At 37.2% G+C, this 57,071-nt stretch overlaps 1 protein-coding gene across 1 annotated transcript; it reads left to right on the top strand.

Annotated features, from left to right (window-relative positions):
• Positions 1-3,053: 3,053 nt before the first annotated feature.
• Positions 3,054-54,038, top strand: ptprja (protein tyrosine phosphatase receptor type Ja). The gene is made up of 37 exons (XM_053236574.1): positions 3,054-3,471; positions 17,170-17,206; positions 20,124-20,384; positions 21,141-21,401; positions 22,776-23,036; positions 24,656-24,898; positions 26,265-26,525; positions 28,058-28,318; positions 28,973-29,233; positions 29,575-29,835; positions 31,794-32,054; positions 33,470-33,730; positions 36,743-36,994; positions 37,291-37,551; positions 38,196-38,456; positions 38,955-39,215; positions 39,304-39,564; positions 40,068-40,328; positions 40,417-40,677; positions 41,209-41,469; positions 41,558-41,818; positions 44,360-44,608; positions 45,926-46,201; positions 46,371-46,523; positions 46,616-46,820; positions 46,940-47,058; positions 47,866-47,953; positions 48,428-48,472; positions 48,522-48,584; positions 48,690-48,777; positions 48,934-49,024; positions 49,251-49,324; positions 49,990-50,124; positions 50,559-50,675; positions 51,414-51,574; positions 51,804-51,939; positions 52,115-54,038. Exons 1-37 carry the CDS (start codon positions 3,406-3,408, stop codon positions 52,235-52,237), a joined length of 7,158 nt encoding a protein of 2,385 aa, XP_053092549.1. The 5' UTR covers positions 3,054-3,405; the 3' UTR covers positions 52,238-54,038.
• Positions 54,039-57,071: the final 3,033 nt, after the last annotated feature.

Below are 57,071 nucleotides of genomic sequence, written 5' to 3'. Positions count from 1 at the left end.
AATCTAGAGAGTTGTGGGTTAATTATCAAGAGAAAGTCCAATACCCTGCAGCCTTGGGCACTGCTCTTTTTCATGATGAAAATGATGTTGAATAGCATGCTGTAAAGATGATGTAAAGTGTTTTTTTTTTTCAAGTGCTTTTTTTTGTCTCTTGCATAATACATCATCATCACCTTTGGAAAACTCACAGCTGGTTTATGAAGCATTGACGAGACACAACATAGCCAGTAGCTTTAACGTTAATATATGCACACGTACTACTGGCACACTTCTATTGTCTTTGGCTTTGTACACTATAGTACCCTATAGGGCTTTTAGCTGGTAATGTATGTGAGATGATGTATACTAGTGAACTATTGTGATTTTTAATATCATTATTCAGTTTTAGACTTTTGTTAATCTCAAAGGTAAGGATGTAGTCGAGGAAAGCCAATCCTTGATCAATTAAGATTTCAATTTCTAAGTCATACATGCATTTCAAAATGTAAAAAATTGGATTGCAATGAGAGTTCAAGCAGTCTGGATTTTAACTGTGTGCTAGAACCACTGGTTTGTTTGCATTTTGGTATGATGTTTGTGCCTGAGGTCTCTGTTTATAGGAAGCCCACTCAGCAGAGAGAGGAGGGGAACTGGTCTTTATTGGAGGCTAATGACCTCTCATGAGCAGACGCACCCTCGCCCAGGAGGACCAGGATAGTGACAATACCAATGCATACCATCACTCATATCTGTGGGATCAGTCAGGGGTCCAGTCCTGACTGAGAGGTGATGGTCGATACGGAGCCACTTCAAACATACTCAGCAAAGCATCATGGTGATATAAATACATGATGTTTGTCTTTCTACATCCGCTGTTTGTGCATAATTAGAACGATTTGCAGTCTCTGTAAATAGCTCAAGTCACAGGGGACAGAAACGACGGCACAAGCATTCTGAACCCCACGAGAAGAAGTAATTATGTTGAACTTGGATGTTCAAGTTTAATAAAGAAGGCATTTCTGTATTTATACAGGACATATGATTTTATACTGTAGTAAAGCAGTTGTAAGAGTTTGTTGTTGAGGTCAGTATTAAATCTGACAATGCATATTTGCTGGTTAGCTGTATTTTGTATTACATAATGTGATCCACAGACCATAGGATTTTGGCATAATTATAGCAAGACCTAAGCCTTAATATTCTCAACCAGATTTAAATAATGATACCCCTCAGGAAAAAAAAACCCTAGTGGCATCACTGAGAGTTCAGCTGGACTTTAACACTGTACATATATGTATATTCCCCACTGTAAAGGATTTTCTCCTGCTCCATTATATTCTATCAATTTACTAATGTCATCCTGTATTGAATTCTGTCACATTTCCAAAAACAGGAACATAATTACTAATTTGTAATAATAATCGTTATTGTAATGAATAATTTTTTAAAGGCTCACACACACAAACCTTCAAAAGCCAGCCATTGTTTAAAAAGACTGTCATGCTGTGCAGTTTTTTAATAACGGAAGTTACAGAATGAGGAAATATGTGTGAGCCTCTGAAATCCTATACGTAAAACTCCTTTCTCACTACACTAGTTCTGATGTTACAGAATTACGTTCATGTGATGCTGCCTTTGTTTACTATCATGTGCTTATTTCTCCATTTGTCCTAACACTTTGCTCCAAGTCTCTTGTTTAGTTGGGGCTCTATCTGATCTTTCTATCTGACTATCTTACAGTTATTTCTAAGCTGTTGGTGAAAAACTACTTGCAGCATTTGTATCACTGTCAGTTACTTTCCATATCCATGCTCATTAAGTATTCAACAATTTGAAGCTTAAAAAGACAAAGATTCTAACAGTTATTTAATAGCATTTTAATAGATAATTAATAGTTAAATATCGCAAAATATGAAACAATGCCTACTACATGATTGGGGCAATGTTGTCGTTGAACAATATTGTTCTCAGTTCTCTGATTCTGGTGAAAATTTAAATAAATCGTAAGTGCAAGTCCTCGTTGCTGTATTCTCTTTTTATGCATGATTATAGTAACCAGAGAGGCATTTTTGTCTGTTTTTGTTTGTTTGTTTACACAAAATAATTCTTCTGTGATCTTTGAATATGAATAGCATATGAATGATGGGACTTTCTTAGAGTGTTTCCTGTAGTTATGTACAGTATGTGGGGTTATATAAGCAATCAAAATGGGTCATTTTGACCAGCAGCAGTGGTAGTGGAACAGGAAGTGCTGTATGCTGCTAAACTGCAGAAAGAAACACTGCGAACATAGCAACGGTTTCGGGGTGCTATCTGCTCTGCAGGATCTAGATATAATCTGACTATGAATAGACCACAACAACTAACTGAACTCATTTTAGTGGTCTACTACTCTCAGTACGTAAACTACTCTCACCAGTAGTTGAATCTAAAAGATTTTAGTAAACATTTAACCCTGTGTTAGGCCTCAGTTACTGAATTCCATTTTAAGTTCTTTTTAAAGAAATGGAAAATCCTAAAGAGGGGAACCAGAAGATATATAAAGAATGTGATTTGACACTAACTGTGATTTTTAAAGTTAAAATCAGGACTTGATGCTAATATGATGCATGTTATTCTAGCTCATCCAGATGAGTGGAAAGTTCAGAGGCTTTAATGGCTTCGATAAATACACTATGCTGGTACATAATTGCTCTGTTGTTCTTTAAATTGAATCTGTGCTGTGATCAGAAGGCTGTTCTTGGTCAATCTTGTTCCCTGGAAGTTTGAGAACTCCTGATATAGAGGAATGACTATTAAAAACCAACGTGACTTTACTAAACCATCACATGCTATATAGATGAAATTAAAAACACAACACTGAAATATAGGTTATTCCTGGTGCACTTTTTAGTAGGCTTTCAAAAGAATGGTTTTTTTTTTCCCCCAACATGCATATGGCCTAACTTCCTTTTCAGCTGTGAGAAAGCCACAGACACTGTTCGTGGTGAAGTTTAAAGAGACAGAGAGAGAGAGAGAGAAAGAGAGAGAGAGAGAGAAAGAAAGTGCGTTGATTGTGGTGTGAGCTCTGGAGACATAGTGAGGAGGCGGAACTAATGCACTAGGCCATCAGTAGTGACTGCTAGTGCCTGATGGCTGCTCCACCCAGTACTGTAAATTCAAAAACTCTCTTCGTTTACCTCACTATATCTTACTGAGATATCTCACACTCTCCTAGACGGTCTGTGGCTGTGAGTTTTGCTTTTCTTTTCTTTCTGTAGTGAACTTTTAAAGCATTACCACAACTCAAACTGTCTCGCGCTCGAGGCGGAGCGTGCTCACAGAGCGAGAGAGAGAGAGAGAGAGAGAGAGAGGTGGGCTCGCGCGAGCAAACTTTTTAACAGGACATATGAGGCTTCACCGCTCAGCTGGACCCAAACAGGCATCATGACACGGCACTCGTTAAGAATACTACTTCCTGCGACTGTCCTGAGGCTGTGTCTGCTTATTCAGGTAGGTATCAGTATTTTTGAACACCTCTGACGCTATGTTTTCGGGTAAAGGTTTGACCATGTAGGACTAGTGAACAGTGACGTCTCGAGCTGTGCACCTGTTCCGCCAGGTAGAGCACCGGATTAGTGTGAACTCCATCAGGGTTTCTGGAAAAGTTAAAGGTCCCAGGCTTGGAAAAGTACCTGGAAAAGTATGCGAATCACTGTTGTTAAAGCAGTACACTTGATATTAAGGTTTTAAAACCATCAAATGTACACATTTTGTTCCTTTGGTATGTATGTTTTGCCTGGAATGGTGCACATTTTGCCTTTTCTTAAAAAAGAAAGGATAAAAATTAGAACTGAAAGTTTGGCTTTTTAAAAAAAAATGTTTTAAAGAGGTCTTGATATGTTCACAATGAAAAGACAAGGTCCCTGTATCACGCATGATGTAACAGCCCATTGTAGCCCATCATCTGGATGCATACAGCAAAACCCTTATTGGATGGAACCAGAAGACCCAGTACATAAAGCTCGCAGAATATATACAGAGATATATTACCTGCTTGTTAAAGGTTTGTGCTAGGCCTTACCAATAAAGACATTTTTTACATTCGGCATCTAACCCATGGCTAAGATTGAAACTAAAAGTGTCCTACCAGGTACAGTGGTAGACTAGGCTAAAACTAGCTGTTTAGAAGTGCTAGTGTTGTTTATGTATTTGCATCATATATTGTGTTTAACACAAACATACACAATACATACTAATTCATAATAAATCAAACAACTCATAGTGATGTTAGCAGTTTTCATGTGAAGTAACCCAAATTTCGGAGTGCACGTAAATGCAGCAGCTTCAGAAACCGTACTTATTAGCTTGGCCCTAGCTGTAAGCTGACGACTTTAAAAGTTTTTTAGGCTTTGCTATGTATAGAACTTGTAAAACGCTAGGTTCAGGGCTTGTAAAGTGTTATATGAAGTGGTCATGTCATTATAGGCCAGTGTTGAAGGTTATATAAATGCACTTCGAAATAAGGGAACTGAAACATTTTAATTCAGCGGTTGCTTTCCGATCCCTGACCTTGCAAATGAGTATATGATCATTTCCCAGTAACATCAGATTGTGTTGTACAGGCATTCTTGTTAAATAATTCTTTTTAATCTAAATAACTCTTTTGGTTGTTTAGTCTGCAAGCACTGAAAGGAATAGAGTTTGATACAAAGTATGTTCTTCTTAGGAAGAGCACACAAAAAACTGTTTCCTGTGGACAACAGGAAATGCTTTGAGATAAAAAAAATCACTTGATCTTAAAGAAGCTAAAATTATGATAACTTAAGTTATCAGTTGTGGTGGGAAAGTGTTTCATGAATTTGCGTGTATATGGTTGGTGTGTGCTACCAGGATTTTTGCAGCATGGATTAAGGCCTGCTCGAGGTAAACATATGAGTAATCATTGGATAACTTTATGCCAAAATAGTCAGCTAAAAGAATTTCTTGTCACATAGGTACTCTGAACTCTCATCATTGAACTAACTAAGATGCAGTAACATATAGAACTGCACATTTTCTCTTTGCGTTTTCTGTAAAGTAGCAGCCTTCATTCCTATGTCAGAAGTAAATATGTAAAGCAAAGAAGTAAGCCGTAGAAAGCAGTTGTAGCTTCAGCTTTAGGTTCTGATCTAAAGATCAGAAGAGTTCAAATGGGCCCTTAACTCTCAGCCCCTCATCTCTATGCCTTCGTTGTATCCTGTCTTATTTGTCAGTTACTTTAGATAAAGGTGTTTTCTGAAACATGTATTCTTGACTGAAAAAGTACACTTTAGCTTGATTTTAAATTACAGGATGTCACTGCCTTAGGTTGAGGTTGCATTGCTTAATTCGCAGCGGTATTCAGGAAGAACGAACAGCAAAACTGTGTCAGTTCAGGAGAAAGAAGTGCCCTTCACTGCACCTCTCTGAACAGATGATTTGGGGTCACTGGGATATGTGATAAAATCTCAAGTCTACATTTTTCTTTTTATTCTTTTCCTGCTTGATTGTTCGGCACTTAGCTGGATAGAGGCGCATGCACTGAGACCTGTAAGTTAATGGCTTTAGTATGTTAAAGTGCATTTGTGGGTGTAAAAAGACTGCAAAAATTGTTGCCTTTGTTGGCCTTTAATGGGTGACAGGTGAAGGACAAATATCATTATGTTTTGTGTAACTGAATATTTCCTGAATTTTAGCTCTGTTTTACTTGTAAACTATATACAATGGAAACACTTTTATTAATATAGCAAATTCAATACACCTATTCCTTCCATTGCAGCAAAATCATAATGTGGTATGTTGATTCATTTACATTTAACATTAAATTCATTTACATGAGCCAATTATCTGATTTTTGGATTCTCATGAGGTCAAAGCAGATACGATTTGATGTAAAACTTCTCACATATGTCACGTAAATAACAAAACAATAACTCTTTTATTGTCAGAAAAATCAGATATGCCCTTATAATTCCAAGGACTCACTTTACATTTACTTGGCAGACCTGCTATTTTGTTGACTTGCTTGAACAATATGATGTGTTTTTTACTTACTTGTTCTCTTTCTGTTATTTCTAATATGCATGTTAAGTGCCAGTTCAGGTGCTAATTCAAAAGGATGGTCTAAAATCTGCATTAGACAAACTCCCTGGGCATTTCTGGTTTTGATAGCAAGTATTAGTGTTTTAAATCTGGGCGCCGACAAGAAGCCAGTGGATTGAACACAGCAGTGGTGTGACCTGGCCTTCTGGATCAGATGCTAGGACTTAATGGCACATGCAGGAAGACCAGCCAGGGCCTAATTTCAGTAGTTTAGTCTTGATGCATGCATGTTTGATCTGTTCTTGAAGGATGAAGTCAAAGCAGTCTTGCTATTTCCATATTGGCATTTGCCTGGGCATAACAAATACTCAGTAACCCATAATGTGGCCATTTGAAGTCAGACAGAATGCTGCACTGCTTTGCATAAAACCCTGTGAAAGGTTGTTTACATGGAATCCAACGTCATTAATGTAGGGAAATGTGTGCTTATGGTTATATCTTTAAGTCAACATGCATTCTCAGAAATGTATCAATTAAGAGGAGGAAGAGTCTTTTTTCACTGAAGCATAGTTAAAGTTCAAGGCTCGGGTCAGGGAACAGGCAGATAAGTTTATCACTGGCATATCAATAATCAGGGTCCAGATAGGTACATACTGTCATGAGGAAAGAACAAGGAAATAAAGTACTCAGTACCAGAGTTCAGCATTGCAGATTTACATATGCATGACTTCTCAAGGAACAGAGCAGAAGCATGGAGCCTAAAAAGAGAGGCGAAACAAGGAACAGGCGAGGCTAACTACAGTCATGAGTGTACAAGAAACAAAAGCAACAAACGTCAGAAGATCAAGGAAAAAATATATGAAATGGTTTAGACTTGATTTGGAATGTTCTTATTATGCTGAAACTATGCTTTTATGTGCCTTCCACATTTGCATGATTATCTGATGGTATATCATTCCCACAGGGTTGTACTGACGAGTTTTCCATTAGTAGCATGGAAATTTTCCCAATGGTAGAATAGCTGATGTGGTTAAAAACTGCTGTAATTTATAGTGTTGAGCCTCCATCACAGATCATTGTTGTTTTTTAATGAATACGGGTTTGTTGATTCAGACTGCTTCTGGATTTTCAGTGTCCTCAGTGCCAACACATTTCATGTAGCTGGTTGAAACATAGGACTCACTATTTCACTATTCGCCTAATGTCTATATGACTAAACCAGTAACAATGCTGTTTACGGTAACATGAGGAAGCTTATGAAGTTGGGCCTCTTGATTTACTTCTCTGTATGTGAAACTGACCATACCTATTTTTACCCTATTTGCATATACTAAAACATTGATGGCTATGTAGCGCTTAGTCTCACCACATGAATATAAATGGCACACTTTCTTTACTTACAGTGCCTATGTCTGAGACCAAATCAGAATTACATTTTTACAGCTGTTGACAGCTGTCACACAATGCATGTGGTTATTTTAAAGGCAATACTATGAAACTCTTTACACTACTGTGCAGTAGGTTTGAATTTTAAAGAGGTTTTACATTAAAAGAATTTGAATTTAAATTAAACTGATACACATATTGGAAATGACATTGCTTGGACAGAAAAACTGATGAGCAAAGAAAAACTTAAAACTTGTGAATCAGAAACTTGTGAAGAGTCTTGTAGTACTGTGGGTTTAAGTAGCCTAACCTTCATGTTTTGTTGAGATGGCATTTACTTCCTCATTGTTTGGAGTCCCAAAAATGTTTTTCTGAAAACATGTGAGCAGGGGACCGTTGAAATCTCTCTTAGAAGTTAAGTTCATAAATATAAGTTAAAGAGGGCTTGAAGTTGCTGACATAGTTTAAGACATAGTAACATACATTCAGCTCCAGAATTATTAGTGCTGTTCGTAAAGTTTATGAAAAAGTGAGTGTTAAAAATGTAGTTAATTAGCCAAATCTTACACTGAAAGCATGAAATAAATATATCCTTTACTTAAAGTAAAGTTTATTCTAAGGAAGGAAATATCAAAAATATATTTAAAAATATGTCACAGTTATTGGAGTCCCTAGGAATTCTAATGAACAAAATGTAACTGAAGCATGTTTCCACTTTTATTTTACTTTTGTAAGTTCACCTGAGTGTCTAGGAACTCATGAGTGGTCATCCATGACTTCCTGTTTCCCTGGGGTATAAATATGAGGTGATGCAGTTAGTCCCTTTATTATAAAAGAATACCGAAATGAAATGCAGCTAAAGTATGACCTTCATAAATCAGGCAATGCCAGTAAAGTTAACCAAACATCTAAAAAAATCTTACACCCACTGTTAGGGCAATAATTAAGACGTTGATCAGAGTTGTAATGGCTGCCAAGGAAAATGGTTCAGTGACCACAGGATCAATCCATTGACAAGGCCATTCCAGTCCCCTGACCTAAATCCCATTGAAAACCTGTGGGGTTGAGCTGAAAAGGTGAGCCCACAAGAGCAGACTTAGTTCCATGGAGGATCTGGAGAGATTCTGTATTGAGGAGCACTCTCAGATTCCTTGCTTTATTTTCCCTGATCTCATCAAGTATTATATGACAAGACTCAGTACTTTTATGTTGCCAAATGAAGGTTATCTGTAGTACTAAATGCAGGGGTGCCAATAACTGTGAAACATGTTTTGTTAAAATATACACTATATGGCCAAAAGTTTGTGGACACCTGACCATCACACCCATATGTGCTTGTTGAACATCCCATTCTGGATTTAGGTATGGATATGCAAGGTATGCGTATGTATGCAAGGCGCTGTAAATATGTTTTAAGTTTGGACTGGATAAACAACGATAAGTAAGCTGATATCAGTGTCAGTTTCCATTTATATTTGAGCCACCGCTATACTGTATTGTATACAGGTTTGACAGGTTCAGTATGTGCATTGCTGGGAGTGTTGCATGCTTCTGAGAGATGAACAAAAGCAGTGGAGTAGATTCCTCCAGGAAGCTTTTTGATTATCCATAAACAAAGTGGAACAGAATGGCATGCCTTTGTTTTACCTGTATTGAATTCTTCCAGGAAGTTGGAACAAATTTCAGCTACACAGTAATGGGTTGTTTTGGGAGTATGTGTCAGAGTCCTTGGTTGTAACCGGTTCGCTGTTTAGAATGTGCAACCTTGTGGAGATTAAAGACAGTTTAGCCATTGTTGACTAATTTTTAAGGAATTGTATGATGTTCCCTCTCTCATCTTTCTGGCCACACTATACAAAAACGTAACGTGAGAAGGGCAGATACATTTGTGTAGGCCGAACCATTCTGCTTTTGACAGAATGATGAGACAGACAGTTTGGGAATGTGACTGTATTAATTACGTTCACTTTACTGACAATCTAGCACCTTCCCAATTATTTATTTATTTATTTATTTTTTTGTCGAATGTATTAAAACTTTTAAAGCGGCACTGTGTTGCAGGGTAGTATTGCTGCCTGTCAGCTCCAGGGTCAAAAGGTGAATTGGCTATTCTTAATTGCAACTTTTAGGTTACATCCTGAACTGAATGGTTCTTTGGTGGTCCCTCTAGGCAATCCTTAAAGATTTTGTGTTTTTCTTAAAGAACCCTGCAACGTTTCCATGTCAAGATGCTAAGAACTCTTACCTATTCAAAGAAGCCGTGAGGAACCTTTAAATGGAGTGTTGGCATAAGAACTAGTTAGTAGGTGTAAACTACCACCATTCTACAACACTTAGTTTCTCACCTGACAGGAGACCAGCATTTGCAAAACAATGTGAGCATTTAAAAGCTTGGCCGAGCAAATTTTATATATATGCTAGGATTCCTAAGAAAAATTAAAGATTATTATTTGTCCTTGTTGTAAGTACCAAAATCCAATGTTTGACATGTTTGACAAACACAGTAAGATCTTTTTTTAGAGACATTTGCATCGATGCACAGTGGTGAACACATGCCAGGAATTGAGGAAGTGGCTGTTCACTCATCTGGGTAATGTGTTATGCATTAACCATCCCAAATAAAAAAGGGAGGGATTTTTTGTTATAACAAGTTAGGGGCTATATGGCAAGAATCATATCAAGAAGATATTTTCACAATGCACTAGCAATAATTTATATATAAAATGAATAACACCTGAGTGATATTTTGAGTTTAAATGATTGGGTCTGATGTATAGTTTTAATGTAATACCATATTTTAACAAACATAAGTAATGCTACCATTTCTGAAAAACAATAGTTTTAAAATTATCAGCACCCTGGAGGGAATAACAGCACTGAGCCTCTGCCTGTAATATCTGATAAGGTTAGAGAACACTAGAGACAGAACTTTTAAAGCTCCTGTATATTCTTGGGTTCATGACTTCCACTTCAATTCAGAACACACACTTTTAAATTGAGAAACTGAGATGGCCATTGCATACCATTGATTTTGTGTTCATGCCAGGATTTCTGTATTCACTTGGATGTATGTTTATGGTTATTATCTCATAGAAAGGTCCATCTACCGCCAACTCCTTATTTCCTGGCAGATGCAAGCAGTTAATCCATTACTTGACTTGTGTTGATTGACAACCGTTTGTCTCTTTTTGAGATGGACAAATCAAGCAGATTTTGTGTCTGGTTTTTATTCATAGTTGTCTGGCAGACAAGCAGGCTCAACAGTCAGAAAAAAAGAAAAATGCTTTTGCAAAACAAAAGTTTTAATTTGATATGTTGGCCTCTGTTTAAAAACAGGTCAGTAGATCATTTCTCAATTAATCATGTACTAGCCAGATTCAAATAATATTTTACTTGCTATGCGTGGAGAGAAAATCATAGCTTAAAGACAAAATATATTTGTCAACGACTTGCTGACTTTTTGTCAAGGTTGTAAACATGATGTGCTAAATCAAAAACTTTATCAGGAGAATATAAGGATTGTGGCTACACAATCATTGTTTCATTGTTTCCCCAGGAATTCACAACCTTTTTTGTTTCCCTTAGTCTGTATTAATTCAATTAACTAGCAAACTAGTTCCCCATATGTTACATTAGATACCGATCTTGTCAGTTTCTGGGCAAGCAAACCTGGGCAGTGCGCTGGAGCTTTTACTTTCCTGGTGTGCTAGCTAATGAACTTATTATTTGTCCACCCCTGCTTTTTCGTTGAAAGCACTCTGGTTTTCTCCATGGTGAAAAACTGAAGCCGAGATGAAACATTCTGCTAAAAAAAGTTTTTATAGACAACGGCGTAACAATGGAGTCAGCAGTGTTATAAAAGTGATGATGATGATATCGATAGCACTTTGTCACCCCTGCCCAGTAATGTTGTAAAAACATAAATGACACCATGACAGTACAAAAACATTTACTGAAAACAGCAATCATAGTCGTTACAGTTCATACTGTAACGACTCTATGCTAACTTCCTAATTGACAAGTGTGTGCGTGTAAGGGCGAGCGAGAAAACTAAAAGTGAGAAACATTGCAGAATTGTCTCAGAACAAGAAAACGGTTTCACAATAACAAAAATCTAACATTTATTCGACAGATAAATGGAGATCTGGTTTTCTTGTTGATTGCATAAAGGTGATTATTGTAGTGTCAGTAGAAGGGTGTGTAGATAGAAGAGTAAAGGAGGTTTGATACTTCTTTGTGTAATAAATAGGCAATTCGTTGCATGTAATTCATAGTCACTTATTTAACTTGAAACTATTATTACCTTCATCTACATATTGGTAATTCTGAAATTATCCTGCTCTGGTGAGATGCAAAACAGTGTCTGTCTGAGCAGTTAGGTCCAGCCCGCCAGCTATTTTTTAACCCAGCCCTCAAGGTCAAAAATAAAGTAGACAATATCCACATTTTTCTGACATTATGTGGCACATGAATGCAATACCAAGTGCATTGTCTATAAAATCACTAATTAGTCACTATATGCCTAATCTGTAAGTAAAGTGTTTTAGTGTTCAAATAATACAATCTTTGTTGGTATTTTCCCCCTAAACATGCAAACTATGCTAGCTAATCTGTCACGCAATCTGTCAGGCTAATAAAACTTCAAAAGACCACGTCAGGTTCCACTCCTGTCAGCCAAGAACAGGAATCTGTGGCTACACTAGGGATAGGCTCATCCAAACTGGACAGTTGAAGATTGGATAAACATAGCCAAACTCTCCAGTTTTGGTGAGTCTGCACCCACTGTAGCCTCAGATTCCTGTTCTTGGCTGACAGGAGTGGAACCTTCCCATCCACCTCATATTTGTAAAGAGTGGTTACTTGAGTTACCATAACCTTCCTGTCAGCTGGAACCAGTCTGACCAATCTCCTCTGACCTCTCTCAACAAGGCGTTTTCACCTACAGAACTTGAGCTTGCTGAATGTTTTTCATTTTTCACACTATTCTGTGTAAACTTTAGAGACTGTTGTATGTGGCAGGAAATCAGCAGTTTTTAAAATGCGTAAACTGCTCATCTAGCACCAACAACCATGCCACAGTTAAAGTCACCGAGATCACATTTTTGCCTCATTCTGATGTTTGATCTGAACATTAAGCTCTTGACCTGTATCTGATTTTATGCATTGTGCTGCTGCCATATGATTGGCTGATTTGGTAATTGGATGAATGAGCAGGTTACATGTGTTCCTATTAAAGTGGACAGTGAGTGTATGCCTGTAAGAGGATTGTCCAAAGCATGAACATTGCACAATGTTAATTTATCATACAGCTAACTTTAAGAGCTAGTTTTAATTTCTTCTTAAATAGAACAATAGATAATTTTACAAATACACAATGTCATTATGGGGCTCCTAAACCTTTCTATTCTTTGTGTGTTACTTACAAAATGGAGCGTCTGGGTACAGTTAATTATGTTACCCTAATGAACATATTTATTATGCTGAATACACTTAAAGTGTAATATGCTATGCTAGTTCTAACTAGCTAGCTCTACAAAAACCATTTTTCCTAATAGATAGGGCTAAGCAAATGCTAGGCACAGCAAGGCAAGGAAAGCTAGAACCAAGAAAAGTAAAGAAAAGCTATTTACAGTGCAAACAGTAATCACAGACACAGCATAACGCACCAACAAGGAAAGAGGGAAAACACAGAACTTAAATAGGGTGACTAATAGGGAAATATGAAACAGGTGTGCAAAATCAGGATAGGAAATGGAATAAAACAAAAAAAAAAGAGATTCAAAAAGTGAGTGAGGGTGCACTCTGGTGGTCTGGGGATGAATTGTCCATGGTGGCCGGGACAGTGCACCTACGCCGATCAGAGAAGACCGGTCCGGAGATCGTCTAGCACTGCGTATGTTCTTTCTTGCCTCAGTGTATAGTGTGCAACATGTCTTAAATAATTCTTTTGTATAAGTGCCTTGTAAAAGTGCTTAAAGATGAGGGGGAAAAGTTTCACTTCTGTGCAGTCGACCAGTCCTGACATTTTTGTCTAATTTTTATTTGTTAAAGAAATTTACATTTATCATATATTTTGAGCAGGCCATAGAATTATTATTTAGTAATTGTTTAGTTTTTGTCATGGAACAAACATTTTTCATCAACAAAAGGAACACTGTAATTTTAAGCCTTGTGAGCTGATTAAAATCTAATAAATAGCTGACTCAAACCAAGTACTGTGAGTACCAGTCCAGGGAACTAAACACAGGCCTACATAAAACAACACAGTCATAGCATTATCAAAACAGAATATCCAGAATATCTAGTATAGGCTGAAATGTGATAACCCTGTAGCCTGTCCTCCCATGACTGCCTTTTAATACATTGCATCCTTTGGTAGGAATTAGGGGTTATTTTAACTTGTAACCCTAAATATTTACTAAATATTATGAAAGACAGTCAGATTGCTTAAGAGAAATATAAGACACACTCTAGACACTGAATGAAGTTCGATCTGTGTAGTTCGACAAAGTATAAGTCACCCATGAGATTTTATTATCCATCCACCCATCTATCCACCCATTTAGTGTGTGTGGATTATATTTTTACAGCCAGTGTTGAAATTTGAGCTTCGGTAGAAACTGTAAGCACTGTGTGCCTTTCTGCTGTCCCCTCTCTTTCTCATAATTTAAAATTCTCAGAAGTGAAGGTTTTTTTTTTACTCATGTGAGATTAATTATTAAGACTTTGGCAACAGCACCAAGTGCTTACTATTACATTATTAAAAGTCTGTATGTAGCAAATGTTGTAACAATTGTAGGCATATGCAGTAATCTTTATGAAAATACTATATATAGGCCAGCATTATATGCGGTGTGTTCTGTAACCTTCATAAAGAATAGAGTATTGAGTTCGAGACAGGGCAGAGCAGTGGAAAAGGGTCAGGAGGGTCAGCAGCAACGCAAGGCTCTTTGAGAACAGTCGTTGTGGGAAGTGGCAATTGTGGTATTAATATGGTGCTCTTCCTGCTCCCTGTATGCCAAGGCGATGCTACACACCCATTGTGTAGAGTCTGGACTGAATCTAATATTCAGGAAAAAATCTTTACTCTGATTGTTCTACTGAAAAAAAGACTAAAAGGACTGTGTGTAATAGTGGGATTTGTTTAATATTTACCAGTCTAGTAAATAGGCTGCTCATGGCGTGACATTGTTGGCATGTTTGTAAAATGTCTTTCTGTTCAATTTCCCATTAATAATTAAGGCCAAATAATAGGTCTCTGTTGTTTGTAACAATGAAGCTGTTATATGTTAGCATTAAAGATTCGTCATGATTTTATACATTATTTCCTAAACTTTTTTATGTAGTTTTAGTAGTGGGAAACTGAACAGTGCCTCATAGGAACTAAACTGGAGCTGTTTTCTTAAACAGGATATTAAAAGAATCATAATTTTGGAATACTATGTTATATTGGTTAGTTTAGTTGATATTCATTTAAATTGCTATTTTGTTTGTTTGCAGTAATGATGTGATGTAAACTATATCAACTAATTTTTCATGACTTCCAAAGCATCCATTCGTGTGGATTTAAACACTGGTTAAAATGGAAACTGTATTTTTCTGTTAGACATGCTTGATACAGATGACAGAAAACCCTTTAGAAACACTTTGTTGTGATCACACAGATTATTCTCTTTTTCCTTTGCCCTGTCATCATTTTTGGCATTTCTGTCCCCAGAATTACAGAATTGTAGGTTTGGTTTTAAGGCTCTAGTTACAAGTGTAAGTGTTGCTGGTTAATGCTGAGGCAATTCTATTTTAATTGGGTGCAAACCTAGGTTTTATGTTGGTACTTTTGTGGTCAGAAATAAATGTGCTGTGGTGAAGTAAGTGGAATGGCAGAAAAGCGTGTTGTATTCAAATTTGACCAGTGCAGTCTGAGTTTCGAACTTATTTTTGGTCCACATGCGGGCCTCCATAACCCCTCTTAGAGCAGATGCAGATGCAGGCCTAGAATCCCTTTTCTTACACCTCAGTGTTGTGGCAGTTCACTATTTCACCCCACTTCAATATGAATAGGCTGCTTAATCCAAATACTTTTGGTTACTGAATTATTTTAATGGTTAAAAATGTTGGTCAATAAAGGAAAGTCCTCAACTTTCCAGTTAACATTGTACAATGTACAATGAAAAGCTTCCCTGAAGCCTCTTTTAGTCACACATGAGCTTCTTTTTTAACCAGTGTTTATAAAGATTCACTGTAAGAACTGTCACTCAACCACCCTAGTGCTTTTACTTGTGCTTGAGTCACACAAATTCCATAGAAATAAATTCAAATCCATTCAAAAAATGTCACTCCATTAAAACACCCAGTTAATTTACTTAACCACAAGCAGTATCAATGCTCTTAAGATATGAAACAATATACTTAGTCGAATTTGCGCCTCACAAGAGTTCGTATCACCTTTCCCAGATTGTTTCGTGCTTTCAATCTTCATTCGATGCTTTATGTCTCTCAGTGATCTCAAAATATTTGGAAGATTGAATAACTATACATATGCTTACATATATATAAAACTGTAAGTTTGAAATTGTTTTTCTCTGTAGAAGATGGCATGAAGCAGATTATCTAGATAAAGCTCTTGGTCATGGGTCTTTAATTCTCCTGGAACGCAGTGGTTTGTTTAAAAAAACAGACATTGCAAAGATAGAGCTTTGAAGATAAACTCATCTTTCAAATCATTAAAGACATAATTAGCACATATGCAGTTTCATTATTAAAACCACAAAAGTGAAAATGTGTTGTTTGTAAGCTTTGGAAACAAAGTATTAAATCTAGCTCATATCCTGGTTTTTGTAGGTCCAGACTGCACAATGTAGGAGGAATATTGTATTTTATAGTATTTATGGTATAGAAATGGCTTTCTAATGGCTTTATTTTCTTTTTCGCCCCCAGATCTGCACTTTAGCTTGATATATCTATCTGAAGTCTTTGTGCTATTACACTACCACTAAGATATTGCCATAAAATATAGTGACAGATAACACTGAAGACACATTTGTTGTATATTATGTCAGCTAGCTGGTTATTTCTACGACTAAGATTTTAAATGAAATGTATAAATGATATCATAATCCTACAGGATGTCATTAAAAAACATCATTGTGCTGCACTGCACACTTCTTGATTTGATCACAGCTGCTTGTCTAACCACACCTCTTAATAATGTATTCATTTAAACCCAACCCTTTTGTTCCATTTGTGTTGCTCTGCATCAAGATTCTTACGAAAATACCAAAATTATAAAACACTGTGTTTGTTTAAACGAGTGCCACAATTATAATAAATAGAGACGTAAATGTTGAATGTTACTGTTACTGCTAACATGGTGTAAAAGGTGTTAGGGCTTTTCTCAGATGTTTTCTACTCTTTGACCTTGGACTCTACGCTGATGGACACATTTTCATCCTGGTGGTTTAATATTCTATTCACTCAGTGTTTCAGTGGATGGCAGGAGTCAAATAACAAATACTGATCTGTATGAGTTGGTTTCCAGTAAACGACAGTGTCTAAATATCTATACTCCTGCTGCATACTAAACAGTCCAAAACAATTGCTAACGTGAGGTGAACTGTTATTTATGTAACGTCCTGCAGTTTACATGTTACATGTTTATTTAAATATTGAGATATTAAGTTCAGACTAAATTAAAGCTTACTGCCTTTTGATTACACTCATTGGTGTTCTGGATCATTATGTTGACCTTTTTTTTCTCTCTTCCAGAGCATAATTGCTACAGGAGGGGAAAGTACAGGTACAGGTAAGTAATTTGGAATATTGTTAACCTTTGTTTTCCTTCATATACCATTGGATTTTATGTGAAAGAGGAGGAAGTTATTTTTTTTTAAGGTTTTTTTTTAAATCAGACCAGGATAGCTACAGCTATCAGGCCAGTAAGATCAGTTTTGCAGTGTGAGACAGAGGGCTGTAGTCATCATTCAGTGGAAAGTGGGCCAGGAAATAAGTGAGATGTATTCCTGTCAGACGAACATCATGGGAGACTATAAATAAAGTATTTTGTGGTGGAGCATCTTTGATCAGAAGACAACCAAGTCACTCTGATTATCCAGGGCTATTTATCCAAACGGTTTGATTACAATAGTATGCCTCTACGTAAACTTAAAGTAGAGTATAAGATTGAACACTGTGGAATGTGAAGGAAGCAGATAACGTACCAGGAGGAGAAAATATTAGTCATATTTAAAACATGTTCCTGCTTCTTGATTCTCACACGTCAGGTGCAGCCTGATGAAGCTCAACAGCGCTATCTACTGTCACAAAGCAATCACTCTAGATAAACGTTTACTAGCATATGCTCATGCTAGAAAATGTTTATTTATTAAGATCTACTTTCTTTGGTTCTGGCATTTCACATGTGCATAATGACAGTGTGACTTGTGTGGATGCGAGGAGATCACTTGTTTTTGTGTCTTTTCAGACTTTGTTTCATTTATTACTGTTTACTGTTTGTAGAAACATTTGATTTCATTATTTTTGATGGCGTTTTTGCTCTACAGCATTTCTTTGCATGTGCCTAAGACTTTTTTCACAGTACTTTTTAAATTTTTTATATTTTATGGTTCTATTAATAAGAAATTAATATCAAGTAACTGACAGTTCAGACACCATATGGCCAAATATTTTGTTTATTAAATAGTTCCAATAGAAGCCACAGCTGGATAGAGAGTTGCATGTTGCTATGTAACACACAGACTGACTGACAGTTCTTAGTAGTAACAGTTTAAATGTAACAAATTATTGCTAGATTAGGAATTGTACATAGCGAACACAGACGAACGGAGTGATGCAGTGATCCCAGTCCTGTTATACTGAATATCAGCACTCTTGGAACAGTAAAAAACGCTTGTCCAGTAAAATTAGTGGACTGAAACTAACAACTTTACTGAACAAAGGACAGAACTTGTTGTATAGCACATTGTGTCATACCTCTTGTTAGTTTCTTGTGAGTTAGCAACAGAAAATTTCCTAGGCTTTCCTAGGAATGTGTGCCACTGTCAAACTGGTATAGATACCGAGAGCTATGATATTTGCATCATATTTAAAAAAAAAAAAAAAAGAAAGTGGGATCAATAATTTTGGAGATGACTTACTTGTTATAATTTATTTGCCATCTACAATTAATTATCTAAGTTCTAAAAATGTGTAATTTCTCTCTATATTTCTCTATATTTCTGTATGTCTGTGTCCATGTAGGCACAATTCAGACATATGTAAACAATGTTTGTTATTAAAATGATAGAAGTGAATAATTAACAATTTGTGTGTGTTTCTGTGCGTGTGTGTGTGTGTGTGTGTGTAAATCCTGTATTTCACATTATTATTCTGTTTTAAAAACAGAAATGATTATTCAGTGGTTTTCTTCTTTTTGCATATAAAATAAATGGATATAGAGTAAATACAGAATAATTGGAACTCATTTGGAAAATTAAAAAAGCAAAAAGGACTAACATGCAATGAAGGAAATTTTTATTTTAAACTTATTTGGACACTGTGTAGTGTTTTTTCAGATTTGAATTTTCTTTTAATTAAATAGTGCTTTTTTCTGGGAAACATTAATTTCAAATTTGTCAGCACCCTACAATTACTATTTTATGAAGTTTGGAGACACTTGAACACTTATAGAAGGTTCTTGGAGGGGACTCTACTCCATGGAAAACATTTCAAGCCCCATTATATTTTAAACATTTTTTATATTCTTTATATTCTCAGGTCTGTCGTCTTTAATGCACACTGTAGCTTTTTAACAGGGTTCGAATTCAAAAACTGAGATGGCCAGTGAAAAATGTGAATTTTGTGTCTGTGTTGATTTAGAAAATACATGTTTAATGTCATTATAAGGTCCTGAAAGCTTAACCTGATGGCCAAAGCAACCAGATTTTGGGCTAATATACCCTAGTGCTTACTGGTCCTGTTCAGAACTGGTATTATCCAGTAATATAGGTGCAGTTCAGGCAGTGCATTTTGCGGGTTGCTCGTAGGAAAGGCCTTCACTGATGCAACCCTTCTAAACAGTGTTGTTATGCAGGTTGTCTATGAGAGTTGACCACAGCAATAAATTAAACTTTGTGGTTTTCCATGATAGTGGATGACAGAAGGGTTTTACATGTGTGCAAAGTTAGAAAAACTGAGGGAAATTAAGAAACATAATTTTTCAAGGATGACAATTTGTGTAATTTGTTTGCCTTTATTTAAATTCTTCTTTTAGAGGTATCAGTAATTTTGTGAGAAAATACTATTATTTAAAAAAGGAGGTTTTTAAGAGAATAATTTTCGTTAGTGGAAAGATAATTCGCTTCACCACTTGTTAGAGGGAAAATTTTGAATTATTGTAATGTTTAGTTTATACAATGATTTTTACCCATTTTCTTGAAAGGTGTCAATCATTCTGAAGTGTCATCTAAAATAAATGGTGTGGTCTGTGACATGTGCAGCTTTGCAGGAAAGTGTTCAGTTTTATCTGCAAAGGGCCAGTGTGGCTGCAGGTTTTTGTTCCAACCAAACAGGAGCTGTACCTGATGGTCAATTAAAGACCATGATCAGCTGATTAAACAAGTGGAATCAGATGTGTCTCCTGAATGGTTGGAATGAAAGCCATAATAGATAATTATTATGTCTTTAATTTTACTGATAGTAATTAACATGTGTATGATTCACAGAGCCAAATGCTGTCACCAGTCTCACTGTCTCTAACAAAACCACATCATCTGTGTATCTAACCTGGAATGAGCCAAATGGGAGCAGGTCCTACTTTACAGTAAATTGGACTGATGGCAGTGTGAATAACAGCAAGAACGCTTCAGACACGTCTTACACTGTCACTGGTCTGACTGCTGGAGTGAAATACACATTCACTGTTACTGCAGTTGCTGCAGATGGACAAACTGTAGGAGCACCAGCTCAAACCTCAACATTCACAAGTAAGTCCTGTACTTCAGATAATGTTATCGGCACATTGTATATTTTTGGAATCTACTGTATGTGAGTATTAGTGTCTCCTAGTTGGTGCTGATTTAAACACTAGTTAAATAGAAGCAAGTGTGCAGCTAAAAGATGCTTCATAAAAGCTTTCTGTGTGACCACAACTGACTTGTTTGTTCTTGTTACAGATAAAATAACAAAGTCTGTTGTATATATACAATTGGATTTTATATAAAAGAGGAGGAAGCTATTCTTTTTAGATTTCCTTTGAAATCAAGTCAGGATAGCTACAGCTATCAGGCCAGTAAGATCAGTTTTGCAGTGTGAGACAGAGGGCTGTAGTCATCATTCAGTGGAAAGTGGGCCAGGAAATAAGTGAGATGTATTCCTGTCAGACGAACATCATGGGAGACTATAAATAAAGTATTTTGTGGTGGAGCATCTTTGATCAGAACGTAAGCAAATCACTCTGATTATCCAGGGCTATTTATCCAAACGGTTTGATTACAATAGTATGCCTCTACGTAAACTTAAAGTAGAGGATAAGATTGAACACTGTGGAATGTGAAGGAAGCAGAGAATATACCAGGAGGAGAAAATATTAGTCATATTTAAAACATGTTCCTGCTTCTTGATTCTCACACGTCAGGTGCAGCCTGATGAAGCTCTTGATGAAGATATTAAAATATACAGATGTCAATATTTAACACATTTAAGGGGTTGTGTGTGTGTGTGTGTGTGTGTATGATTTGCAGAGCCAGATGCTGTCACCAGTCTCACTGTCTCTAACAAAACCACATCATCTGTGTATCTAACCTGGAATGTGCCACCTGGAACCAAGTACAACTTTACAGTAAATTGGACCGATGGCAGTGTGAATAACAGCAGGAACACTTCAAACACGTCTTACACTGTCACTGATCTGACTGCTGGAGTGAAATACACATTCACTGTTACTGCAGTTGCTGCAGATAACCAAACTACAGGAGCCCCAACTCAAATCTCAGCATTCACAAGTAAGTCCTGTACTGCAGATAATGTTATCGGCACATTGTATATTTTTGGAATCTACTTATGTGAGTATTAGTGTCTCCTAGTTGGTCCTGATTTAAACACTAGTTAAAATAGAAAAAAAGATGCTTCGTAAAAGCTTTCTGTGTGGCCACAACTGATTTGTTTGTACTTGTTACAGATAAAATAACAAAGCCTTTTGTATGTAGTTTGTATTTGTGCAAAGAAGCCTGAAGAAGAACCTGGACTGTAAGAAACTGGAGAGAATTCTATGGCTGTGTGTGCATCTTTTTATATGGCATGTGTCAGCAAATTTTGCAAGTCACACCCTATTGCAAAGCACATTAGTTTATGACCCCCCAAAAAAATACAGCCAGCAATTTAGTCTTGCATTGGCACAAAAATAGAGCCCAATATTTGTAAACATAAATTATTGTTGACTGTATTATTTGTACCTTTGATTTTTGTTAATGGTATTTTTATGTGCTAAATATTATTTATAAGAGTTACCTGGCTTGTGCAGGTTAAATGCTAGTCAAATTATTATTTTTTAAAATATATTTAATAATTATTTTTACGATCATTTTTTGCACATTCTCTTGAAAGATGTTGATAGTGTTGCATTTTAGAATAGAATAGAATAGAATAGAATTTCTTTATTGTCATCGTACACAGTGGCAGACCTAGAAAATGATTTATGGGGTGTCAGGGGCGTGGCATGAGGACTATAAGAGGCGGCAAAACTAGAGTAATGTAAGTAGAATAAGTAGTAGAGTAAGTACCCATGCATATCTCTTGCAGATTCATGGTTCAACATACATGCATATGCACTGTCCAAGAATCCATAAGAGCAACTCTTGGGTTATTGCTCTGGCTCAAGTGCAAAAAATCATGCAGATACAGGTCAAGAGCTTCAGGTAATGTTCACATCAAACCTCAGAATGAAGAAAAAGTGTGATCTCTGTGACTTGTCAGATGGGTTGGTCTGAGTATAGAAGGCACCAACAACCATGCCACAGTTAAAGTCACAGAGATCACATTTTTCCCCATTCTGGTGTTTGATGTGAACAGTAACTGAAGCTCTTGACCTGTATCTGCATGATTATATGTGTTACTGTGTTATTATATGTGTTATTGTGCTGCTGCCATATGATGATTGCTGACTGGATAACTGCATAAATGAGCAGGTGTACAGGTGTTATTAATAAAGTGAATGTATGTTTCTCTTTTTTATATGTTTATATCTCTTTATCTCTAAGTTGCCACACTGTTTCAGCCGTTATTGATCCAATTTTTATGGGACTCTAATTTGTGTGTATACTGTGTGTGTGTGTGTGTGTGTATGTCTGTGGGTCTGTGTCTGTGTGTATGATTTGCAGAGCCAGATTCTGTCATCAATCTCACTGCCTCTACCAAAACCACATCATCTGTGTCTCTAACCTGGAATGAGCCACATGGGAACTGGTCCTACTTTACAGTAAAATGGACTGATGGCAGTGTGAATAACAGCAGGAACACTTCAAACACGTCTTACACTGTCACTGGTCTGACTGCTGGAGTGAGCTACACATTCACTGTTACTGCAGTTGCTGCAGATGGTGAAACTAGAGGAGAACCAACTCAAACCTCAGCATTCACAAGTAAGTCCTGTACTTCACATAACATTGTTACACAATAGTTTTAATAATAGAGGTGAATAATCACAGGTTGTGTTCTTTTTTTAATGTAAACCAAATGTGTAATCATTCCAAACAAAGAAAGTAGTTATGAAGGTGGGGTGTGATAGTTGATTTTGAACAACAAGAATCCACTAAACTGTACAGTCTTTAAACTGTATTCTTTGTTTTTTGTTTCTCTTTCTCCATCCTCCTCACTGAGCACTAGTCCTGTTTTACACTGGATAAGTAAGCAGCGTGTAAGCAGTGTGTAAGCAGCATGCGCCCATTGTGCTTTCACGCTGGCAGCGATTATATCACGCAGCTGAACCGCGGCTTGTGTACCGCAAATACAAGAATGCGCATTACTTTATTTTGATTTTAAATGCAAATGGTGTTAAAGTTAATATATCTAGTGGGAAAACCTCTTCCAGAGGCTTATTTTACTATTGACGTAGTTATAACTTTGATTTGTTTCATCCACATTGTTTTCATTCTCTTTGTTTTCCGTGTAGTGTGAGTAGTAGAAGAGAATTGTTTTAAGTAGCAGCAGCCAACACAATATTCTGTGCTATGTAAAAAAAAATCCACATTCAGAGGAGGACATGAAGGGGGAGGGTGACAGAACTTTGAAGTTTTGCTCAACCCGGAGCAGTAACATGCTGTGTATATGTAGTTTATATGATAAAATTAATTTTCGGCTAGACTTGTAGTTTAAATCACTTAAACGTGCTTTTGTGGTTTGGGCAAAAAAACTCCTGGCAATAGTGTGTTTTCTGTTTTTTTATTTATTTATTTTTATTCACAGTGCTGAAAGTCATGGTGAATGTGCGGAACGCAGTAGACATCATTTATATGCTTTTATCTTGAAACTGCTAATTTTTCATGTCAACCCATGTTTATTTTGACCAGGAACAATGCACTGTCACTGCTGCTCCTGCTCCTGCTCCTGCTCTGCTTCTGCTCTGCTATTCTCTGCACCTGCTCTGCTCTGCTCCTGCTCCTGCTCTGCTATTCTCTGCACCTGCTCTGCTCTGCTCCTGCTCCTGCTCCTGCTCCTGCTCCTGCTCTGCTCTGCTCTGCTCCTGCTCTGCTCCTGCTCCTGCTCTGCTCTGCTCTGCTCTGCTCCTGCTCTGCTCCTGCTCCTGCTCTGCTCTGCTCTGCTCCTGCTCCTGCTCTGCTATTCTCTGCTCCTGCTCTGCTCCTGCTCCTGCTCTGCTCTGCTCCTTCTTCTGCTCCTACTCTGCTATTCTCTGCTCCTGCTCTGCTCCTGCTCCTGCTTCTTCTCTGCTGTGCTCCTGCTCTGCTATTCTCTGTTCCTGCTCTTGCTCTGCTCCTGCTCTGCTCTACTCTGCTCTGCTCCTGCTTCAGCTTGTTCTCTGCTCTCTGCGTGTGTGTGTGTGTGTGTGTATGTGTGCGTGTGTGTGATTCACAGCACCATGTGTAGTTACCAATCTCAATGTGAGAAGAATTCAGAATTGTATACACATGGATTTAGACACATTTTTTGAAACAATGTTCAAGATATTAAAATATATAGATGTCAATATTTAACACATTTGTGCATTTTTGTTTGTGTGTGTGTGTGTGTCTGTGGTTTGCAGAGCCAGATGCTGTCACCAGTCTCACTGTCTCTAACAAAACCACATCATCTGTGTCTCTAACCTGGAATGAGCCACATGGGAGCTGGTCCTTCTTTATAGTAAATGGCAGTGTGAATAACGGCAAGAACACGTCTTACACTGTCACTGGTCTGACTGCTGGAGTGAGCTACACATTCACTGTTACTGCAGTTGCTGCAGATAACCAAACTGAAGGAGCACCAGCTCAAACCGCAACATTCACAAGTAAATCCTGTATTTCACATTATTATTCTGTTTTAATAACAGAAATGATTATTCAGTGGTTTTCTTCTTTTTGCATATAAAATAAATGGATATAGAGTAAATACAGAATAATTGGAACTCATTCGGAAAATTTAAAAAAGCAAAAAGGACTAACACATGCAATGAAGGAAATTTTTATTTCAAACTTATATGGACACTGTGTAGTGTTTTTTCAGATTTTAATTTTCTTTTAATTAAATAGTGCTTTTTTCTGGGAAACATTAATTTCAAATTTCAAATTTGACCCTACAATTACTATTTTATGAAGTTTGGAGACACTTGAACACTTATAGAAGGTTCTTGGAGGGGACTCTACTCCATGGAAAACATTTCAAGGCCCATTATATTTTAAACATTTTTTATATTCTTTATATTCTCAGGTCTGTCGTCTTTAATGCACACTGTGGCTTTTTAACAGGGTTCGAATTCAAAAACTGAGACGGCCAGTGAAAAATGTGAATTTTATGTCTGTGTTGATTTAGAAAATACATGTTTAATGTCATTATAAGGTCCTGAAAGCTTAACCTGATGGCCAAAGCAACCAGATTTTGGGCTAATATACCCTAGTGCTTACTGGTCCTGTTCAGAACTGGTATTATCCAGTAATATAGGTGCAGTTCAGGCAGTGCATTTTGCGGGTTGCTCGTAGGAAAGGCCTTCACTGATGCAACCCTTCTAAACAGTGTTGTTATGCAGGTTGTCTATGAGAGTTGACCACAGCAATAAATTAAACTTTGTGGTTTTCCATGGTAGTGGATGACAGAAGGGTTTTACATGTGTGCAAAGTTAGAAAAACTGAGGGAAATTAAGAAACATAATTTTTGAAGGATGACAATTTGTGTAATTTGTTTGTGTTTATTTAAATTCTTCTTTTAGAGGTATCAGTAATTTTGTGAGAAAATACTATTATTTAAAAAAGGAGGTTTTTAAGAGAATAATTTTCGTTAGTGGAAAGATAATTCGCTTCACCACTTGTTAGAGGGAAAATTTTGAATTATTGTAATGTTTAGTTTATACAATGATTTTTACCCATTTTCTTGAAAGGTGTCAATCATTCTGAAGTGTCATCTAAAATAAATGGTGTGGTCTGTGACATGTGCAGCTTTGCAGGAAAGTGTTCAGTTTTATCTGCAAAGGGCCAGTGTGGCTGCAGGTTTTTGTTCCAACCAAACAGGAGCTGTACCTGATGGTCAATTAAAGACCATGATCAGCTGATTAAACAAGTGGAATCAGATGTGTCTCCTGAATGGTTGGAATGAAAGCCATAATAGATCATTATTATGTCTTCAAATTTACTGATAGTAATTAACAGGTGTATGATTCACAGAGCCAAATGCTGTCACCAGTCTCACTCTCTCTAACAAAACCACATCATCTGTGTCTCTAAACTGGAATGAGCCAAATGGGAGCAGGTCCTACTTTACAGTAAAATGGACTGATGGCAGTGTGAATAACAGCAAGAACGCTTCAGACACGTCTTACACTGTCACTAGTCTGACTGCTGGAGTGAGCTACACATTCACTGTTACTGCAGTTGCTGCAGATAAACAAACTGCAGGAGCACCAGCTCAAACCTCAACATTCACAAGTAAGTCCTGTACTGCTGACAGACAGCCTTATTCATTAGACAGATTAGACTGAATTGTAGATGAGATCGGACTGACTGAACATCTGAACCTGCTCAAAATACATTACTATTCAAAATGATCATTTATTGGCTCCTATCTTGAAAATGGGAGAAAATTAATATATGAAAAGAATAACACATGCAGGTGGTGTTGTTTTGAGTTGACATTTATGTGAAAGATATAGAATTAATATCGAAATACAGCTGTAATATAGTTTTATTGTAACCCAATACTTTTCAAACAAAAAAGCTTTGTTTTTAGTTCACTATATTTTGTGTATATTGAAAAAGACGGGTTTTTAAATCATTCATTTTGGTATCTCACTTTGGGATTCATTTTGGTATCTCACTTTGGGATAGTCACTTTGCGTAGTTCTCAGCACGCCTTATTTCAATACACCCAACAGTGGGGACACATGAGTCAGGTAGTGACCACTATCCCCTATTTAATGGCTAATGCACCGTCATCAAGCCCTCACGCTTTTACAGAGAATGCTCTCTGTTTACACGGCTGCTTTGGGGACTTAGTGGAACAGTCCACAACTCAAACCCGATCCCCAGGTGCTAACCTACCTTGGTTGTGTAGAGATGTTTCTCCACCATAAACGATTTTTCTTTAGGGGATGCAGAATTTTGTTGCCTCCAAACAGCATATTTTCTCAGTTTCAAACAACAACCTCAAATTGGCTAACGAGTTAGCTAGCTTCCGGCTAGTCCTCAGACTCAGTTGCTAGTCTCCAATCTAGCTGCCGAGTGGGAGTTTTGCTAAATAATTTTTTTCTTCCTAAGGCATAGACAGAGCCATCTCACAGGAGATGGAGAGGCCTCCTCTTCGAGTGTGCCCATGGGGCAACAAGAATGTGTTCACATGTATTTAGTCGAGAGGTGTGTGACATCTCTGAGTGGAATGAGAGAGGCATGGTGCACATGCTGGACATTGGAGTAGGTGTTAGTTAGGTGCACATGCTGGACATTGGAGTAGGTGTTAGTTAGGTGCACATGCTCGACATTGGAGTAGGTGTTAGTTAGGTGCACATGCTGGACATTGGAGTAGGTGTTAGTTAGGTGCACATGCTGGACATTGGAGTAGGTGTTAGTTAGGTGCACATGCTGGACATTGGAGTAGGTGTTAGTTAGGTGCACATGCTGGACATTGGAGTAGGTGTTAGGTAGGTAGGCTCTCATTTGCTATTGCTTCACCTCAGTTAAGGTAAAAACTGTTTTCAAAAGCTCAACCTAAGTATCATTTAAAGCACATATGTCAGCCGAAGCAGTAGGTGTGTTTCATGTATCTAGCCTGCTTCCTGCGGGGGAATTGCACCCTGTTTAAACTGTATCTCAGACTGTTAGGCTTAATGGCTGCTGCTCTGGTTGCAGTCCAGTTCGATCACCAAGTATAATATTGTGCATTTCTCTCTCTCTCACTGTGTGTGTGTGTGTGTGTGTGTGTGTGTGTGTGTGTGCATGTGTGTGTGTGTTTATGTGGTTCACAGAGCCAGGTGTTGTTGCCAATCTCACTGTCTCTAACAAAACCACATCATCTGTGTCTATAACTTGGAATGAGCCAAATGGGAACAGGTCCTACTTTACAGTAAAATGGACTGATGGCAGTGTGAATAACAGCAGGAACACTTCAGACACGTCTTACAATGTCTCTGGTCTGACTGCTGGAGTGAACTACACATTCACTGTTACTGCAGTTGCTGCAGATAACCAAACTGCAGGAGCACCAGCTCAAATCTCAGCATTCACAAGTAAGTCCTGTACTGCTGACATTGTTGCATTTAAAATAAATAGATATACAGTCAACTCCAGAATTATTGGCACTGGGCTTGTGTGATGTTGATTTTTTTCCCTGCTCATGATTTTCCATAACGACCATTCCCACACCATTTCTGTTTGAAGGAGTGTATGGGAGGGCATAATATTATTAGCTGTGCAGTTGGAAATGTGGCCATCGAGAAAACTCATCTGAATGGTGGATTTTTAAGTGATTCTGTAGTAGTATGCAGTAAACAGTTTAAAAAAATTTAAAAAAACATAACAGTACATTTGAGCATAATCCTTTTACTAATTGGTTGTCTAATATCCACATGGCTAACATTTTCACTGTTGACGGTACTCTAAGTGTTGAGCAGGAGAGGGCAGGAGGGTGCTGGTCAAAAAAAAAGAAAACAGCGTATTTAATCACTTTCTAATTGTCATCATTAACATTATGTGTAAAGAGATCTGACACTTTGTTGTAGGGATATTTAATCTTTTTGGGAGAAAACTTTGTCCTTTTTTCTCTTTCTGCCAAAATTAAATGTGCCATTTTTGACCATTTGAAACAATGTTTAAGATATTACAATTATTATTGTCACTAATTATCACATCTGTATGTGTGTGTATGTGTGTGTGGCTTACAGGTCCAGATGGTGACATCAACCTCACTGTCTCTAACAAAACCACATCATCTGTGTCTCTAACCTGGAATGAGCCACGTGGGAACAGGTCCTACTTTACAGTAAAATGGACTGATGGCAGTGTGAATAACAGCAGGAACACTTCAGACACGTCTTACAATGTCACTGGTCTGACTGCTGGAGTGAAATACACATTCACTGTTACTGCAGTTGCTGCAGATGGACAAACTGCAGAAGCCCCAACTCCAATCTCAGCATTCACAAGTAAGTCCTTTATTGCTGATAAAGATAGCCTTATATAATAGAATGAATAGATTGAATATTAGATTATATTGGACTGACTGAACACCTGAACCTGCTCAAAATACACTACAGTGCAAAACGAGTAATACATTTCTCTCTGTGTAATTATATCTTCTTTGTCTCTGTATGTGTGGGCCTTAGTAGTGTTTTAGTAATCGTCACCCAGAGTTTTAATAATTCAGAATTGTACACACCTGGATTTGGATGCATTTCTTGAAACCGTGTTTAAGATATTAAAATATATAGATGTCAATAATTAACACATTTGTGTTGGTGTGTGTGTGTGTGTCTATGATTTGCAGAGCCCAATGCTGTCACCAACCTCACTGTCTCTACCAAAACCACATCATCTGTGTCTCTAACTTGGAATGAGCCAAATGGGAGCCGGTCCCACTTTACAGTAAAATGGACTGATGGCAGTGTGAATAACAGCAGGAACACTTCAGACACGTCTTACACTGTCACTGGTCTGACTGCTGGAGTGAACTACACATTCTCTGTTACTGCAGTTGCTGCAGATAACCAAACTACAGGAGCACCAACTCAAACCTCAGCATTCACAAGTAAGTCCTGTATTGCTGATAAAGACAGCAGTATATATTAAACTGATTGGATTAAATTTTAGATTAGATTGTACTGACTGAACACTTGAACCTACTCAAAATACAGTACTGTTCAAAATGAATAGTACATTTTCTCTCTGTAATTATATCTTTCTTTGTCTCTGTATGTGTGAGCCTTAGTAATGTTTCAGTAATTATCACCCTGAGTTTCAATAATTCAGAATTGTATACACCTAGATTTAGACACATTTCTTGAAACAATGTTTGAGATATGAAAATATATACAGTCAGGTCCATAAATATTGGGACAGTGACACAGTTTTGGTAATTTTGCCTCTGTACACCACAACAGTGGATTTGAAATGAAGCAGTCAAGATGTGACTGAAGCGTAGACTTTCAGCTTTAATTCAAGGGGTTTAACAAAAATATTGCATTAACCGTTTAGGAATTACAGCCATTTTTTACAGAGTTCCTCCATTTTCACAGGCTCAAAAGTAATGGGACAAACTAATATAATCATAAATATTAGGATTATTTTTATTACTTGGAGGTAAATTCTTTGCAGTCAATGACTACCTGAAGTCTGGACCCCATGGACATCACCAAATGCTGAGTTTCCTCCCTTGAGATGATTTGTCAGGTCTTTACTGCAGCCATTTTCAGTTGCTGCTTGTTTGTGGGTCATTCTGCCTTCAGATTTGCCTTCAGTAAGTGAAAAGCAGCTCAGTTGGGATGAGGTCAGGTGACTGACTCGGCCATTTAAGAACATTTAATTTCCAAGCTCTTGGGCTGCTTTCACAGTATGTTTTGGGTTGTTATCCATCTGTACTGTGAAGCGCTGTCCTATCAGTTTTGCAGCATTTGACTGAATCTGAGCAGAAAGTATAGCTCTGTACACTTCAGAATTCATCCTGCTACTTCTATCAACAGTCACATTATCAATAAACCCCAGTGACCCAGTTCCATTGGCAGCCAAACATGCCCATGCCATAACACTGCCTCCATATGTTTGACGGATGATGTGGTATGCTTTGGATCATGAGCCCTTCCTTTCCTTCTCCATACTTTTCTCTTCCCATCATTCTGGTACAAGTTAATCTTGCATCAGAACTGGTCAGGCTTTTTTTAGAGGTTTTTTAGCAAAGTCTAATCTGGCCTTTGTGTTCTTGAGTGTTACCAGCAGTTTGCATCTTGAGGTAAACCATCTGTATTTACATTCATGAAGGTGGCTCTTGATTGTAGACTTTGACAACGATAGGCCTACCTCCTCCAGAGTGTTCCTGACTTGGCTAGATGTTGTGAAGGGGTTGTTCTTCAATAAGAAAAGAATTCTGCAATCATCCACTTTAGTTGTTTTCTGTGGTCTCCCAGGCCTTTTGGTGTTGCTGAGCTCGCCAGTGCATTCCTTCTTTTTAAGAATGTACCAAATTGTTGATTTGGCCCTCCTAAAGTTTCTGCTATCTCTCTGATAGGTCTGTTTTGGTTTTTCAGCCTAATGATGGCCTCCTTCACTTGCATCAACACCTCTTTGGACGGCATATTGAGAGTTCTCATGAACAGCTAACAAATGCAAATTCAACACTTGGAATCAGCTCCAGATCTTTTATCTCCTTAATTTATCATGATATAAGGAGGAAACAGGCCACAGCTGGCCATGAAACTGCTTATCAGTCAATTGTCCCATTACTTTTGAGCCTGTGAAAATGGAGGAACTCTGTAAAAAATGGCTGTAATTCCTAAACGGTTAATGCAATATTTTTGTTAAACCCCTTGAATTAAAGCTGAAAGTCTACGCTTCAGTCACATCTTGACTGCTTCATTTCAAATCCACTGTTGTGGTGTACAGAGGCAAAATTACCAAAACTGTGTCACTGTCCCAATATTTATGGACCTGACTGTATATGTCAATAATTAACACATTTGTGTTGGTGTGTGTGTGTGTGTCTATGATTTGCAGAGCCCAATGCTGTCACCAATCTCACTGCCTCTACCAAAACCACATCATTTTTGTCTCTAACCTGGAATGAGCCACATGGGAACTGGTCCCACTTTACAGTAAAATGGACTGATGGCAGTGTGAATAACAACAGTACCACTTCAAACACATTGTACACTGTCATTGGTCTGACTGCTGGAGTGAACTACACATTCACTGTTACTGCAGTTGCTGCAGATGGTGAAACTAGAGGAGAACCAACTCAGATCTCAGCATTCACAAGTAAGTCCTGTACTTCATGTAATTAACTTTATTTTGATATTGATGAAAATCTAATTTTCTGAGTAGCACCAGCCTACTACTACTTCAGTTGGGTATAAACCATTTTTAAATTGCATTTTAAATGTGTATACACTCTTTATATGACCCTATTTCACCAACCTACTAACTAAATGAAAGCTACTGAATTATTCTACCCACAACCAGTCAGAAGGAGCTCAGTTGAAAACTGTCAATCAGGTTATTTTGTGAGTATGTCTAACAAAACTAATTACAACTTTATTGCCAAGATGGGGATTAAGTAGAAAATACATTTGTTTAAATTTATGCCTGACAGCATATTCTATTTTTGTCATAATCTTGTTACGAAAAGTGAACAGTCTATTGATTTAATTATTAGCACATACTAGTATCATAGCACATGCGTAACATATTAGTATCACACCATGTTAAAAATAATCTGCATTGTTGAATTGCATTATGGAAATACAATGCATAGAAATAGAACAGTGTCATTGTCTCATTGGAGTTTACCGAGCCTTAGCGCACACTAGACATGACACATGAGAGGGACAGTGGAAGTTGGACCAACTCTAGTTTCAGAGTTAAATGAAAAATATGACAAGAAATGTGAAAAATCAGAATATTTCAGTTTATTCTGAATCTCTTTGTTGGTGTAATGAGTCTTATGTACTTACCATAGAAACACTTTTCTCTGCAGCTACAAACCACACAGTAACATTATTGTAGATTTTAAATAGAAGTCACAGAGTATAGAAAGTAAGAGTGTGTGATTTAAATCTCTATGCAGTTCACACTTTTGATGTGGAAATAAAATATAGAAACAGTGTGCAGTGGGATGGATGGGGCTGCAACAGTCATTTGTTTCATGGAACTACTACGAATTTAAATGGTAGTTAAAATGGAAATGTATCACTTTCATGCTGCACACAGCTTAAATGTGCTTAACTCATGTGACATGCAACTTAAATGTGTCTCTCCTAAGACAGCAGGACATTAAATGTTCTTATTCCAGTGAATTGTGGCTATCAATCATAGTGGGATTACGTTGGTAAAGTCAACAACCTATTTGTCAAAGTTCCTAATTTTATACAGTAAGTGATGAGTCTCACAGAGTCCTATTAGTAGTGAGACCTCATTGTGCCTGGCAGAAGTAATCAGCTGTAAATGTTTTTTTTTTTAAGAATGTGTAAGAACTCTCTGTTTCTCAGTCTTAAACTTGTGCTCAGTTTTGTATTCACAGTTGGGCACAAATCATTTTATTCTGGACAGATAGTAAATTCTTTGACTTTATGCATATTCTTTCATTCACAGTTATTTTCTGGAAATTAAAACAAACATTGGTGTGTGTGTGTGTGTGTGTGTGTGTGTGTGTGTGTGTGATTCACAATTTACAGATCCCGATGTTGTGACCAATCTCACTGTGTCTATCAAAACCACATCATTCGTGTCTCTAACCTGGAATGAGCCAAATGGGAACTGGTCCTTCTTTACAGTAAAATGGACTGATGGCAGTGTGAATAACAGCAGTACCACTTCAAACACGTCTTACACTGTCACTGGTCTGACTGCTGGAGTGAACTACACATTCACTGTTACTGCAGTTGCTGCAGATGGACAGACTGAAGGAGCACCAGCTCAAACTTCAGCATTCACAAGTAAGTCCCGTACTGATAATAAACGAGCTTTGCTTTCATGCTTACATGAATATTTTGCTGGAATAATTCTGGCATATTCTAATTTGGTGGGTTGTAAGGTATTTTTTTCCGTTTGTACCTGGTAGCCATTTTTTCTCAGGCAGAAATGAACATGGAGCTGCACAGCAAGAGGTGTAACATTTAGAATCCATGGTACAGTAGTATTTTCAAATTCAATTTGGTCCAAAATGTGCTTGTGTTACCATGACTCCCTTTTAGAACAAACAAAATAGTATTTCCTGACTTACAGGGTCAGGATCCAGTACTGAATAAAGCAGAGACTTCAAATGTCTGTTCCATTCTCTACAACTGCTAACTAAAAACAGCTGACTACATTAATTCATTTGTAATAAATAAGAATAAAAAGTTGTGAATTGTGAGACAGTTGATGCATCATTACACAGAACACTATACAATTAATAGAATCAGCAAAATATCCAAATAAAGTATGACTGTACAGTTTTGATTAAATATAAATCATTATTCATTTTTTTTAGCTTAAAATTAACTTCACAGTTCTTTGACCAATATTGTATAGAATATGTGTATTTATTAAATTGTTACATTACTGTAGCAGATCGTGATAACTACATTTTCATAGCAGCTGTTTGGAAATGACTGCTTGTTAGCATTATGAATTACTGGTTTACTGGCATGTTTGTATTACAATAGCCTACATCCTGAACAAAAATATTGGCTATTTCATAGAAAACTTTTATCATATTAGGGTGCTAAGGACAGAATGTGCCTTCCAAAGTTAAAAGGAAACCACAAGCAAGATTAGTTGCTGGTTAAATAATTAGTCATGGCAATGTTTCTGTTCCTCTGCTATTAGGAACTCATAAACTACTTGTGCATGAAAATTGATATTGATAAATGTGTTGTATGCATAATGCATCACTGACCAGTTTCTATTGAGATGTAGCCATGACTCAATCACCTCATTCATTTATTTTATATATTTTGTCATTTGTTTAGTAATCATAATATTAAACATTTGTTTATAATAAATTTGTTCAATCTGGGGGGTCCTGAATGGTGCAACAGAAAGGCATTTGCCCTGTCATTCGGGAGATCATGAGTGTGATGCAACAGCCATCCATGGCCGGGGGTCTATGGAGCCAAAGATGGCAGATAGCATTTTCCTCTTACAGTGTTTCACCCATGATGTTGCGTGTCTCAGAGGAAGCACATTTTAGTCTTTACCCTCCCCGGGTTGGTAGCTGGTATGCTACCCCCTTCTGTCACAGATTAGCTTTTTCATCATTGCTTCTCCCTTTTTTGTTTTGTAATGCATGCATGCATGTGTAAAGGTAATGTGATATAACATCTATGGTAATTAGTCACAGCAGATAAGGGCAAACAGTGGTTCTTAGTGGTAGCTCAGTGGTGAAGGCGTCAGACTACTGCTAGGTTGTGAGTTCAAATCCCAGCAGTGCCAAGCTGCTGCTGCTGGGCCCTTGAACAAAACCCTTAACCCTCAACTGCTGAGTTGTATAAATGAGATAAATGTAATGTCCTTTCACTTCTGTAAGCTGCTCAAGGTAAGGGTGTCTGTCAAATGCTGTAAAATGTAAAATGAAACATTCTAGGAAAGTTTGTCATTGAATAAATTGATAGCATCTTTATTTCTTTCCCCTCAATCGAGACTAATGTCCACCGTGTTAGGAAGGTCCTGCATAGACAACTGGAGAACAAGCTTTTTGTCAAAGAAGAAAAGAGTGAATTTCACATGCCTCTCCCTGGGATTTGTCATTGGGAAGTAGGGGATGATTTTGGATGAAACCAAAGCAAGTACCATTACTGAATGGGTGACATATACAAGCCTTATTTACCTTTAAAGATTCCTGGGCTTTGCAAATTTTTATAGGAGGTTTATTTGTGGATTTAGCTCCATCACTGCTTCTCTCATATCCTTACTTCAACTGAGAGCACATGTAGACTAGCCTGGTATTCACACTGTGAACAAGCTTTTCAAAGACTTCAAAAAGCATTCACCACTGCTCCCATCCTGACCTGATGCTTCCTTTCTTTTAACAAACCTGAAGTTGCATCCAACCCCTGTGTGATCTCTGAATCAATTTCTGAAATTTTGAAATATGCACAAGTAAAAAAGAAATAAGACCCTACACACAGCAGAATCAAGGGAGTGTCATTTTATGTGAATAAATCACGTCTCACAGAGCTGGTGTGAATATAAATGGAAGTGTATCTGTTCTGTGAAGCATGATGAAAAACACCACAGAAGGGGTTTCAGTGGAAATATGCCTTTGTGCCATTCAGTCTTGACCTTGTACCTGTTGTCTTGCCTGTGCAGTGATCTTATGCCATGATAATAACAGTAGTGTCCAGTACTATTTCATGATGCCTGAAATATAAACATTTTTTCTGCACATGTTAATATCATGCATGCTTGCTAGAAGCCATCTGTTAGATTGTACTGTTAGGTGTACTGTTTTTCACTGTACAGAGTTTTGCTTTAAACATCTGCAGCCTGATGGAAAATAGTTTATTTGCAGTATAATCAGCAGAAGGAGAAATTAGGTCATAATGCTTTATACAGTACTGATCAAAGACATAGTAGGATGAAATAGACTGTATAATTCCATGGTAGATGTTGATGTCAGATATAATATCATATAAAGTGCTCTTCTTTCAATGAATGATGAATTTTTGGCTTTCAATTTTAGTAGATAGTGGAATAGTGGAATCAACATCCTGGCTGCCAAACATTCATAATATTAAGTCATATCCTGAGTCTCACAGAATCCTGGGGCTGGAGAAATAACTGGCTATGAACTGTGCCTATTGCTGATTTATCTGGGCATTTTAAGGATTCATGGACAGAAAGTTGGTGTGACCCTGTAAAAATGATCACTTTAGTGTTTTTTTTTTTTCCGAAAATGCATTCCTGAAATGAATGCAAAATTGTGTGTGTGTATGTGTGTATACGTGTGGATGTGTGGTTCACAGATCCAGGTGTTGTCAAGAATCTCACTGTCTCTAACAAAACCACATCATCTGTATCTCTAACCTGGAATGAGCCAAGTGGGAACTGGTCCTACTTTACAGTAAAATGGACTGATGGTAACAGCAGGAACACTTCAGACACGTCTTACAATGTCACTGGTCTGACTGCTGGAGTGAACTACACATTCACTGTTACTGCAGTTGCTGCAGATAACCAAACTGCAGGGGCTCCAACTCCAATCTCAGTGTTCACAAGTAAGTCCTGTACTGCTGACAGCAAGAACTTTATTCATTACATCTGAACCTACTCAAAATTCTCAAAATGAGTAGTACACGTCTCTCTATAATTATAATTTTCTGTGTGTCTGTACATGTGGGCCTTAATTTTGTTTTAGCAGTTATACAGCCGAGTTTTAATGATTCAGAATTATATACATACATTTAGACACATTTCTTGAAACAATGTTTGCTCTATTAAAATACGGATGTCAGTAATTGCCAGTTTTGTGTGTGTGTGTGTGTGTGTGTGTCTATCTGTCTATGATTTGCAGAACCAAATGTTGTCAGCAATCTCGCTGTCTCTACCAAAACCACATCATCTGTGTCTCTTACCTGGGATGTGCCAAATGGAGCCAGGTCCTACTTTATAGTAAACTGGACTGAAGGCAGTGTGAATAACAGCAGTACCACTTCAAACACGTCTTACACTGTCACTGGTCTGACTGCTGGAGTGAACTACACATTCACTGTTACTGCAGTTGCTGCAGATGGTGAAACTAGAGGAGAACCAACTCAGATCTCAGCATTCACAAGTAAGTCCTGTACTATTTTGTAATAAGAGTGTTGCTTAAGCTTAAGGATTACTGGTTGATGATATCAGCAATTGTGTGACTTTTTTGAATTAAGTGACTTTCAATTCAGAGAAATTCAGAGACTGACACTGTTAACAATCTCACAACAGTTACAATCTCAATATTATTGTGCTGGACTGAGTGAATAGGGAAAATCTCCCATTGTGTAATCGAACCTGTACTCACAGAGCCTGATGTCATATAAGATTTTATAAGTATACCTTTAGTAAGTTACTATTACTATTTGTTTCGTGTAGATTAATGTATTTTCCTAACACAATGGCCTTTACATGTTTCCTCCCATCTCCCTAAATCATGCTGTGTGGTTGACAGGCTAATTTAAATTGTCCCTGTATTTGAATGTGTGTGTGTGTGTGTGTGTGTGTGTGTGCATGATGGTGGTCTACAATTGACTGGCATCCAATCTAGAGTGTATTGCCATCTTGTACCCGGTTTTTCCTGGCGTAGGCTTTGGAGCCATCACGACCTTGTCCAGGATAAAGTACTTAATGAAGAAGACTGAATGCATGAAATTTATGACAATTTGATGACAAAAGGAAATTTTGAACAATGTTTATGTTAATGGCCTTCTTTTGCCTTCACAGAGCCTGACACTGTTAGCAATCTCACAGTAGTTAATGTTACAACCTCCTCTATATTACTGAACTGGACTGAGGCAATGGGGAAAATCTCCCATTATGTAATCCAATATGAGAATTTCAGTACGCCAATCAATGAGACTACTGAACGCACCATGATTGACATAACTAATCTGACTCCTGGAGTGCAGTACATGTTCAAAGTGTTTGCAGTTGCTGCAGATAATAAAACAGAAGGAAATTACATCTGCATTTCTGCCTACACAAGTAAGACATAAGTTAGAAATATAGAGTGAATATGATTAGTAATTTGGTATTAGGGCTGCATGGTGGTGCAGCAGGTAGCATTGCATGGTGTCCACAGTTCCATGCTGTGTTCAGGTTACTGCCTGTTTAGAGTTTCTATACATGTTCTCCATGTATCTGCGTGGTTATTTCCAAGTTTTCCTGTTTCCTCCCATCTCCCTAAATTATGCTGTGTGGTTGACAGGCTAATTTAAATTGTCCCTGTATTTGAATGTGTGTGTGTGTGTGTGTGTGTGTGTGTGTGTGCATGGTGGTCTACAATTGACTGGCATCCAATCTAGAGTGTATAGCCATCTTGTACCCGGTTTTTCCTGGCGTAGGCTTTGGAGCCATCATGACCTTGTCCAGGATAAAGTACTTAATGAAGAAGACTGAATGCATGAAATTTATTATTAGCTGTTTGTTTCATGTAGATTTTTGTCACTTACTGACACAAGAGCCTCTAACCTGTACTCACAGAACCTGATGTTGCTAGTGACCTGATTGTGATTGAAATTACAACAAGCTCATTGTTTCTGAACTGGACTGAACCAAGAGGAGAAAGAGCTTTCTTTAAAGTACAGTGGAGCAATGACAGCATCAGTTTGAATTCAGCAACCTCAAACAATTTCTTTAACATTACTAATCTCCATCCTGGAGTCAATTACACCATCCTGATATCTGCTGTTGCTGCAGATAATATAACAGAAGGAGAAGCAATTGGTGTTTCAGTCTATACAAGTATGTTTCAGAGAATTGTGTTCTCATTTGATGACAAAAGGAAATTTTGAACAATGTTTATGTTAATGGTCTTCTTTTGCCTTCACAGAGCCTGACACTGTTAGCAATCTCACAGTAGCTAATGTAACAACCTCCTCTATATTACTGAACTGGACTGAGGCAATGGGGAAAATCTCCCATTATGTAATCCAATATGAGAATTTCAGTACGCCAATCAATGAGACTACTGAACGCACCATGATTGACATAACTAATCTGACTCCTGGAGTGCAGTACATGTTCAAAGTGTTTGCAGTTGCTGCAGATAATAAAACAGAAGGAAATTACATCTGCGTTTCTGCCTACACAAGTAAGACATAAGTTAGAAATATAGAGTGAATATGATTAGTAATTTGGTATTAGGGCTGCATGGTGGTGCAGCAGGTAGCATTGCATGGTGTTCACAGTTCCATGCTGTGTTCAGGTTACTGTCTGTTTAGAGTTTCTATACATGTTCTCCATGTATCTGCGTGGTTATTTCCAAGTTTTCCTGTTTCCTCCCATCTCCCTAAATCATGCTGTGTGGTTGACAGGCTAATTTAAATTGTCCCTGTATTTCAAATATTTCAATGTGTGTGTGTGTGTGTGTGTGTGTGTGTGCATGGTGGTCTACAATTGACTGGCATCCAATCTAGAGTGTATTGCCATTTTGTACCCGGTTTTTCCTGGCGTAGGCTTTGGAGCCATCACGACCTTGTCCAGGATAAAGTACTAACTGAAGAAGACTGAATGCATGAAATTTATTATTAGCTGTTTGTTTCATGTAGATTTTTGTCACTTACTGACACAAGAGCCTCTAACCTGTACTTACAGAACCTGATGTTGCTAGTGACCTGATTGTGATTGAAATTACAACAAGCTCATTGTTTCTGAATTGGACTAAACCAAGAGGAGAAAGAGCTTTCTTTAAAGTACAGTGGAGCAATGACAGCATCAGTTTGAATTCAACAACCTCAAACAATTTCTTTGACATTACTAATCTCCATCCTGGAGTCAATTACACCATCCTGATATCTGCTGTTGCTGCAGATGATAAAACAGAAGGAGAAGCAATTGGTGTTTCAGTCTATACAAGTATGTTTCAGAGAATTGTGTTCTCATTTGATGACAAAAGGATATTTTGAACAATGTTTATGTTAATGGTCTTCTTTTGCCTTCACAGAGCCTGACACTGTTAGCAATCTCACAGTAGTTAATGTTACAACCTCCTCTATATTACTGAACTGGACTGAGGCAATGGGGAAAATCTCCTATTATGTAATCCAATATGAGAATTTCAGTACGCCAATCAATGAGACTACTGAACGCACCATGATTGACATAACTAATCTGACTCCTGGAGTGCAGTACATGTTCAAAGTGTTTGCAGTTGCTGCAGATAATAAAACAGAAGGAAATTACATCTGCGTTTCTGCCTACACAAGTAAGACATAAGTTAGAAATATAGAGTGAATATGATTAGTAATTTGGTATTAGGGCTGCATGGTGGTGCAGCAGGTAGCATTGCATGGTGTCCACAGTTCCATGCTGTGTTCAGGTTACTGCCTGTTTAGAGTTTCTATACATGTTCTCCATGTATCTGCGTGGTTATTTCCAAGTTTTCCTGTTTCCTCCCATCTCCCTAAATTATGCTGTGTGGTTGACAGGCTAATTTAAATTGTCCCTGTATTTGAATGTGTGTGTGGGTGTGTGTGTGTGTGTGTGTGTGTGTGTGTGTGTGTGTGTGTGTGTGTGTGTGCATGACGGTGGTCTACAATTGACTGGCATCCAATCTAGAGTGTATAGCCATCTTGTACCCGGTTTTTCCTGGCGTAGGCTTTGGAGCCATCATGACCTTGTCCAGGATAAAGTACTAACTGAAGAAGACCGAATGCATGAAATTTATTATTAGCTGTTTGTTTCATGTAGATTTTTGTCACTTACTGACACAAGAGCCTCTAACCTGTACTCACAGAACCTGATGTTGCTAGTGACCTGATTGTGATTGAAATTACAACAAGCTCATTGTTTCTGAACTGGACTGAACCAAGAGGAGAAAGAGCTTTCTTTAAAGTACAGTGGAGCAATGACAGCATCAGTTTGAATTCAGCAACCTCAAACAATTTCTTTGACATTACTAATCTCCATCCTGGAGTCAATTACACCATCCTGATATCTGCTGTTGCTGCAGATAATATAACAGAAGGAGAAGCACTTGGTGTTTCAGTCTATACAAGTATGTTTCAGAGAATTGTGTTCTCTTTTGATGACAAAAGGAAATTTTGAACAATGTTTATGTTAATGGTCTTCTTTTGCCTTCACAGAGCCTGACACTGTTAGCAATCTCACAGTAGTTAATGTAACAACCTCCTCTATATTACTGAACTGGACTGAGGCAATGGGGAAAATCTCCTATTATGTAATCCAATATGAGAATTTCAGTACGCCAATCAATGAGACTACTGATCGCACCATGATTGACATAACTAATCTGACTCCTGGAGTGCAGTACATGTTCAAAGTGTTTGCAGTTGCTGCCGATAATACAACAGAAGGAAATTATAGCTGCATTTCTGCCTACACAAGTAAGACATAAGTTAGAAATATAGAGTGAATATGATTAGTAATTTGGTATTAGGGCTGCATGGTGGTGCAGCAGGTAGCATTGCATGGTGTCCACAGTTCCATGCTGTGTTCAGGTTACTGTCTGTTTAGAGTTTCTATACATAAATCATGCTGTGTGGTTGACAGGCTAATTTAAATTGTCCCTGTATTTGAATGTGTGTGTGGGTGTGTGTGTGCATGATGGTGGTCTATTGACTGGCATCCAATATAACATAATAATAATATAATAGAAGCAGAACCAGTTGGTCTTTCAGCTTATACAAGTATGTTTCAGAGAATTAGCTTGTGTTCTCACCTGATGACAAAAGGAATTTCTGAGCAGTATTCATATTAAAGGTCCTCTCTTGCCTTCACAGAGCCTGACACTGTTAGCAATCTCATATCAATTAATGTTACAGCCTTCTCTGTATTACTTTATTGGTCGGAGACAATGGGGAAAATCTCCCATTTTGTAATCCAATATGAGAATTTCAGTATAACATTCAGGAAGACTACTGAAAGCACCATGATTACTAACATACACACATAACTAATCTGACTCCTGGAGTGCAGTACATGTTCAAAGTTTTTGCAGTTGCTACAGATATTAAAACAGAAGGAAATTACAGGGCAGTTTAGTATGTAAATATGATGTTGCAATTCAACTGTGCCATTGGAAATAGAAAAATTAGAGCAGTGGGGGACAGGCAGGTGTTGGTAGAAGGTGTGGATACAAATGGGCAGGGGCTATTTAACTATTTTTTGACAAATATATTAAACAATTGTATTATTCAACATATTTTTTAATCATACAATTTCTTTATGTCAGTCAGTTGACCATCTTTAAAAGTTTATAAAACCATTACCAATCTATGCGACATTTTCCTTTGCCAGTCCCCGTCTAAATTCCAGCCTTCTAGCCCACCTCCATTTAAAACATCAGTATTTCAAAAGCATTGTTCAATTTTAATCAAATTATTTCACAAGTTCCTAGAACAAAAGCTGGCACTCTCAAAGGCCCCAAATACAAAATATAATATACTATGTTACAAAAAAAATCAATAATTAAATACACTCACTGTCCACTTTATTATGAATGTGCACCTCCACATTCACACAGTTATCTAATCAGCCAATCATGTGGCAGCAGCGCAGTGCGAAAAATCATGCAGATACAGGTCAAGAGCTTCAGGTAATGTTCACATCCAACATTAAAATTAAGTAAATGTTTGATCTCTGTGACTTGATCGTGGCATGGTTGTTGGTACCAGAGGGGCTGTTTTGAATATTTCATAAACTGCTGATCTCCTGGGAATTTCACACACAACGGTCTCTAGCGTTTACACAGAATGGTGCGAAAAACAAAAAACATTGAGTGAGTGACGGTTCTGTGGGTGGAAATGCCTTGTTGATAAGAGAGGTCAGAGGAAAACGACCAGATTCGTTTGAGCTGCCAGAAATGATATAGTAACTCAAATAGTCACTCTTAACAACTGTGTTGAGCAGAAAAGCATCCCAGCATACACAAAACATTGAACCTTGAGGTGGATGGGCTACAACAGCAGAAGACCATATTGGGTTCCACGGGGTTCCAAACAGAAATCTCAGGCTATCATGAGCACTGGACAGGTGATGACTGAAAAAAAAAAAATCAACTGGTCTTTTTCCAGTCGTCAACTGTCCAGTTTCGATGAGTCTGTGCCCACGATGGCCTCAGATTCTTGTTCTTGGCTGACATGAGTGTAAACCTGATGTGGTATGTGTATACATGTGTATACATATATATATATATATATATATATATATATATATATGCATGTGTACATGTGTGCAAGTGAGTGTACTTCATGACTTCTCCGAAGCAAAGCTACTAATAGAAATAGAAATTAACAGTTAGATGGATTTCAACATTGAAACAAAAGAAACATTCACAATATTTAAATAGCTTTAAATGTAGGGAAAACACAGGCTGTAACTTTTGGAGTCAAGGATAAAGCCTGCATATTAATTCTTCTTATAAATTCAAATAAACTGTAAACAATACATATAAAATTAAAAAGCAGTGAAATAACATTCAACATCTAACCTTATTATGATTTTGAATATTTCACATGGAATTTTAAATTACTATTACCTTTTAACAACTTTGATGATTTGCACACCTGTACCGTGTTTTGATGGGGGATGAGGACAAGCTGGCAGACAGCAGTAAGCAGGGTCATTTAATGTTCATAATTTTATTGCTTCTGAAATCACACAATTTGTACATAGGACAGATATTACTTTAAAATAGAATGGAGTGTGATTCAGAGTGCCTATACCAGTGGGGCTTCCTATAACCTCCTGGAGTTATTATACATTGAGAGTCTCAGCTATTGAGGTATATAAAACCATCTTTATTCTGCTGTTAAACATAGTATATTTCATTGAGGGTTTTTTTGAACATTTAATATTCAGAGATTATTCTTATTTTCTACTATGAATCTATTATTTTCTTCTGTAACATACAACTCTTCCAATAGATCCAGACATCGTCAGGAATCTCGCAGCCTCTGAAGTCACAACAACATCTGTATTTCTGGACTGGGCTAAACCATTAGGGGAGAGCTCTTTCTTTAGAGTGACTTGGATAAAGAGCAGTACAGTATCTCCTGCAACTGCCTTTAACATCACTGATCTAGACCCTGGAACAAATTACACATTTACAGTGTCAGCTGTTGCTGCTGATAATAAAACAGAAGGGAGGTCTGTTGGCCTTTCCACTTGCACAGGTAGGTTTCACAAAATTAAATTTTGTGAGCGAAAATGTGAGCGTGTTTAGACGCTTTTGAGCATGCAGGATGTAACTGCAAAAATATTGATAACATACATGTGTAATAATAGGAAATTATCTTAACTAAATATCACCTGCATTGGGGCAGACAAGTTGTAAAAATACATACAGTATAAATCATTTAAGAACTTTTTTTTTCACTTTTTGTCAGTGTAGCCCAACACCTTCTTGTTATTAATTTGGTTGGATATAAGCCATTTTTTTCCCAGTTTGCTCTCAGCTGCACTGACATGGTTGGAATGGCACAACAGTTGGAGTAACATCTGAAATACATATTTTCAAACTTACTTTGGTCTAAATTTGTGCATTACTGCATTTTGAGATTCCCTCTTAGAGCAAATGCAACTCCCGATTGCAGACCTTCTCACATTTTGCACACATTTTGCTCTGCATTTTAATGTCCGAGTATGATGCTGAGTTATCACTCATGCATAAAATACTGCTCTCCTGTGCCAGTCAGCACTCGGATGCGTTCAAACAGCATAGTCAAGCCCATCGCATTAGAAACTGTAGTGCATATACAGTACATGGACAAATAAACCGGCTGCTTGCTTTAGTTAAGATGTAGACATTAGAAAAGAAATCCATTAAAGTAATAAGAAATGAATTCTTATTCATTGCTGTATGCAACATCTTCGACCTAAAATGCAAAAAAAGAGTGAATGCATGTAATCTTTTCTAGTATCTTCACTAAAACAGAGTGACACCTTGTTCCCCAAGCACCTGGTGGTTGTTGTAAAACCCTGTGTGTATGCATGCTCGCTTTATACTGAGCATGTCTGAGTGCTGATCAGCAAAGGAGAGCAGTGTTTTAATCATATTTTAATTTTGAGTACCATTAAAATGATTTATAAAGGGTTCAATTTGACACTTTATTGTATAAAGGACTATATTGAAAATGTACTGCATACTCACATCTAATCATATAAGGTGGCACTTAACTATACTGCGTCCACAGTTTTTAGAAGGAAATAAAGGAGCACATTATCATGGCAGCACTAACCACACCTTCTGTTAATGTCTTCATTCAAACCCCATCCCTGCGTACATTTGTGTCACTGTTATTTAAGTTACAATGCTGTGTTATTATTGTTATTGTTATCAACAATGTTACTTAAGTTACAATGCTGTGTTATTATGCCTTACCTTTGTGCTTGCTCCAGGAATACAAAAAAATGTGACTTGCAAAATTATAATTGAAATATTTGTACCCTTGTTAAATTTTACTAATCTACTAACTATCTGATTGCTCAAGGTGCAAGTCCTGTCTTTGACATAATCTGTGAAGGACCAAATCGCACTGCAAACGCTTTGCTGAACTTCACATGGATGAATCCTCTGGGCAAAAACCAAGGATTCAGCATCAGTCTCAATCAAACACTCAGTGCCTTCATTCCATCTTGCAATCCTGTCTGTAACCACATTTTTTCTGAAAACCTCCTATACTTCAGCACTTACAGTGTGATTATTTCAACCCATGGATGTGGTGAAAATGGCACACGGAACTTTACGTGCAGAACAGGCATCACAGGCATGTGATTTAAATCTTTTCATTTCCTGTATTGTCTTATCTAAAACTTATAGTAAAGAGTTCATACTATTATCCCTGTATAGCTAACATGACTGATAAAATACACAGCCACTGCTCTTGACGCATGGTAGAAAATAATCAAGTGCACTTTTGTACTCTATCATTTAAGAGCCACCAGTTCCCAGTAAGCCAGAAGATGTAGTAATAGAAGTCAATCCAATCAGTCAGAATGTAGTAAATCTACAATTCAGTGCCAGTCTTCTGAATGGTACTAATGGACCAATTGAAGCCTATGGTGTTCTGCTGTCAACTGACCAACAAAGTAGGACCTTTTTCCATTTTTTACTGAGCTTCTTATAGAAGGATGATATCTTGAACATTTGTTATAACAAGAATGTTTGAATGTAATTTCAGGTAACATCTCCAGGAATGACCTAACAAGAACCTATAATGATTGGGAAGAGGAGAAAACCAAGACTTATCTCACTGTTTTAAAATTAAATGACAATACAATTACCAGAAGCAACATGATTATGATTAAAATTGGAAATAACAATGACTCAGATGTAATCAGTAATACAGCTTATAAAAACGGACCTCTGACTAATCAGGACTACAGGTAAGGTTGCAGAAAATTTGGAAGACAAGTAAAAGTTTATTAAGATTAATAAAGTTTAAGAAAAGTTAGAAGTTTTAGTCAATCACATTATTTACATTATTTCTATTTTCTCTTTGCAGGGTAGCCTTGGTTTTGTTCACATACCTGGAAATCAAAGACAGACTTGTGGACGTCCAGCAATCAATCTTCTCTGAAACACCTTTTGCCAAGAGTACTGTAAAACCATTGGACCCCACAAGTAAATCAACTTACATTTCTAACATTATATGATTTATATTATCCAGATTTTTCAAACAAAAGTTTCATAACCCAAAGATCATAATTAAATAATATTGTGTGTACCTTTCTTGAAATATTTGTAAGTCCCAAGGAACATAGGGTAAAATATGAAACATTTTGTAGGACACCAGGCTTCAGTGTTATATTAAATATTCTGTAAAGTATGAATGAAAGACCCACATTAAAATTTTGATAAAACACAAACCAAAAATCACCTGAGAACTATCTGGGCAAGGTCCAAGGAAGTTTGCAGTGTAAATTGGGAAATATTTGAACTGCTGCTGAGAGTTGATTTTTTTTTTTGTCTCTATAGCAGGTCACACGAGGTGGTCTCCTCTCATCAGCATAGAATGTTATTGTGTACATTATGTTGGGTATAAGTCATTGGGTACACTCATTCTCATGAGTATACCTTTTTTATGTAACCATACAGAGTTGCAACAATACACAGCCTGCAAAATGCTTATCGATGGTGCTTTAGTGTGCTACAAAACTAGACAAATGGGACAAGAGATTCACCACTGTTTATTGCATTAGGAAATACTCACTAAGTTAGTCAATGGTCGCTAGTTTGCTTCTCAAAGAGACTGTTCAAATGAGAGAACATGGTTTTGTTGAACACTGTGTGGGCATGAAAAATAACGTCATGCGCTTGTTGAGCTCAAGATCAATATTAACCCTGTTAGACAGCAATCAAACATTCGTGTTCCATGGGATGTCTCTGTATTTTGATAAATCCCTCACTTTCTATTCTAACTCTCTACAGCAAACACTCTTGCAATTCTTTTGGGGGTGCTGTTGCCTATCATTGTTCTCTTGATCATCACCATCATTGTCCTCGTCATACAGAAAAGGTGAGAAACCATGCAAAAAAACATGTTTGCATAAAAGGGGTGTGAGGGTTAATAGGGGGTCTTAGTGTTATTATGATCCCAGGGGGGCACTGTAGAACGTAATTTAGGGTACAAGTGAAGCTGTTAGTTTACGAACAGTTGATTGAGCATTAGCAACACCTTTTTGTTTTGAGTGGAGGAAAAACATCCTTGGAAAAAGCCATCCCACAATCCACAATCACAATCCACTGTACCTTGTATTTCTTCCTTGTTTTGGGCACCATGTTTGTTCTTGAGCATTTGGAATAGGTTTTTATTACCAATGCAGTAAGAAAATATGTAACTGAAGAATTAGGGCTATTTTAGGATACTACGGTTATTTTGTCTCTAACACAGCCAGGACACTGAACCTCACCAACTGAACCTGACAGCAATAGTCAGTCATACACTTTTTGTTTCCTTTGATTAGCTTCAGTGTCTTTTTTTTTTTCGTAGACGAATAGCAAAGGACTACACAGACATTCCTGTCAACAACTTAAGGTGACATTTTTGATGCTGTGTTCTGATATTTTCCTAACATTATATAAAGGAATTCTATGAATAATCAAGCTAACATTGTTTCTCTCTTTCTTTATTTTCACAGAAGTAAAATGTAAGTAATACTCCTTTAACAGAAGTTTGTGTACAGCATTACTAAATCAGTTCAAGTCCATCAGTGCCATTGGTGTAATTATTTCCATTGTTTTCTAATTTGCAGTAGCATTCCTGTGAGGGTGGAGGATTTTGAGGCATATTTCAAAAAGCAGCAGTTGGATTCCAATTGTGGCTTTGCTGAACAGTATGAGGTGTGAAAAATGCTGTAAATAATATAAATGAAATTTTTTATCATGTCAAAATTGTGACTATTTCAGGAGGAATAAACATCAGAATGAAAGAAATCTAAAATTTGGTATAGGATTTAAGACTTTGTGGAAAAAAAAGTGCCTTATTTTCTTTTGCAGGATCTTAAGGCTGTTGGAACAGCGCAGACCAAGAATAGCGCCCTTGCCATGGAGAACAAGGGGAAGAATCGCTATAATAACGTACTACCTTGTAAGCATAGACCTTTAGTACCTGTAAATGATTACTTTTATTACTATTAGTACTGGCAGCACTAGTAAGTGTAGTAGATGTATAAGGTTGCAAGAAGTACAGTAGGTACAAACTAAAAAGGTGCTAAAACATTTACCTGTTTGAGGTTGATGTGATTTTTGAGGGTGCATTTTATACGTTTGGATGTGTCTTACAACAGATATGAATTTCACTCTGTTATTTTCAGATGATTCTTCAAGAGTTAAATTATCAATACATGGCAGCCCTTTTGATGACTACATCAATGCAAACTATATTTCAGTGAGTTGATATTTATTTCATTGTGTTTGAGCAAATATTTCTCTTTATTCCATTGTATTTTATTATTCTAGATTATATGTATTTTAATTGTTTACCAAAAAGCTGATGGATTGGCAATTTATTTTATTGCACCGTACCTTCTAAAGCATGCACTGATCAAGTTATCGAAAGCTACATATTGTCATGTCAATGCCAAATTTCCCAGAATGCACCTCTGACTACAAACATGGCCACAACGGGCTCCAACTCCCAGTTCACACGCTCAAGTTCACCTGATTACTGATTGCACACACCTGGACTCAATCACCACCATACACTATTTAAGCACACTCACAGCAGTAAGACATTAGTTTAGTGCGTGTTTGCCATCTGATGTACTAAGCCTTTGTTTGCTGTTTCTGGTTTTGACCCAAGTTTGTTTTCTCGTTTCACAATTATCGCCTCGTCCTCTGAATACTCCTTTGTACATTGCCTCACTCACTGCCTGACGTTGGATTCTGTGATTAAGATTGTGTTTTGGATTTATTTGTTTTGAGCGAGCCAGTCTTTATTGTACATAAAAGCATTCACCGCAACTGTTGCCATCTCTGCCGCCTGACACATATTTGTCTTGACTATGATGTCTATTTTGATATACAATTTATACATGAAATTTGTCTCTTCAGGGTTACAACTCTAAGAAGGCGTACATAGCAGCTCAGGGCCCACTACCAGCTACTGTGAATGAGTTCTGGAGAATGATCTGGGAAAAGCACGCTCATACCATAGTCATGCTGACCAAGTGCTATGAGCAAGGACGTGTGAGTTTAGTGCTTCACCATAAGGACCGTTTTTTTTTTTATACAGCAAAGTGATGAATCCTCTTGGTTTAGAGATGCAACAGCTTGATACTATTTACATCCATTTTTTTAAGATACACAATTTGTGCAATGTAATATCACTGTGATACTTGTAATTACTTATATGGTAAGCAATACTATAATTGTATATACAGTTCAGTGTCTCAGTGAGTAACGAGAAAACTGCAGGTTTGATGGTTTTAATCGGTTTTGGTATGAGAGATTTTCATTTATTACTGGTGTTACAATTGAGCAAGGCTTTCAGTTCCAGTTAATGGGTTGTCATTGCCTCTATTCCTTATCAAGCAGCAAGCAAATTTGAAATAGGGCATAGGAATGTAATAATGAAATAAATAGGACAGAATTTTTTTGTTTACAATTCATTTCTTTTATAGGTTAAATGTGAGAAATACTGGCCACCGGAAAACAAGCTGTACAACAATATCCTTGTGACAACATCATCAGAAATTGAACTGGAAGACTGGACTATAAGGGACTTCACCATCAAGAATGTGAGATCATTCTCCTCTATTAGGAAATTTTTGCTAATTTTACACAAATTAGGAATGAAAATGAGGAAAGGCGAGCTTGTGTTTCCATTTAATACCATGAGAAGATCAGGCTATCCGGCTCAGTGTTGCCAGATTCACAGAATCGTGGGTTGGGGTTGGGCATTTTGCATTAGTTAGGAGCACCAGTAGACCTGCAATTATCCAATGTATAAAATCATGTTGTAAAAGGTCAAGTGCAGAATCGCTCTGACCACAGAGCAGAGGGCCTGGGATAAAACAACATTTAGTCTGTAAAATCCGGTGAAGAGAGACAATAAACTTGTTGCTTCACAATGTCCACAAGTGACACTCTTCTAAGTACTGCTGACGAGATATTAAAAGGATGAGCTGAAGCAGTTGGGACCATTAATAGGCTAATGAGATTGGGTCACGGTCACAAGGAGATTACAATGCTATTGATAATCAGCAAGGAAACTAGCTACTATTTTCCTAACTTCACTAGTTTGAAGGAAACCAGAAATTGAAAAAAATATATATTGGTAACAAGGGGTAAAAGATGTTTTGTCAATAACTGCTTGTTTCTTATTTTATTTTATTTTTTTATTGCTGACTTTTCCACACAAGGTTTTTACGCACATTTTCAAAATTCACTTAGTAGAGAGGAATAGCGTCAGCTAATAGACATGTGCAGCTTTAAGAATAGCAACAGCTAAGAAGTAATGTTGAGTATTCTGACAGGTGAAAACAGCAGAGACACGGAATGTTCGTCAATTCCATTTCACGGCCTGGCCCGATCACGGCGTGCCAGAGACCACGGAGGTGCTCATTAACTTCCGACACCTGGTCAGAGAGCACATGGACAGCTTCTCCCGCAACGCTCCTGCCGTGGTGCACTGCAGGTACGCTTCACACTCCTTGAGTTTTTTATGGGATGCATTTCCAAAAGAGATATCTCAGTGATTGGTGTATAGTGTGAAAGTGCTGAACTGACTTCACAAACATTAATGAGATAAAGGAAAGCTAATAAGGACAGAAAGTTAAATTTTGGTATTTATTCTGAAATAAATTAAGTGTTGATGCTGCATTTTGTGGTTGTAACTCTGCCTAAACATTATTCATTTAATCCAGTGCTGGTGTGGGGAGGACCGGGACTTTCATTGCCCTCGATCACCTGATCTTTCAGATTGAGAGGGAAAACATGGTAGACATTTATGGAATTATCCATGACATGCGCATGCACAGACCACTGATGGTTCAGACTGAGGTATGATACAACAGAGACTACTACTGATTCAGTATACATGCTTTTTAAAGGGTCATCAACATTTATTTACTTGTACTTGTAGGTGGGATGATCTTAGAATCATAGTTAATTGTCAATAATGAATTTTGGCAGCTTTATATTATTTATACCTTTATATTTTGTTTTCCATCCACAGGACCAGTACGTGTTCTTGAATCAGTGTGCTTCTGACATAATCAAATCAAGAATTGGAACCAATGTGGACCTAATTTACCAGAATGCAGCAGCGTTCTCTATCTATGAGAATGTGCAAAGATGAAGAATGAAGGCATTAAGCAGAAATGGATTTCAGGTGTCATTTAGCTTGGGATCAGAACGGCAGGGAAATTTTTAGGATTTTGTAAAATCTGCGTGAACCATTTCATTATTTACCTGGCTTTTCACTGACAAATATTTTTATGAAGTATGCTTTAACTTAAGATATATATGAAAATTTGCATAGTTAATACACATGGAGCCTTAATGTCATGTGAAATTGAATTTTGGACTTGATTTTTTTCTATTTCAGTACTTCCACACTTTTTACATACTGTAAACATTTTATGTGAACTCGGTAATCACACTGGATAGATGGTTTCTTCAATTATAAAATGTATTTGTCTGTGACAGTCTTGTGGCTTTTGCTCACTGTATCACTGCAGAATGATTTATGTTTTGTTGTAGAAGATCAGTAGCAATGCAGATATGCTGGTCAGAGACAGACAGCTGCAGTATAGTCACCATTCCAAGGGACATTATGGCAGTAAAGATCTGCAGATAGTTTCATTTGAAACCATACCAAAGGGTTCTAATGTTATAACTTATAATTAACAGATAATCACTGGATAACAAATTTGTAGAATAATGTACGAGTATATATGAAGTATTCTAGATGTAAGAGAAACACGCTAAAGCACTGAATAATTTTAAGTTAAAAGCAATATGCGTGTTATTGAAGTCATCATGTCTTCAAATAGTGTTGTTTTTTGTCCAATGTGGGGGGGGTGGACTTGGTTGGATTTCTAGTTTTGAAAGATCTCAGCTCTCCAACTCATGCCATAATTAGAGATACTGTATATCCGATAGGTACCCAAGGTTATTGGGTATCCGTGATATACATCTCTTTTTTTAGAATCAGACAGAATAATGATTTAGCCCACAAATTAGCTCAAAAGGTGTCTAGGAAGGGTGTGAGTCAGAGGAATCATGTAGTCATGTCTCTGCACATGAAAATAATGTAAATAAACAGGAAGTGTTTTATACCCTGACACTGTTGTATGTTCAGACTGCACATACTGATGGATATACGCTAAATATTAGATAATTAATTCAACACATTAGGTGAATTCATTCAACAGAACTAATGTTCAAACATGGGCCCATAAAAAAAAAAAAAAAAAAAAAAAATCCACCAAGAACTTCATCATGAAAAACACAGGGGGTGCTCTTTAGTTGCTTGAAGGGAAAACTTGAGCATGCACTAATCTGTACACTGTACACTTGTGTATTTTGCTGGAGTGTCAGACTATAGAGATGGACAAATTTGTACTGATAAGGATATAAAATGAATTAGCACAGAATGTTCTTTCTCTGTTAATGTAGGATCAAACATTAATGACTGTTTTTTTTTTTTTTTACCGGAACTGTAATGAAAAGGTACTGCAATCAAACAGTTCATATGTTCTTTTGTGTAAGTTATTTTTGTTCAGCACTGATGCATTTGCATTTTTTTAATTGTCTATATATTTATATATATATTTCTTTTAAAAGGCTCTGTTAATGAGCCTGTGATGGCTGAATGCTTTCTCTACTGTTGTAAGATTTAATCAGGCTTGTGCAATATTTTGTTATTTTATATATACATATATGTAGCTTTCTACTAGATGTATATTTTTAAATCCTATGAGAGTTTTATTAAATTAAAGATGTTTAGTTTTGCAATGCAGGTTTTTATTATTCACATAGAAACATTGTAATTGTTTTATCTAAATCATACTTTCTTTGTTTTTTTCTGCCAAAGATATTCTGATAATTGATATCTGTGATTTAAAAAAAAAGTTGCAATAAATACGGTAAACATGTCAGATTGTGTCTTGAAAAAGGCTTATTGAAAAAAAGTACAGAAATATGCTGTCTCAGCTTATTTATAACAGAATTTTCTAAATATTTTTTAAAAAAAGTGATTCAGATGTGTTTTTTTTCCAGAGTCCCTGTGATAGATATTATGTGATAACTTTAATAATTCTGTACATTTTTTTGAAAACCACATCACCTTTCATTTATTTAGTGCCAAGTAGTTAACATGAAGGCTCACTTCTGTTCACGGTTTTACATTATATGTATGAACTAAGCATGCTTTAGTTTTGTTATGTTAGACATGTGAAGTCTAAACTGTAAGTGCAAAATTGTTCCTTCTTAAATTGGGTGATTCCTGATAGCACCAAGGTAGTAGTCATTAATTTAAAAAAAAAAGGAAACTGGGTTAATAAAGCAGCATGTGTCTGCAAAGATAATTGGGACAGAGAAGATATGCGGTGGCTGGGATTATCACTGAGTCATAGTATATAATGAGCACTATAGACACAGAGGAATTAGAATAAGTTATTAGAATAGGCCATACACATTTTGCACATACAGATAGGTGACAAATTAAAGGAAACCCTTAATAAAGGAGTGGAGAAACATAATGAGTGCAGGTACATCCATCCAGGTGTAGTGCATAAAGCAGTTAAGCAGTTAACGTCCTACCGTAGCTCATGCTTTTCATGTATAACAATGCTGAGCAGGCCAAGCGGTTTTCCTCCAGTGGATCAATGTGGCAAGAGAAAAAGATCTTTGAATAAGAGTTAATTATTAAAATGCTGCAAGTGCTTCAGTCTCAAAAAACACTGTACTGGTTAGTATTTTTTATAGGGACAGTGACTAAACTGACAACTGAATTTAGATCTGTGGAAAAGACATCAGTATATAGGGTTGGAAATTGTGGATGAAAATGCACATTCAGTGACTGTATTGTTTGATACATAAGGAAAAACAGAAGAGTAACTGTTTTAGGTGACTGAGAATGTAAATGCAGTGTGTGATCAGACTGTCAACAGGAATAGTCTGTTGACAACTGCATAAAGACAGATATATTAATACATAAACCCCTCCTTATAAAAAAGGGAAGAGAGTGGTGCAAAAACCACAGGCATTAGTCTAGTAGAAAAAGGTTATTTAGTCAGATGAGTCATCCTTCACCATATAGTTGACAAGTGGGCAAGTGCATGTGACATACACCAAGAATAATACAGATCTAAATGCTTGACTCCTTCAGTAAACTAGCAGTTTTCAAACCTCTGATTAAAAATTCTGACCTTAACACCTGTCAGCTGTTCAACAATAGGCCAATATCAAACCTCCCCTTAATCTCCAAACTCCTAGAAAAGGTTGTAGCACAGCAGTTATGTTCATACCTACATAGGAATAACACTCATGATATCTGTCAGTCAGGATTTAGGCCTCATCATAGCACTGACACAGCGTTGGTCAAAGTAGTAAATAACCTACTACTGGCCTCTGATCAGGGTTGTGTCTCCTTGCTTGTGTTGCTTGACCTTAGTGCAGCTTTTGACACCACTGATCATACTATTCTCCTTGATAGACAAGAAAATGTTGGAGTTAAGGGAACTGCCCTCTCCTGGCTTACGTCTTATTTGACTAAACGTTATCAGTTTGTATATGTAAATGGTGACTTGTCTTTGCATACTAAGGTAAAGTTTGGTGTTTCACAAGGTTCTGTTTCAGGCCCACTGCTTGTTTTCTCTGCATATGCTACCTCTGGGTGAAATTATTCATAAACATGGTATTAGTTTCCACTGTTATTCTGATGGCACACAGTTGTATGTTTCGGCAAAGCCAGATGAGAGACACCAGCTTAATAAAGTTGAGGAATGCATAAAGGTCGTTAGACACTGGATGTTTACTAACTTCCTTCTACATAATTCTGACAAGAAAGAAGTGCAGGACCACATGCAGCTAGAAGTGAGCTTTCTGATTACATAGTAACACTGGATGGCCTTTCATCATGTGCAACAGCAAAAGACCTTGGTGTGATTATTGACTCCAGTTCCTCATTTGAAGCTCATGTAGTGTAGATAATACTACGAAGATAGACTTTTTTCATCTCAGAAATATTGCTGAGACATAATGTCACTACTTGATACAGAAAGACTAGTTCATGCTTTTGTTACCTTTAGCTTGGATTATTGTAATGCCTTACTGTCTGGACATTCCAGTAGGTGCAAAACCAAGCTCCAGTTAGTGCAGAATTCAGCAGCCAGTGTCCTTACTAGAACCAGAAAATACGACCACATCACACCTATATTATCTACACTGCAGTGGCTCCCACTATGGAACAGCCTTCCTGTTAGTGTTCGAGACTCAGATATAGTCTCAGTATTTAAGTCTAGGCTGCAAACATATTTCTTTAGACAATAGTTAGTAGTTTTTTCTTAGGTAAAGGTGCAGATCTGGAAGGTTCATGGACATAGAGTGTTTTGTGAACCGGGATGTTTAGATGCTGTCACCTGCACTGTGAAGCGGCGTCCTATCAGTTTTGTAGCATTTGGCTGAATGTGATCAGAGAGTATAGCCCTATATACCTCAGAATTCATCTTGCTGCTTCTGTCAGCAGTGACATCATCAACAAACACCAGTGAGCCCATTCCATTGGCAGCCATACATGCCCATGCCATAACACTTCCTCCACCATGTTTGACACATGATGTGGCATACTTTGGATCATGAGCTGTTCCTTTCTTTTGCCATACTTTTCTCTTCCCTTCATTCTGGTACAAGTTAATGTTGGTTTCATCAGTCCAAAGAATCTTGGGAGGCTTTTTTAGTCTAATCTGGCTTTCCTGTTCTTGAGTGTTACCAGTGGTTTGCACCTTGTTGTAAACCCTCTGTATTTACATTCATGAAGGTGTCTCTTGAGTGTAGATTTTGACAATGATACGCCTGCCTTCTCCAGAGTATTCTTGACTTCTGTTGATGTTGTGAAGCGGTTTTTCTTCACCAAGGAAAGGATTCTGCGATCATCCACTTTAGTTGTCTTTATATATATATATATA

Source organism: Pangasianodon hypophthalmus, chromosome 9 (assembly GCF_027358585.1).
Source record: "Pangasianodon hypophthalmus isolate fPanHyp1 chromosome 9, fPanHyp1.pri, whole genome shotgun sequence".
NCBI lineage: Eukaryota > Metazoa > Chordata > Actinopteri > Siluriformes > Pangasiidae > Pangasianodon > Pangasianodon hypophthalmus.
This window is presented reverse-complemented; position numbering and strand designations above follow the sequence as displayed.

Excerpts from the sequence above, each read along its gene's own strand:
- ptprja (XM_053236574.1), top strand. The coding sequence starts at position 3,406 with ATGACACGGCACTCGTTAAGAATACTACTTCCTGCGACTGTCCTGAGG. Across the intron at positions 24,899-26,264 it reads TCAAACCGCAACATTCACAA|AGCCAAATGCTGTCACCAGT; the intron begins GTAAATCCTGTA and ends TATGATTCACAG. Across the intron at positions 51,940-52,114 it reads CACTGATGGTTCAGACTGAG|GACCAGTACGTGTTCTTGAA; the intron begins GTATGATACAAC and ends TTCCATCCACAG.